We start from the raw sequence: 69,509 nt of genomic DNA on the forward strand, positions 1-69,509 counted from the left end.
ACTTTTTCCTTGTTTCTTTACATTTAACGTAACCGTCGATTTGTACAAGTTCTCCATTGATTGCTGATCAACTGGAACTGGAGATATAGACAGTACTGATCAAACAGTCTGCGGTCATGCACACGCACGTGCAGAGTGACTTTGACATACAACCACTCACGATCACTTGGTCAACCTGTCCCTGTTTGCAGACGTTGTGTAATTGAGGCTTTTTTCAGTGTTTGTAAACCAATCAAAGCAGATTAGCTTGTTTGTACTGATCGAAGTGCCTGGATAGACAGTGAAGTGAAAGCAAGGGAATGTGTGTGTAGGAAGATGACGGTGTGTGACTGTGTGTGTCACCGTGTCCCCACACGCTGACATGCACTCGTACACATTACTAGCATGTGGTGTGCTCTGACATCTTGATTTATGCTCTAGTGTGTGTTAAAGTATGGCGAAGCAATAAAAACAGTGTGTATTTTTGTTGAATGTGTATGAGCAGGACCGTGCGAGGGATGCTGTGCGTACGCTGTGCTGCGGACCTAGTGTGGCTGTGTGTAAAAGTACGAGTTCATTGCACCAGTATGCACACACAAATGGTTATGAGTCCTAATGTTGGTGCTGTGTGTGTGTGTGTGTGTGTGTGTGTGTGTGTGTGTGTGTGTGTTGTGTAGCAGGACGGCAGAAGTGTATAGGAGGGCTTTAGGATCTCAAGCACACTTGTGCAAAGCAAAGTTCTTTCGGTTTTCATCCTCACTCTTCCAGAACTTTCTTAAACAATGGACTTACAGCTCCTCTCACACACCTTTCACTCCCAACTCTTGTCCATCTTCCCCGCACGGTCTCTGTGAATCTCGTCACCGTGCTTCCGCCGGTGTCGCCGAAGTTGTCTTTCTGTCCGGCACAACCGCTGAGCTGTATCTGTGAGGGCACCTTGGTGGGCTGCTGATCGGGGTCCCGTGGCACCAAAACTCAGTCCAGCAAAATGTGAAAATGCTGTATGTTCTCTTCATTTTTTACGCACATCGGAATGGACTGCTGGACACGAAAAGTGTCTCGTGCCACACAGGAAACGGCAAACATCTCTCCGTCCATCGCTTGCGCTATTAAAGTCTTTATTCTGTCTTGCCGTCGCTAAATGTATCCAATACATCAAGTCACGTAGGCTTCCGCGGCCGTTGTCATTAGACTGGAATTTAGCGTCTTCCGGAGTAGACCGCGTTGTCAAACATTGACAACGCGGTCTACTCCGGAAGACGCTAAATTCCAGTCTATATCCAATACAATTTATTTCATAAAAACAACCAATACCGTATAAATACTGTATGACAGATACTTAAATACATAGACGGCTGGTAGCGTATGTGGTCAGACCTACTGCCTTGAACCCAAAGGTCGCAGGTTTGAGTCCCACCTCTGGCTGTAGTGCCCTTGAGCAAAGTACTTACCCTAAATTACTGCAGTAAGATTACCCAGCTGTATAAATGGCTAAATAACTATAAGTACCTTAATGTAGAGGGGAACGGTAGGGCAACGGGTTTGGCCAGTCTGGGGTTCGAGTCCTGCTTGGGGTGCCTTGTGACGGACTGGCGTCCCGTCCTGGACGTGTCCCCTACCCCTTCGGCCTTGCGCCCTGTGTTGCCGGGTTAGGCTTCGGCTCGCCGCGACCCCGCTTGGGACAAGCGGTTGTAGACGGTTGGTTGAAGAGACCTTAATGTTGTAGGTGACTTTAGAGAAAAGTGTCAGCTAAATACTCCCCTGGCTTGTTCCCAGGGTGTTGCTGTGACCTTGTGTTTGTCCCGGATGTTTTCTATCACGTCACGGAGCCCCTGTCCCCACCCTGGGGTTCCCGCCAGGCCTCGCGACCCATGGAATAGGACTGTCCTCCATTACGTGCGCCATCGTAGCCCCACAGCAGCACAGGTGTCGTTGTTTCTTTACAGTCTCTTTGCTTTAGTCTTTTACTGTTTCAGGTGTAACTTTGTGTGTCTGTTAACACATCGTTCTTTTCACATAACACGCATTGATCATTTGCCTCCAGTATGAGCAGGCGAAACTTGCACTTTCCTGTGTGAGCAAACCGCTGAGGGGAGTCACCTGTCCAAAATGATTGGCTTCATCCTGTCCCCACTGTGAGCTCATTGGCTGTGAGAAGTCACCGGTGTGCTCTGATTGGCTGCGTGCTGTTGCCCAGTGGCTCTTGTGGCGAGCGTTCAGACAAACGTCCTGTGACACAGAGCTAAATCCAGCTTTAATAGCGCAGTCTGGCTCCTTGCTGAGGCCCTAAGCCTGGAGAAAATGTGTTAATATTCCTCTCCGCTGTGTCTTGGAGGTATTTCACACACAAAGGCTGTCTTTGTGCTGCACCCTGGGCCACAACACAAGTGCATTGTGGGAGAGGAGAACTGGCAAGGTCTTCTGTACAGCTTAGCTCTCGTGTGTGAATTAGCGCGGACCTAGCCACTGAGTGGCTCACCTGGTTGGCGCGCAGGCGTAAGAGTGTGTCTGTGGATGTGGGTTAACGCGTTCACTTTCCATCTCCTCTATGGGGCAGGTGGCTCGGTCCTCGTACCCTGGGGAGGCGGGAGGTCGCTTCCTCGGCCGGCCCCCGCCGACCGTCATCTCGTTAAGATGCCCGTGGGCTGTGACATGCTGGGAAAACACTTTTCTTTCACGAGCTGTCGTCCTCGCCTGTACCAGCAAGTCTCTGTGCAGCTCACGAGTGTCCGGAGCGCCTGACTCTATATCTATAACCTCTATATATAGCTACCTTACATGTACAGTTTACTGTATCTACTGTATAAGAGACGCTTAGAAAGGCAATGAGCAGTATTAGGGACTCCGGTCGCGGTGCACAGGCACTTTTCTCTCTCCTCCCCTCTGGTAGAGGTGTTTGCATTCGCAGCACGAGACTCAGGGACATCGTCTCCCCACAGGGTTACTTTCTATGACTTGTACTGTACGTCGCTTTGGAGAAAAGCGTCCGCTAAATGAATACATGTTCGTGTAAATGTAGGATGCGTGGTCACCGGACAGTGACCCGCACCAGCAGCTGCACGAAAAGAACTTGAGCTGATGTCTGTTTCTGCACCTATTTTCTTGCTCTGTACGGCGTTTCAGTGTGACATTTATCGTCTCTTTATTTGCTATTATATTTACTGTCTGTGAATTTATTGCCTGGTTTATATTTCTGTCCTTTACGGTCTGGAGGAGATGCAAACGTAATTCTTTCATTGTTCCACGTACACGTGCACTATGTGCACATAACAAGAACAACTTTGTTCGTAATAGTTCAGCTGATGAGTTCTCTCCTGGGATCCGAACCAACAACCCTCCGGTAACAAAAGCAGTCGCTCAGTTACCGACCACTTGGGTTGTCGGTCCCTCTGGACCTGTGTGGGTCGGACGGGTCCTCCCCATGGAGCCCTGGGCACCATGGAACCGCTGATGACCAACCCTGGGGCACAGGACCACCCCAGACACGGAGCAGGGAGGACGAGACTCACACATACAACGCACAGACACACAGCCCTTGGCACAGACCGGCACATAGCCTGGAGATGTTAGCACGGGACAGTGATGTAAAAGGTGAAGTGCAGGACAGCAGTAAGCAACTCTCTCGCCTAAGAGGGTTACACACTGCTACGGCTGCGTGCCGCTCAGCTTTGGGGACATTTCAGGTGGACACAACATGGCTGGACTGCCAGCTGGCCTTGTGAGGAGCGGGAGGTGAGCATGTGGCAGTGATGAGGCACACGGGTTAACTTCTCGCAGTCAGACACTGGAGCCTCGTGGAGAAGATGTTCGCCACCTAAGGCCTTGTGAACTTTTGTGGCCCCTGCATTCAGGCTCCCGCCCAGACTCCACGTGGACCGTCGCTGAAACCTTTGAACCGAAACATTTACAAAATATTGGCCGTTGCAGGATATTTCATCCGTCAGTTTCATTCTTACATCACAGCTTGATGTACAGTATATTTCAGCAATGCTGGGAATCATACGAGTTATTATACGGCAGGCTGGATTTGTCACGGAGAACAGAGGACACGGAGGAGTCTGGACCCAAGTGCAGGATAGTTTTTTCTGAACCCAAGGCCTAGATGTGCTCTCGCGGTCGAGGACGGGCGAATGGTCGGTCGGTCGATCGGTGAACTGGACAGAGGCGAGGATCAGAAGTTGTGGCCGGGGAACAAGGCATGTTCTGGCGGTCGTTACCGAAGAGACCCACGTCTGGGTCTGGGGACTGGACTGGGGAACGATGAGGGACAGGACTTGGGAAAAGCGAATAGGTTGGAGAGCGCAGAAGAGACCGTCGTCTCGAGTGAGATTCCGTAACTGGGAAGCGGTCGAGTGCTGTTCTTATAGCCAGGTGTTGCTGGTTGAGGTGCTGGTTGCAGTTGTGACAGGATTACAGCTGCAGTTTTTATTTAACTGGGAATGAGAATTGGTTTGTCTCTCAAAACATTTGTTTGTGAGATGTGACACAGAGCTGCCGAAGGTTTCCTACCAAGTGTGTATACAGCGACTTGTGTCACGCGGCCAACAAAAACCGTGCTATTGGACGAACTGACCGTACTTAGAGAATTCTGTCTTTTCCTGTAGCGCTTACATTTACATTTACATTTATTCATTTAGCAGACGCTTTTGTCCAAAGCGACGTACATCTCAGCAAAAGTACAATTTATGCATATTACATTAAGGGGAGACATAGCTGCAGACATGAAAGTCTCAAGCAAAGCTAATTTTTTACTTACCACTTGCTGCACCGAGGTTCATCGATCAAGTAGGTGCATAAGACACAGACAAATCCCGATACCCACACCAATTTTTTTTTTTAAATTAAATATTATAAGATACACAAATGAGCAGAACAATACCGGAGTAATGGCTGAATAAAGTTTGTATCTGGGGATGCTTATGGAATTACGATGCGTGAACAGTTACACCATAAATGAGCTGGAGAGATCTTGGGCGAAGTGGATCTGGAAAAGGTGGGTTTTCAGACCTTCTGGAAAATAGACAGTTTCCGCAGTTCTGAGTGACAGGGGAAGGTCATTCCACAACAACGGACGCAGAACCGAGAACCTCTATGCTTTATTTTTCTTTCACGGGACCACCAAGCGAGCAGAAGTAGATGAGCGAAGGGGCCTGGCTGGGGTGTACCGGTTGATCAAGTCCTGTAAATAGCCAGGGGCAGTTCTATTGATGCATTTGTACACAGTAACCAGGGTTTTGAATATTATTCAGGCAGCTATAGGAAGCCAGTGCAGAGGAGCTCTTCCTCTGTTGCTGAAATGCACTTTTACTGCGTTGTATGTCACACACACACACACACACACACACACACACACACACACACACACACACACACACACACACACACACACACACACACACACACACACACACACACACTGTCTGAAACCACTTGTCCCATGCAGGGTCGCAGTGAGCTGGAGCCTAACCCGGCAACACAGAGTGTAAGCCTGGAGGGGGAGGGGGACACACCCAGGATGGGACGCCAGTCCATCGCAAGGGACCCCAAGCAGGACTTGAACCCCAGATCCACCGGAGAGCAGGACCCGGTCCAACCCACTGCGCCACCACACCCCCACTTAAGAACCATTTCTGCTAAATTCATAAACAGAAATTAATGTCAGGCACCCAGTCTGGGAAGTCAGTCCCTCCCTGTGGAGAGCCAGGGCGTCCTGAGTGCCCTGGCTGGAGCGTTTATGGCACAGTAATGAAGACTAGGGTGCTGGTGTGCACCTGCCACTCCTCGATTCCTTCTTCCACCCCACGCATCGCACCAAATTCACTTTTACCCTATGCAAGTGTGACAGTAAGAAGGAATTTCAAAACCAGTCTTATTTTACGTTATTTACCTTGAGGTGAGGGGGTGCGGTGGCGCAGTGGGTTGGACCACTGTCCTGCTGTCCGGTGGGTCTGGGGTTCAAGTCCCGCTTGGGGTGCCTTGCGACGGACTGGCGTCCCGTCCTGGGTGTGTTCCCTCCCCCTCTGGCCTTACGCCCCTGTGTTCCCGGGTTGGCTCCGGTTCCCCGTGACCCCGTATGGGACAAGCGGTTCTGAAAATGTGTGTGTGTGTGTACCTTGAGGTGCAGTCAACTGCACAACAGCTCAGAGCCTGAGGCTGGACGAACTGGTACATGATCATCTACAGCTTCTTTATAATTATTCATTCAGCTGATGCTTTTCTTCAAAGCAACTTGTAATGTTAAACTATTTACAGTTATTTACCTTTTTATACTGCGGTGGCGCAGTGGGTTGGACCACGGTCCTGCTCTCCGGTGGGTCTGGGGTTTGAGTCCCGCTTAGGGTGCCTTGCGACGGACTGGCGTCCCGTCCTGGGTGTGTCCCCTCCCCCTCCGGCCTTACGCCCTGTGTTTCTGGGTTAGGCTCCGGTTCCCTGTGACCCCGTATGGGACAAGCGGTTCTGAAAATGTGTGTGTGTGTGTGTGTGTGTGTACGTACCTTTTTATACAGCTGGGTCATTTTACTGGAGCAATTTAGGGTAAGTACCTTGCTTAGCGGTACTATAGCTGGAGGTGGAATTCAAACCTACAACCTTTGGGTCCAAAGGCAGCAGCTCCTATAACCATGATAGCAGCTGGTACCCTGTTTGCCTGCTGGTCTCTTTTCCACCTTCTCCTCTCTGTTGAAGAGTTAAGGCAATGCTTACGTACAGCTCACTTACAGTTGTCCCATGCACAAAAGCTCCAAAATCCAAAGCACGGAGGTTCTCGCTTCTGACTCCAGTGTGGTGGAGTGACCTCCCCCCCTCGCTCAGAACTGCTGAATCTCTCCCTACATTTAAAAAGGGTCTTAAAACTCACTTCCCCCATGATCTCTTAAGTGCATCTTAATGTGTAAATGTTTATGCTCAGTAACTTTGTGATCATAACTGCTGACTAACGGATAAACCTTCACAGAGCTACTCATGTGATGTACACTAGTTGATATGGTGGAAGTAACTAACTGTGCTTTAAAATCATGTGTCTGCATCCAAGTCTCCTCCTCTGCAGATGTAATGCACACGTTGTATTTTTTTCGGAGATGCGTTTCGCTTTGGAGAGAAGCGTCTGACAAACGAATACACATAAATGTAATGCAATGAACCGGTTACTGTTCACAACTGCTGCTGATGCCATGGTAGGTGCTTTCAAGGGGTTTTCCAGCCTGAGCAGCTCCCGACAATAGTCTGCTTTGTTACTTGAAAATGTGTTACATGAATGTCTAGGACAAACTATATCTACAAGTTAATAAACGCCATATGTATTTTCTTCTTTAGATACTTGCATGTTAGTATACTGTACATGTAAGTGGGTTTGCTGGAGTCTAGAGCTCCCTTAATGAACAGTTTTCATTGGCTGTTCTCAGATGTGTTAAATATCAACATCCTCATCCCTCTTTCACTAGAAGGCGTTTATGTAGCGCAGGGGGGCTACAACTAGCGCGGCGATTCCGAAAGGTGCATCTGGACTCACGCTTTTCATTTCGCTTTTGCTGATCCCTCCTCCGTTCACGTGATTGTAAGCGTGGGGATGATTTCCAGCAGCAGGAGGCGCTTGAGAGAGAGTTGCTCCCCGAGTTGTAAGATGAATGGGTGCAAAATTCCATGTACACCCACAGGGTCTACAAGGGCTGTGACATGTCCTGAAAGTCATTAGTCCTCTGAGAGCTAAGCTCCCCCAGCGAAGGGCACAGAAAGATGGGAAACAAGAAGCCAGCCTTCTAGTGCGCTCGGTCCTGCAGTCTGTGCTCAGGGAAACAACGCTGGACGGAGAGAACGAGAACGTCGTGACAATGGCCAGGAATGTCGCACCGCTGAGCCTGAGCTGGCCTGCTGCACATGCCTGCGCCCCTCCGCACCAGCGCCCACCTCCGCGGCGCTGCCGGCCCACCAGAGCCCCTGGATGGAGCTCCGGTGCCGAAGGCCTGCGCTCACAAAGGGGACCATTGTTCTGGGCGAGGGAAGGGTTTTGGGCTCGAAGGGCCAGTCGTCGTTGTTTCCAGCTGCAGCTAGGGTCGTGGCAACGGCGCAGTCGCTTCGGTGGAGCTCGCAGGTCCTGCAGCCTCAGGAGAAGCGTGACTCTCTGGGGACCGCATGGTTTGACGTTCAACATGGCTTGGTTTGACATAGCAGGGAAAAAGTTTGGATTTCCCAGTGTAGAACTATTTGTTAAGGTAAGAATGTGGGCCTTTCAGCTGGACTTGGGGTTACGGTTACATTCAGTTTAACTGCAAGTCGTCTTGGGTACTTTGAGTTCTTTGTTTTCCCTCTTCCTCTCACAAAGATGCTGGCATTGCCATTGTGTTGTTCTGCTACCATGGAAATGGTTGTCACGGAATTAATGATGATGCCACTGCTCGTTTGGTGTACCTGTGCACGTCCTTCCTGTCCAAGTGATCGTGTGCTATCACTTCGCTGCCGAGCATTTCGAATCGTACGAGTCGTAGCGCATTCGCCGATGTTCACCTGGAAAGCAGCTGCAACAAAGCTTACAAATCTGTCCCTAAATTAAATTAGCTGGATGTGTGTCTCTTTAAGTAAAATGCCCTCCAATGTTTGCAGGCAGGCAGTGATGGAGAGAGCATCGGCAACTGCCCTTTCTCCCAAAGGCTCTTCATGATCTTGTGGCTCAAGGGGGTCATCTTCAAAGTAACCACGGTGGACCTCAAGAGGTAGGAGACCAAGCCTGACAAGCACTGGAAGAGGGTCGCGGTCTTAGGTGACGAACTCATAGTTGTGAGAACATAAAGAATTCATTCACGTTCTTATGTGTCCATTGGAAAAGGAGGTCCATGTACAGCTGGACCAAATTAACCTTTTCTGAACAGAATGAGCAGCGTGAAGTCATGGCCTGGCCTGGGAGGGTTCAACTGTTGTGTTGAGCTTCGATGTGTCCGTGTCCAGGAAACCGGCCGAATTGCAGGCTCTGGCACCGGGAACCAACCCCCCTTTCGTCACTTTCAACGGAGAGGTCAAGGTGGATGTCAACAAGATTGAGGAGTTCCTGGAGGAGAAGCTGGTCCCTCCACGGTATCACACCTTGTCCTATCTGCTTGACAGTTCTTCCCAGAGAAATGATGTGCGTCAAGCACCAGATAGCCAGTGCGAGTGCTGACATTTGTCCCTCAGGTACCCGAAGCTGGCAGCTCGGCACCCCGAGTCGAACACGGCGGGAATAGATGTGTTTGCCAAGTTTTCAGCCTTCATCAAGAACGCGCGGAAGGATACTAATGAAGGTATGAGGCCAGGAGAGAGAAACCCTTCCCAGGATGGTGTCAGTTCACTATGCTAAATTGACATTATTATGTAAAAGCAGCTCTTCCGCCCTCTCTGTGTTGTGTGTGTGTGTGTGTGTCGTTGAACAGCCCTGGAGAAAGCTCTGCTCAAATCTTTGAGGCGGCTCGATGACTACCTGCGATCTCCTCTTCCCGAGGAGATCGATGAGGACAGCATGGATGAGCCGGGAGAATCGACTCGCAGCTTTCTGGACGGACCGGGGCTCACGCTGGCAGACTGCAACCTGCTGCCCAAACTACACATCATGAAGGTGCCTAGAGGTTCCTACAGGTTTCTACAGGTACTGTGTTTATTGTTTTTTGCACCACACTTATGTTCAAAGGGTTGTTGGGTTTCTGTGTCTTAGGTGGTGGCCAAGAAGTACAGGAACTTCGAGATCCCTGCAGACATGACAGGAGTGTGGAGATACCTGCACAACGCGTACCAGAGAGAGGAGTTCATCAACACCTGCCCTGCTGACCGCGAGATCGAGATTGCTTACCTGGATGTTGCCAAACGGATTAAATAGGCCTGGGACACACTGTAGTAGTTGAGCACACTCTGAGTCTCTGTGGCTCTGTGTGTGTGTGTGTGTGTGTGTGTGTGTGTGTGTGTAGAACTGAGGCATGGACTGTTATGCAAAAGAGCAGCTTTTTCTATCCATTGTGCTCTAGCGTTTGTCACGTTCGCTATTATGCCGTAATTCTCACTTAGACAAAAATCACACTAGTTTACATTACGTTTCCAATTCTCATGAATTATTAATGAAAATTCTTTTTTCATTTGCTTTGTACCATTTTGTCATTTACTTTAATACTTTTGTATGCAATGCAGATAGAACTGATTTAAGAGCGTCTTTCAGTCTCACTGTGAATTAACATGATGGAGGTAATGGAACGTTTTATCGCTGATTGTTACTGCAGACAGATTAACGCCAGTTTTTATGCTACATAATTGTGTGAAACACTTCATGGATCTCAAAAGATTAAATTGATCAGCACATTTCCCATTAATGTTTTGTGCGCGTTTTTAATCTTCTTAGTGGCTCTTCCAAATCTGGAACTGTGCTAATGCCAGGATGACAGTAATACCATGAGCACAGCGGTGTCCTGCAGGGACTGTGGTCGTGCTGTAGGCACTTCGTCCGCATACACAGCTTTTTCTGCACACTGTCAGTAACAGCACCTACCCAACAACACCTTTACTATGCTTTACACCTTTACTGATATCACAGCTGGGCCCTAAACAAAGGATGTATTTCAATTCAAATCAGTTCAATTCAGTTCAGTTCAGTTCACAGAGATGATCAGGGAGGATAAGAGCTGGTCAGAAGCTCTTACGGGCAACTGGAGAAGCTGAGAGGAACAGGAAGGGTAAAGAGACATGGTAAAAGGTGGTGCCTTCTTGCTGGATGGATGAGGAGCAGCTGATATGGCGGCATGGAAAAGGAGATGAGTTGTGGGATCAGACGTGTGGGGTTTCCCCTCTGTGGTGTGTTCGTGTGTGAGATGGATCTTCTCTGGAGGTTCTGGCCGCTCTCCTGACCCCAGTAACATAGATCCCCTGTTGGGTGGCAACTTAACAACAGGTTGAATCCTTGTTACTGACAGCAGGGGACGGGATTTATACACAGCTCAGCACTTCCTGTCAACTGCTTCCAGTTTTTAAGTGAGAGACAAGAGACAAAAGGACCATCATTAGTGAACTGGACAGATCCATTGAGTACTGAGCTGGTATTGAGAGGGCATTGGCTAGATATTGTTGGGAATTGAATGTGTATTGATTGGGTATGAGCTTGCTGTCCATTCTCTGCGTCGCTGCTGGTGGATCAGTTCCATCAGACCTCACACCACTTGTCACTTTAGGAAGAAATCAAACTCCCTTTGTCCCCTTTTACCACCTTTCCTATGTCGTTTACCTTCTGTTCTGGACATGTTGAGGAATTAAATGAAAGCAGCACGACACGAATGACTAAGTAACACTTGTTCATGATTGACCTGCTGGAAGGGACTCCGCGAGGTGGACACACCAATGAACACTGACACTGGAAAAAGTGAAGCCCCGCCCCGCTTCGTCATACCCAAACGGGGTATAAGAGTGTTTCCGGGACTCAGATCACCATCAATGTCCTCACTTCATATTCACGCTGCTGGAGTCCTGTCTGTCCCGCCACGTCCTCTGTGTCTCTGTCTTCCCGTCTTACTGTGTCCTTGAAGTTGAAGAACTGGTTCTGAAATATAATGGCACTCGGTGAGGCTTTGGCTCTTGTGCCCTGGAGTAAAAGCTGTCTGTGAGGAGGGTACAGGAGAGTCTCTGTCTGACCACTGAGAACGGGACACGGGGGTTTGGCTCTGGGAATGAAAGAGAGACAAGGTGATCAGTGGACACAACTCGGTACGTTAATGGATGGACAGAGGGATGAGTCCATGGATGGACCGATGGAATGATGGATGGAATGGTGAATTGACTCTTTTTTCTCCTTAGTCAACGGTGGTAGAATTACTCTTGGACTGATAAAGAGAGGCGATAAGTCGGCATACAGGAGGAAGTGACTGACTAGTGAAGTGGTGCCATGACAACAATCTCTCCCTCAATGTCCACAAAAGAAAGGAGTTGATAATAGATCCACGGAGAAGGAGGGAGCAACACTCATCACTGCATACTGGTGAGACAGTGGTGGAGAGGGTGAGCAGCTTCAGATTCCTGGGTGTTCACATTACTGAAGATCTCACCTGGTCTCACAACACAGCACATCTGGCCAAGAAATCACGTCAGCGTCTGCATTTCTTGAGAAGGCTGAGGAAATTTGCCATGCCGAGCCGAATCCTCAGAAGCTTCTATAGGTGTGCGATCGAGAGCGTCCTCACCAGCTCTCTCACAGTGTGGTTTGGAAGCTGCACGGTACGGGATCGTAAGGCGCTACAGCGAGTGGTGAAAGCTGCTCGGACCACCTCTGGAACGTCCTTACCATCACTGGCGAGTCTGTACCAGGCCAGAACCATCAGGAAAGCCACTAACATCATCAAGGACAACAGTCATCCCCAGCACAGCCTTTTCACACCCTTACCATCAGGCAGACGCTACAGGAATGTTAGAGCCAGAACCTCAAGGCTGAAAAACAGTTTTTACCCACAGGCCATCAGGCTTGTGAACGACACCCATCGCGGCAGACACAGTTCACCCTCTGAGCCTGAGAGGTGTCAACTACCCCCCATGCCTCCTACACGCACATACACATCCACAAGGCCAATAACATCAGAGACCACAGACTACCTCCGCATACCTTGCGTACACAAATACACACCCCTTTCGACTGCGAATAGACCCAATCTACCTCTGCAGGACTTTGCACATGTACGACTTCCATGCTTATATTGCGCACTGCACGCTTTATATACGTATATAACCTCGTTTCTTGGATTTTTGCACTCATAGTAATTTTTGTAATTTGTGATTTACGCCTTGTGTTTTCCTTGTGTTTTTCTTTCCTTACGTCCTTACAATTTATGTCATAGGCGCTGAGAGGATTCACAGAGTAAGAATCTCATTGTACGGTGTAACGAACTGTTTACTGTACACGTGACAATAAACTCTTGAATCTTGAATCTTCCCTCTTCACTCTTTTTTGCTGCTTACCAGAGCAATTACCTTGTTTCTGGATGCATCCTTTCTTGTAGGTCCTTTTTCTTTTCTGTCTTGTTATCTGGAGGTGTTTTAGATATTGTAGGACTACATTGACCATGACCTTGTCCAGCACTCTGTGCCACTGTGGTGAGAAAGTACGCTTTGAAAATGAACTGATCAGAACGAACGGACAGATGTATGGAAGACTGCAGAGCATGACAGGAAAGACAGGCAGATGGACAAAAAAAACAGGCAGATGGACAAAAAGACAGGTATATTGACCATGAGACAGACAGAAGGACCCTAATCCCTGTGTGTTTCTTTGGGTCAACATCCACTAGAAAACCAAATATCCAGGTGACCTTGTCCTCACACAGGAGGCAGAATTCCTACCTCATGCTGTCTGCATTGACTCTCCGGTGGTCTCAGTGGACAGCGGACAGTCAGTCTGCTAGTCTCTCCCAGGGGACGGAGGGTCAGCGTGTCCTCGTTCGCTGAAGCTCGTGTCCGGCAGAGAGCTGAGAGCGCCGCTCGCCCTGCTGCCATTAAAAGCGCCGACGGAGGCCCAGATAAGGAGAGTTAATGTTCAACCGGCGTATCTGTGTTCCCACAGCGTTCTCACCACATTCTTGGGGGCTGCCGATAAGGGACGAATATAATGTGCAGGGTGAAGGTCTCCCCCACGGAGATCTGCGTCCCTCCATGCAGCACGCAGGACTCTAGACATCGCACACCCTCCAGCACACGTCCGCACGTTCAACGCTCGGCTGCATCATTTTGCAGGTGTCCTGTGCCCTATTGGATTGTTCTCCTAATACAGAATAACTCTTACGTGTGTGTTCAATTCAGAGCCGTGCGCTACGGACAAAGTGCACGTTTTACTTCATGCGTGTTTCCCTCAGGGATCTCAGAGTAACGCGTAGAAACACCCCCCACCCCGAACCCAGAACGAGGCAAGCTGACTTTGTATGTTTTCAGCTGTTCGGCTGTGTTTTTACGTTTTGTGTGTGTGTGTGTGTGTGTGTGTGTGTGTGTGTGTGTGTGTGTGTGTGTGTGTGTGTGCTTATGCATTCATCATGAGTCCTGCAGTTGTCTGTGTGTTTACTGAAAGTACCTTGTTTTACTGCGCTTCAGAAGCTCAGTGCCTCGGGGCGTTGTCTCAGCACTGAAATGTTATGGTGCAGTAGCGCAGAGGCTCACACAGTTTACACACCTTACAAAAGCGCTGCTCCTGGACAGACTTTGTCCTCTGTTCCTACGCTGGGCACAACCGGTCCAGCCTGGCTCTGTTTTATGGGCCGAACCCACGTGCAGAAGTGGACTTATGGACCTGCTGATATAACTTTGAGTACATACCATAAAGAGGCCTCTCTTCCAACACACACACACAGTTAACAGAGCAGCAGAGCATCCTGGGAAAACAGCATCCATGGACCAATTGAACCACCTGAGACACATTACATACATTACACACACACACACACACACACATTTTCAGAACCGCTTGTCCCATACAGGGTCACAGGGAACCGGAGCCTACCCGGCAACACAGGGCGTAAGGCCGGAGGGGACACACCCAGGACAGGACACCAGTCCGCCGCAAGGCACCCCAAGCAGGACTCGAACCCCAGACCCACCGGAGAGCAGGACTGTGGCCCAACCCACTGCGCCACCACACCCCCTACATACATTACATTTACTCATTTAGCAGACACTCTTCTCCAAAGCAACGAACATCTCGGCGCAAAAACACTGCTCCTCACATCACCCTTCTGCAGACCTATGGCTCTATTAGAGCTTGAACCCAGGACCTTCCACAAACAAAGCAGATGTGATAACCACTACACCGTGGCACTACCTGAGAGTGAAATACTGGGACAAACAGTTTGCTGCTGCTGCACTGGAGACCGAGAGGCTGGGAGGCCGAGAGCCTGAGATCCCGAGGGGACGCGCACGTCGCTCCACTGCCCAACAGCATGCAGACTGGGGCCTGAAGACAGACCCAGACTGGACTAGTGGTTTTGCCCACAAGTGAATGGAGACTCTGGGGGCTTTGTGAGTGCCCGTGTGGTGATGTGGAGGTTTCCCTGCTCTGGTCAACACGATTGTGGCGGTCATTCCTGCGGAAGCAGGGTCACTCGCCACCCAGCTGCGGTTTCCACGGTTTGGCCAAGAAAGACAACGTCGAGCATTTGTAGATGAGCGCCGAGCCATGTTCGAACGCAAGGGACCGCGGGCCACCTGATGGACTCAGTGGCTGTTGGGTTAGAGTTGGTAACCATGGCGACGAGGAGCAAAAACAGCGCCACATGTTCCTGTAATGTGAGTTGGTGTTTCTATACGTTACTCTGAGATCAGAAGGTCCCGCTACGTTGGAGCATAAAGGCGAGAATGAGCGCCACCTGCAGGTCACCCCAGGTGTGATGGACCCTGAGTGAACAATTGGGAATGTTGGAGAGACTCTCTTGAACTCAATGAGTATGAAACTGTGTGTGTGTGTGTGTGTGTGTGTGTGTGTGTGTGTGTGTTCTATGGGTCCACATGGAGCCTCTCGAAGGGATATGAACCTGCAAAGCCTGCGTTGCGCCACCCGAGAGCCATGTGACACCGGGGCAGGGGGGAGCACGCGGGTCACCTGGGGGCGACTTCTCCAACTTCCACTTCGGCCAGGTGTTGGTCAACACAGGAAGACCGTTGATGCAGTCGCCCCAGAAAATGGCCCCCGAAGCCACAGGCAGCACTGCTGTTACCCATGATTCCACACAGTGGGATGTTCCTGAGGAGGAACACGGTTTCCTGTTCCGCTTTAAGAGCACAACAGACGACACCGCTTGGACTCACATCGAGGTTCTAGTTTAGTGTCTTTAACTGCTTCCTACTTCCCGCTACCACCCTTGCCGGTAAAGTGTGTGTGTCCTGGGGACCGCAAACTGAATTCAGCTCTAACGTGTTAAAAAGCCACGCGAGAAGTCCGTCTGTCTCTCTGTCCATCCATCCATGTTGCGAAAACAACAATGGGACACCAAGTCCTTGAGAAGCAGTTGTGCAGGTGATGTGACTCTGAGGAACTCACGGTCTCTTCGTCTCTTCTAGAAATCCCCCTCCTGGGTTAGTGGGTAAAAACGTAGCTGTAAAAGCTCTAGAAGCCAGTCTGGATGGTCACCTTTTCTAATCCTGTGAAAGAGCACTAAAGTGTGAATTCACTAGGAGTCCTGGAGAACATTTTGGAAACTGCACCCCTCCTTACTCGCCTTGGAGCTCCAGCTGCAGGCCTGGAGAAGCCCGCGAGTGGAGCGAAGCTGGAGCTGAAGTGGACGGCCTAGTGTGACGCCAACCAGTCCAGAGCCCCTGGGGCTGTACATGTGGTGCTCTGGTTCTAGATCAGAGGGACGAATGGCTTCCAATCGATCTGCCCTCCGATGCCGCTGCTGCACCACATCTGGCGGAGAAAGGACTAATAGGGCCCCGTTCATTTCCTCCCACTCATTCCTCGTGTCCTCCCCACCACCTCCACTCTGTACCTCATGAACCTCCCCTCCCCCCTTCCAGACTTCACTTCCCACCGACCCAGCAGCTTGCATGGATTTCTGCACTCCAGTCGACTCTCTGCGACACAACTGCTCCTTGCTTATGGACAGAAGACAGATGATTTGCTCCAGGTTTCCCAGACAGGTTCTTGGTCTTCATGAGATGAAGGTACCTTGAGACACGTGCATCTGTGGGCCACATGCTGGTCCAAAAATGAGTGAAAATTAATTCTCTGACGCACAAGAGAGTCCCAAAAAAACAGTGAGGCTCTCTCATCTCCCTGAGCGTGTGTCACCCAGTTCTCATTTCCTGCTAGATCTGCTGCTCTGAAAACTCACCTCTTCCAGACTCACTTCACCCACGATCCCTTAAGTTTGTGTGAAGTGTACACGTTCATGCTCTGTAAGTTTAAGATCATCCCCAGATAAACCTTTACACTGCTACTCCTGTAATGTACATGTTTGCATGTATCTCAAAAAAAATTATTCTAGGAAGGTGATTTGCGTCATGGCTGGTTCCCGGTAGAAGTGGCGGACCCAAGCGAGGAGCGGAATTAGCGCTTTACTCAGGGCAAACCGAGAGAACTGCTCACAGGACAGGCAAAAGATCTTCGAGGTGCAAACGTCATCAAAGGGGCAATCCAAGAGGCAAGGTCGGTACACAGGTAAGAGGTCGATGATCAGAAGTAGGCAACGAGGACGAAGGAGTAGGGTACGGGACTGGGAAAAGGACAAAGGGATCAGGTAGGAGTGGAATAGTAGTGTAACCGAGCGTTCTTGTCGGATTCGCCCAGACCATTAGGGCTCCAGAAAATAACAAACGCTGCCCGTCCGTCCGGGTTGGTTTCCAACACCTTCGAAATCTTTATTGGATGCCACACACACGTGTATAACTTATAAGAAGACTTGCTGATGCGCTCCAGTGCGCATGTACAGAGTCCAGCCTATAGCAAAGCCCGAGGGGAGAAAAGACTCATCATACACACATATGCATCACTAGTGAACAGTCTCCTAGTGTCACCACATCCAAAATTAAATCTGTTACAGTAGTAAGGAGGTTGCAAGTGTAGCCCTGTAGCACTACTAGGTTGCGTGTTTAATTTTGAAGGTTTAAATAAAGCTTCATCAATTGGATTCATAGTTCGGCTGGAGCCATATCACACTTTTGGAACAGGTGCAACCTACACGGTATGCCAGTTCTGCACCTACTGTGAATTGATTGGGGTTCGGTTTGGCGCCGAACCAATGAGAGAAGAGAGGGATGGAACGAATGGGAAAAGTTTCGAGACTTTTCTAGAAGGGTCCAGCAGAGAGTGTGAGAAGGAGGTGTTTGAAACAGCGCTCTGGAGTGTGAGGAGCACGGAGGTGATATTTTTTTGGTTGCTGGAAGAGTAACCAAAGAGAAAATATCATTTCGTGCGGATTTTGTATGGGCGAGTTTAAGTTTCCGGGGTGACTTTGTGGTTCTGCGAGACATTTCAAACGATGAGTTTTCAAAATTTCAGCCCGTCTCGTCGAACTGCTACGCCGCCGGGGTGTGACGGAGGAGGACTGAGGAGAACCCGATAGCGCTTCGTGTTACCGGTAACGCGCGAAGTTCCTCGGGCATCGCTGGAGTTTCCACCCGCCCCGAACGCGAGTGGACGGACGGTGGATATAAGGTAAACTGCGGACGGTTTTTTTTTTTTTTTCCCTTGTTTTACTCGCAAGAGTGAAGCGACCCGTAATTTTGGTTCTCAACGCACACAAGCCAAGCTTGAAGTTGAAGCTGCTGCGTCCAGGCCTGCAACGAGCCGTGTTTTTACGACGTCGTGTGTTAGAAATTCTCCAGAGTATTATTGATATTCATTGTGTGCATGCAAGAAAAGACGGTTCTGTAAGAAACTTCTAGTCTGTTGTGTGTCGAAGAACTGTGTGTAGCAACGAGGTTATTCGTTCGTTGCTTGTAAGATATTATTGAGTCATGAGTGTACGTCACGTGTGAAGAAGTTTCGTATTTTCTTATGTTTATTTGCATTCGTTTCAGCTGATGATGGGATTTTGGGGTTAGTATTCTGAAAACGGAAAACCGATTACAGCGGTCTGTACTATCGGTCTTACTTTACTATCATCTGGTAAGTAGGAATTCAGTCTTATGTGTAAAAAAGATGTGATAAGTATAATATTTTTGAAAAACAAAAATTTGCTTTTGGTAAGCGTTTCTTTGCGCATGAAAAAGGAAAAAAAAAGCAAAAATAGGTGGCTAAGTCAATTATTGAAAAAAAAAAATATTTAATAGTTTTTCTTAAGTTTTTCCGAAAAAAAATACATTTAATAATTTATTTAGAGGTTTACTTTTTTTAGGTTGTTTCTTTCTCAATTATGTATTTTCCTGAGGTTTATTTTTTTTTTATTTGAGGTTTATTAATTTATTTTGTTTACTTTGATACTACTTTTTTTGATTGGTGTATTTTTTTCATTTGGTTATTGGTTCATCTTGTATAATTTTCCGTGTAAATTTTTTTTTTTTTAAATTAGTTTTTCTTAATTTTTTTGTCGGAAAAAATACATTTAATAATTTATTTAGAGGTTTACTTTTTTAGGTTGTTCGTTTTTAAATCTATTTTTTTGAGGTTTATTTTTTGAGGTTTATTAATTTATTTTTTGTTTACTTTGATATTTTTTTATTCAGATGCTTTTTTTTTTTATTTGGTTGAGAGGTTCATTTTGTTTAATTTTCCATGTGAATGCTTTATTTTTAATTAGTTTTCCTTAATTTTTTTTCGAAAAAAAATACATTTAATTTTTTTTGAGGTTTACTTTTTTTAGGTTCTTTTTAAATTAATCTTTTTTTGAGGTTTATTTATTTATTTAATTCGAGGTCTTCTATTTTTTGTTTACTTTGATACTTTTTCACTTATATATGCTGTATTTTTTAATTTGGTTTAGAGGTTCATGTATGAGGTTAGATGTTCATCTTGCATAATTTTCCATGTAAATGCTGTGTTATGATGTGGTTTGTACATGTTATGAAGTTTCTTGTTGATGCGTAGCTTTAGAACTTAGGAAATTCATGGTGGAGGTGGAGAAGTCAGCTAATACAATCTTCTCATTTTCTTAGGCTAATAACTTGGTTAGAACACAACACAGCATCATCATCATGCCTCCGAAGAAGAGAGCAAGGGTTGTGAATCCAGATGCTGAACTTGGCGTGGGGAGGAAGTACCTAGTTGAGAATTTCTCAACACTTCCTTCGACCAGCGAAGATCTCAGAAATGGACATGTTCTCCATCAGTTTTTCTGTGTAGCAAGAAGTAGTCGGGCTGAAACAGAGCGACTACTGAAAGCACATTTCACATCTGAGGGCTCGTCTTTCTGCGCTTCCCTGGCAGCTGATCTTAAGAGGCTTGTGAGGAATGCAATGGAAATGTACAGGCGAGTCAAAAACCCACAACTTTTTGCGAGATTCACAGCATTATGTGAGGAGCGGTTTCACCTCTTCTTACAGCAGCAGGCTGTTGATCCTGAGTTCACAGCTCCTGTGGCGCAGTCACCAGTCCCTGAAGAACCAGACGTGTCACCCAGCACATCGAAGGAGACATTAGCACTCCTACATTCACATCGTGCCACGATGACCAGCAGTACCCCTGTCAGCCACCTTGAAGTCCACTCGGAGCCGTGTGTGTGTGTGTATGGTTCAATAACTTTGAATATTTCTTTGGGTTTTATGGTGTTTGGAGAATTAATTTGTTTTTTTTTTATTGAAATACTTTTTAGTTGGGTTATACATTTATTAATTGGAATATATAGAACCCAGGGCACCACCCTCATAATTAGGTGAAATGGAGGGTGGCGCTACGCAAGCAACAACAAGGCTGAGCACAGTTCTGCATCATCTCCTGGTCTGACGCTGCCTTAAGTTTTATGCATCGGTCTGCTCCGAGTCCCAGGTGTTCCGCGTTGGCTTGTCGGCGTGGGGGTGACAATTTGGAATTGCTGATTCTGATTTATGCAGCTACTCGTGTGATCCCGACTTATATGTTCACTCGGGCATTCCACCTCGTAATGTAATTCGACCTGCCTTGGTTGTTTATTTTATCACCTTTACAAAAATGCATTTTACTTGAGTAACAAATTACTCTGTTCCATCTTCTCGTTGAGCGCTACCTCGCTACTTAAGACCTGAGGAGGCCAGCCAGTGGTGACGGATGAATCCATCCGTGACGATCGAGACGTTCCATGCCGAGCTGGGGATCCAAGATGCCATTTAGCAACATTATAATTACTTGTTACACTGGCTTACAAATTATTTCCTAGAATGCCCAGGAGGGGTGGGCTACCACTGGCCTGTGGACCCCCAGAGGTTTTCTCTCCCTCAACTTTCAGTTGGGAGTTTTTGTTCCTTTCCCTGGTGGCCAGTAGGTATACTTATAGCTCTATAATTTCTTTATTATAGTAGCCATTAGTTGACTGTCTTTGTTTGTGTCAGTTTTTCTTGCTGTATGTCTGTGTTAAAGTGCTCTGTCACTATGTGAGAAGAGCGCTCTAAATAAAAATAATAATGTACATTGGATCACGGTGGAAAGAAACTACTTAATAATCACATGTGTGTATCTAAGTGTCTCTTCCTGCTAATGTAATGAACACATTGTATTTTCTATGAGGTGAGAGAGAGAGAGAGAGAGAGAGAGAGAGAGAACACCATTCAGGCTGCACTAAATGTTGCCAGAAGGCACTAACCCATCTCTTTCCCTCATACTTGCTGCCCTGAGCCACTTGGTCCTGCTTCACACCCCAGTGACCACTGATGGACCAACGGCTCAGCGGTCCACCTGAAATGGACCAGCTTACCCAGGAGAAGAGGCTCTCCTGCAACTGGAGGCTTTATGAAGATGAAGCAAAAATAGGGGACTTTGTGCTCTTTCATTCAGACAAATGCATCTGCAGAGCAGACGACAATAAAGCAGCACAAGCAGCTGCTGCATCATTCAGGAGGCGAAAACAAACGCAAGTGGGACGTCCAGCTGTTTCACAGGACATGGAGACGTCAAACTCGGGGATACACAGCTTTTTTTTCCCTCTCGGTTTCGCCATGTCTTGCTCCCTCGTTCTCAGTGAAATCCCCTGGCTTTCCTTTGGCCCTCTTCGCTTACGCTCCACCGCCCCATGGCGGGGCTACTTGAACCCCTCCCCAAATCAATGTGCCATTGCCGGGGAAATGGGAGTCGTGGTGCTCCTGGCCTCGGGAGCTGCTCAATTATTCACGCTATGTGCACCCCCTTCCTGCGCTAAGGTCCCTCCCCACACCCAGGGTGCCGGTGCCACAGGGACATCTCAGCAGACAGACCTCACTGTACCTGAATCTCTTCAGGCATCTTGTCCAAGTGCTCGTATTTTAGTCTCTTTTTCTGGGAGCACAAAGCACAACAGAGATGCGGAAACGGACACATTTGGTGAATAACGGAAGGACCTTCTATTTGTATAGGCGGCTGGGTAAGCCAGGTAAACAGAATGAAGGGCACCGCTGTGGCAGGTAAGAGCTAGAGGTGGGATGTCTGGAGAGAGAGTGTCGTGGATAGCAACAAGGGGTTTGTCTTCTGATGCCACCGCAGTGTCCTGTCAGAGGAGGGTTCTGCTTCACACATGTCTCTGGAGCTTCATGTGTCACTGGGTGACCCTCGTGACCAGTCTGGCTGACCGAGTGAGTCTGGGCACCATGGTACCAGTACATGGAGCAGTTTAGACATGACCTGAAGCTTGAAGAGCAGGGTACACTGCTCACATTCACCTTGTTTGTCTCCACCCTGTTTGTTTCTGAGGAATCAGTGAGATGAGACTTGTCACATGAGACCTTAAGAAAAAGGAGAGCTCTGACTTTCATTGCTACAACACACTGCTGGATGGGGGAAGGGGCTCAGGGTGCTGTGTGTGACTCACTGTAACAAGGAGGAAGTGCCCCCCCAATCAGGGAGCAAACCCTCTACCCCAGGTGGGTGTCCGTACTGGGAAAACTTGCTCTGGTCCAAAAGACACAACCTGGACATAATGCCCTGAGGCAAAGCAGCGAAGAGCACTGCCAGGGTGGGGGTGGCGGCCAGAAAGCACAAGGGCAAGATGAAAAATCAGCAACTAGTGAGTCGGAGGAGGAGATGGCAGAAACGGAGAAGACAGAGGAAATGGCCGAGATGGAGACGGAGGAGATGGCGCAACATGGAAGGACAAAGACAGGCCGATACAAAGCAGAGCACAAGGGTGATGGAGACAGTACTGCACCTGGGTGCTCATGTACTTCATGTCACTCTTTTATCGTGAATTATGATGGAAGAAAGTTGGACACTTGAACCACTTATTGATATTTCAACATTAAGTTGTTTAATGGGCTGTCGGTGTCACGCCCCCCTCGGTGCAACGAGGAGCATCTGCGGCAGCTCAGGGAGCGATCGCATGAAAGATGTAGAACCTTGTTCAACCTCCTCGCCCTGCTCCTCATCACTCGCCTGTCTCTTGGATTACGATTCTTGGATTTGCCCCTTTGGATTCTGTTCGCAACAGCGCCGGAGGAACAACATGACAGTCGACACTTTCATCTGTTTTCAGTCTTATTGTTTTCAATCATTTCTCACATACAGCAGCTGCCTTGCTGGAAAAACGGGACTCGGCGTGTTTATCACATTTCAGAAAAGTAGTTCATATTTTCGCTCTTTTTCCTTCTACTGACGACCTTCACGGATGTTATTCATAACTCTTGTTCGAGTGATCAATGACTCGTGTTTAGTGTTTCGAAGGAATGGTCTCACCAATGGGCCACGGGGGCTCGCCGCTCCAGAGTCCCTCGGATGTCCCGAGTCTCCAGCACTTCTGTCATTGGCTCTGTTTTCCAGCCCCTGCACTTCTATTGGTCTTCTCTCGCAGTATGCAAATGAGGTCAACGAGCAGAGAGTGGGGCAGCCCCTGTCTTGGTCTGGGACTCGTTCATGTGGAGTTCGTGCTGCTCTGGAGCTTCTGCGGCTGGTGGGCTAGGGTTGGGGGTGGGGACGGGGATGGTGGAGTAGTGATTCGTTGGAGTGGAACCGTCAGCAGGATGGGTCGGGCAAGAGTTGGAGCAGAAGAGCGGCGGCTGCACCTGCTCCACCTCACACCAAAGCAGTGTATCTTAGGTGAGCATTTTCTGCAAGTTAAAATCAGGTGTGTTTTGCTGCTGCTTGCGGGTTTTCTTCATTACACATCTGTGACATGGAAGCACACCTTTCACTAGTGCAGCTTACCTGTACCAGATGTGGGTGTCTGTGTCCAGGGGGTCAGCCCTTAGCACGCAGTTACAGGGGGGCAACTGCTTCCATACTCAGCGATCAGCTGAACAGCGCTGAGCTTCTGGATTCATAGTCTGGACAATTTGGACATCTGTGACCACCAGTGTGGCTGAATGAACCTGGATTATGAGACACTCCTGGAGTTCATTCCCCCTCTCTGTGTTCTTTGCCCCCTGGACTTTGGGTCCTTGCCTGATCCACTGGACTGCGAATAGTTTTCCTGTGGGACGCCAAGTACGGTATGAGCCTTTCTTATTTACATAGTTAAAGTGCAGAAAACAAAGTAAAAGTACATTCCAGTATAGATTTTCTGGTGAGTCACCAAGCCGATCTGACTGCTGACAGCTTCCGAATGACAGATTGAGCGGCAGCAGGTGGTGCGGCGGTCATAGTTGCCGCTTCTAGACTTGAGAGCTGGGTCTGGATCCCACCTCCTGCTGCAGTAGCCTTGATCAAGGTATGTACCCTGACTGATACGGTAAAAATTATGCTGCCATATAAATGGGTGAATAAGTGGGAGTAGCTTAAGACCGTAAGTTGTTTTATTAAAAAACACACATTAAATATGATAACGATGACAAAAACAATCAATGTAAGAAACATTTACATTTATTTCAGACACTTTAGAGAAAAGTGACTTCCAACAAGCTACCTCTATGTAGTGTTACCAGCCAACACACCTTATTCACCGGAGTAACTTACACTACTTCCATGGGGTCACTCATCCATGCAGCAGTGAAACACACCCTCTCTGTCGCTCACACGCTATGGGGGAACTTGAACAGCATGCCTTTGCACTGGGGGAGGAAACCAGAGCACCCAGAAGAAACCCCTGCAAATGCCACACAGACTGAGCAGGGGTCGAACCCATGTCCTCTCATACCACCCAGGTGCTGTGAGACAGCAGCGCTACTTGCTGTTCTACCATGTGTATATATGTATATGTAACAGGCAGCCTCCATGCGCCTCTCTCTCTCGCGCACACGCGCGCACACACTCTCACTCACTCACTCGTACAATGACTTCACACAAAAAGCCGTTAAACTTTTGTCCAGAACAAACCATCGTAATCCAAGCAGTGAAATCGGACTACAAAAAATGGGACACCGACGTGCAGTTTTTTCCCTATACTTTATTCAATACCATAAGAACAAAATAAAACTTCCAACCTTCCACATCACAAATTGCAAACATAACCCATCCTCCCCTTTCATTATAAAACCATCTCTCAACATAAACATGACAGAGCTTACTCACTTCCCTAAACATCTTGAATCACAAAAAGTAATAAACATCAGAATTTAAAAGCTAATATGAATATCCATTATTACAAAAAGAACCTGGGACTTTAAAACCCTTCACCAAAAAGTTGTTTGAATACAAGGCTTAAAACACATGTGTACCACACCTACAAAAAAGTACCAGGCACCCATGCCAAAACCCTCACGTTCTGATTTTGCTCCGTCAATAAAACCATAAACATTAAACATTCATACGACACACACCTAAAAAATAAAACATGAAATTTAAAATGTAAAATACTTTAAAATCTACAAATAAAAATCAATTGTTCAAACAGTTTTTCTAAACAAAAATCTCCCCCGTCGACACCGCCTCTGCCCGCACCAACCCGGCATAGGTCGGCTTTCGCTGCGGGCAGCTGCGGGAGAGATGATCTTCCCCCCCGCATTGGGTACGGCGATGGGGGCTTACGCAGTCCTTGGCCAGGTGGCCGATCTCCAAACATCGCTGCCACTTCATTGTCTTGCATGATCTCCTGGTGTGTCCCTGACCAAGACACAAGTGGCAGGAGGGAGGCTGACCAGGATAAAATAGGTAGCCTCTTGCCTTACCAGAGGTGAAATACGCAGGCGGGTGCCTATAACCGTCCATCCCCGCAGGGTCGGAACACAGGCGAACTGAAAAGCGTCTCCGTCCAGTCCAGATGCCCAGAAGGTCCCTGTCTTCCTCATGTCCGGGGAAGACGTCGGCAAAATCCCCCAGGAAAGCTGCCGTGACGTCCTCCGACACAAAGGAGTCGAAGAAGCGGACAGTCACAACTCTTCTATCTGTCCTCCAGAGTGGCTCAATGGAGTAGGGGAGCAGCTTGGAATGCGTTGCACTCACCCTACACGTCTCCAACACCCTCCGATAACGTTCGTCGGTTGCCAGCGTGACGTCAAAGAAGGACAACGGCCCGTTCCTCTGGAAGCAGACAATGTCCTCCGCCGGAAGTCCCAGGAGTCCAAAGACGATCTCGCGAACGAATGGAATGCGCTTGTGAAATCCGACGACATCGTCCTGGTTCCTCCAGCGGTTTCCTCCTGCAGTTTGTCCAGAAAATGACCAACTGTCCTGACGACAAGTGACACTGAAGATCATCTCACACAAAAAATGTCAAAAAACAGATGTGACTGGAAATCACGGCCCGTCCTGAAACGCCACTAAACGTCACGAGTGATTTGTGTAAAATTCACACGCAGGTTTTGTTCCTGAGCAGGACCACGATGGAGCAGCGTCAACCCGCTGAGGATCATGGGATAGATAGCGATCACCTTCAGGGGCAACGGGAGCAACTGTGGCAATAACTGGTGTGCTGGTGGCACCGACACAGAACACACACACGTTAGCACACAGACACAAAGACGACATGCGTGGTGCCCGCTTGCCCTCCTGGTACTGGTTTGAATGCTTTGGACGGCGCCTGGGGTCTGTGTGTGGTCCCCAGCAGTACATGGAGCCCCCCCCACCCGGTGTGTCTGTTTTTCAGATGCGGCCCTCGGTGAGCCCAAGGTGCGAGAGCAGCGGTCCACCTGGACAGGACCGTGGTGGATGTGCTGGCAGAACATTCTGGACCAAGACAAATTCCTTGTATGTGTGAACATACTTGGCAATAAAGCTCGTTCTGATTCTGATAGCTGGTTCGCACCGAAAGCCCCAATTTCCTGTGCTCGGTGCTGCCGCCCCACTGGCGCTACAACAAGACGCTGCAACAAGACGCTGCCTGTCGCCTTCAAGGTACCCTGAGCGTCTTGCACAGGAAGGGCTTTGTGTGTGTGTGTGTGTGTGTGTGTGTGTTTATGACAGCTGACTGTAGGGCACGCTGCTGGGTGATCAGCAGCACCACTTCACGTCTTGCATTGAGTCGTACCGCGTTTTACCTGTCGGAGCTCACGCTCCCTGCCGCGCTCCTCCCCATAGCCTAGTGGTGGTGCTGAACAACGTGCCGGACAGGACGCTGGTCACCATCATAGCCAATAACGACACGAACCACTCGGCAGAGCTGCGCAGCGCCAGCGCCACGGTCACACAGCAGGTGGCGCACGTCAGCGATCTGCGCTTCGTGGGCCGCAGCGGCCCAGGTGGGTGGGGGAGTCCGTGTGTGGCTCCAGCTCGATGATTCTATTACAGGTGGTCCCTGATTTATGATGGGATTACGTTCCGCGAAACCCATCGGAAGTAGAAAATATCGTAAGTCGAAAACGCATTTAACGCACCTAACAAAGACACACCTGTGCATGATGGACCGGGGGACGCGGACCGCTGTCACTGCCCAGCATCGCGAGAGAGTATCGCTCCGCATATCGCTTCTCCGGGAAAAATTCAAAGTACGGTTTCTGCTGAATGTGTATCGCCAGCTCACCATCGTAAAGTCAAACCGTCATAAATCACCTGTATTCCTAGTAATGGGACAGACACACACACTGCGCAAAGGTGACGTCTCACAGCACCAACCCAAGTGGCACAAGAGGATGTGGGTTTGATCCCTGCTCAGTCTGTGTGGCTCATACATGTTCGCATGGGCTCTCTCTGGGTGCTCTGGTTTTCTCCCACAGCCATACGTTCAACAGAATTGCTCACTCTAAATTGCCAATAGGGTACTGTACTGCAGTGCATCTAACGGAGTAAATCGCCTGTGGTGACAAGGTGTGTTCTAAATACTACGGTACACAGCATTCACTGGTGAAAAGCATCAGCTAAGCGAATAAAGGCGGTGTGTGTGTGCACACAGTGATACACACATTCGGTCTTCCTTTTTGACATGAACACCTGTGTGAGAAGTGCAGTTTTGTTATCCTTATGATACACACTTTAACCAGAGGATGGATCGCATGGTTCACAGCCCACACTGTGATCAGGGGTCTCGCTCACACGCACACACGTGGTCAAGATGACGCAATGAGATGGAAGCTGACCAGGTGTGTGTTCTGTGCTGTCCCCCACAGGACCATGACAGTGTTCAGGACTCAACCCGAAGTGGCCACCTACCAGCACACCGTCAAGATCATGGTGGACGGCCTTCGCGAACCCCGTCGCGAGTCCACCTCTAGTCCTCATGGCCCCTGGTCCTGCTTGTCTGTGCACCTGCCTCCCGGGGCCCCTTTTACATGTTCATTTATTCATTTATCAGAGACTTTTCTCCAAAGAGACAAACATCTCATAGAAAATACAATGTGTTTGTTACATTAGCAGGTAGAGACACTTAGATACAGACGTGTGATTTTTAAGTACAGTTAGTTTCCTTCACCATATGAACCAACGTTCATCACACGAGTAGCTGCATAAATCAGAATATCAACGACTCCTGATCGCCTTCCTAGTATTTCTTTTACATACATATAAACATTTACGTTACATTGCAGGAGAGGCTCTGCAAAGGATTGATCCAAGAATCATCATGAACATTTATACCTTACAAAGTGAGTTTGGAAGAGATGAGTTTTCAGACCCTTTTTAAATGTGGACAGAGATTCAGCAGTTCTGAGTGAGAGGGGGAGGTTGTTCCACCACAACGGAACTAGAACCAAGAACTTCCGTGCTTTACCTTTCCTGCACGGGACCACTAAGCGAGCAGAAGTAGACGAGCGAAGGGGTCCGGTTGGGGTGTAGCAGTTGATCAAGTCTTGCGAATACCTGGGATCAGTTCTATTGACGTATTTGTAGACAATAACCAGGGTCTTGAATTTGATCCGGGCAGCGATAGGAAACCAGTGCAGAGAAACGAGTAGAGGCGATACATGGGAACGCTTTGCAAGTCAAACGCAGTTTGTACCGCGGTATTCTGTATCAGCTGCAGAGGTTTGATGGCAGTAGCAGGAGGGCCACACAGGAGAGTTGCAGTGTCCAAACGGGATGTCACCATGGCCCGGACAAGTAGTTGGGCAGAGTCAGTTATGAGGTAAGGACGGATCCTGCGAATATTATGCAGGATGTATCTGTAGGACCGGGTTGTGGATTTGATGTGCTGAGAGAAAGACGGACTTGAGTCGAACGTTACTCCCAGACTCTTAGCCGAGAAGGTAGGAAAATGAGTGAGTGTCCGGTTTGATTGATAGATCGTGAAAGGAGGACAGACCAGCTGGGAGAAAGATCTCTGTCCACTTATAAACAGGTAGCAGTGTGGTGAAGCAGAAGCAGCACATCTTTGTGTTTGTGTGTGTGTGTGTGTGTGTGTGTGTGCACGCAGGGGCATGAGTTATTCAAAACCAAAATTGCAGCTCTGCTCTCAGCCGGCTTTCAGCCTGTTGCTGGAGCAGCAGGAGGGGGGAATCCTTACACACATCGAGCCCCGAGCCCAGAACTGTATGTGAGGTCCACAACTGCACCAAGAGCTTAGTGTGTGTGTGTGTGTGTGTGTGTGTGTGTGTGCGTGTGTGCGCGTACGCATGTGGAGCTGTAGTATACTGTATCTGTTTGTGTGTGAGCCATGGAGTGTGTGTCTCACAGGGCAGAGACAGAAAGACGAGGACTCTGCCAAGCCATGCTCCCTGGCACAGTCTGAGCAACTGAGGCTGCAGGAATACACTTGTGGAACAACTTACTATTAAGCTCTGTGTGTCTGTGTGTGTTTGGGGGGGGGGGGGGTGCGCGGTGGGTTGGACTGGGTCCTGCTCTCCGGTGGGTCTGGGCTTCAAGTCCCGCTTGGGGTGTCTTGTGATAGAGTGGCATCCCGTCCTGGGTGCGTCCCCTCCAGCCTTACGCCCTGTGTTGCCGGTTTAGGCTCCGGCTCCCTGCGACCCTGACTGGGACAAGCGGTTCAGACGATGTGTGTGTGTGAGAGAGTTTCAGCAGGAAGGGAGACAGGACTGACAGGAAGCAGCTCTGGGGGTGGGGGTGGGGACAGGTGTGGTAATTAAGATGTGGAGGAGTAGAGATGCAGCCATGAGGGGGGTGGGGGGCTCTATTAGCTCCACTGTGCTGCCCCCCATGGCCACTCCTGGACCCACGTCCTCCGCGTCTTTGAGGGAGCCCGACCTTCTCGAGACCTTTTGTCCACCTGCATATTTAAAGTGCCATCCAACCTCAGGATGTGGCTGCAGGTTGCGCCAGTGGCCTCTGTGTGTGGCAGGATGGGGAAATGAGGTAAAACACGGTAAGGTGACATGGCCTTCACTGAGTCTCCAAAGGGCCCCCCAGGAGCTGCTCAGCTGGTTCATCTGTGCAGGTGCAGTTCAAGGCTGCGTGGCCCCCCACCACCACCACACACACACACACACACACACACACACACACACACACACACACACACACAGAGGACTGTGTGAGGAAAACCATGTGAAAACGCAAACTGCATGTAGATCGAACTCGCATCCTATGGCAGAGCCCGAGGGCTGTGAGCTCGACTCCCACCGCCACCTTCTCGAGTATAAATGTGTCAGGATAAAGGAACTTCGAACTTCTGCTGTCTGGCCAGGCGCAGGAAAAGTTTCTTTCCTCAGGCCATCTACCTCATGAACAGCTAAATCCCCCCTAGGGAGTAAAGTGGTGCAATAAAGAATGCTATTTATATTTATTTTTCACATCATATCTCTTATTTACTTTCCCTTGCATTGTATATAACATACCCATAGAAACATATAATGTCTAGTGTCTATTTTGTGTATTGGGTACTTTATACTCTATTTTTCTTTTTATTTGTTAATCTTTTATCAGCCCACTGTACTTTTATTATCTGTGTCTTGCCGCTGTCATTCTGTCTGTGCTGTGGAAGTTTCTGTCACCAAGACGAATTCCTTGTATGTGTAAACATACATAGCAATAACGCTCATTCATTCATTCACACATTTTCAGAACCGCTTGACCCATACGGGGTCACGGGGAACCGGAGCCTAACCCGGAAACACAGGGCGTAAGGCCGGAGGGGGAGGGGACACACCCAGGACGGGACGCCAGTCCGTCGCAAGGCACCCCAAGCGGGACTCGAACCCCAGACCCACTAGAGAGCAGGACCCGGTCCAACACACTGCGCCCCCCTTTCATTCATTAATTAATTCATTCATTCATTCGAATATTGTACCGCCAAATAACCGACAATTACTTCCTGATCCGCCTCATAAATCACCGGACCAATAAACAGTCGCAGAGAATCGCAGCCCTGATTGGAGCGCAGCTTGAATCTTTCAGCCAATGAGAAGCTGAGCAGCTACACGAAGACCCGCCCCGTCAGCACGTCACTCGCCGTGTGTTTAGGCGCCAAATTCGCACGGCGGAGCTCGAGGGCAGGACCTCCTTTCGCAGCGTATGAAAGTACAAGAAAAGAGAGATTAATAGTGAGGCGTCAGCGGATCGATCAGTAGGTATTAACAGTGACACATATTAATATTATACGACGTTAACAGATATCAGTACCGCTGAGCGCCGCGCCATCATCATCATCATCATGTCCCAGTCGGACTCGCACTCGTACTCGCCGAGCTTCAAGCGGCCCGCGGACACGCTGCGCTCCCGCAGGAAGAGGACGCGAGGCGGCGCCGAAGGATCCGAAAGCTCCGGCGGCTCCTCCTCGCCGTCGTCGGTGTCAGTCACAGTGTCGCTCCCGGGGCTGCGAACCTCCTCCTCCTCCTCCTCCTGCCCCGCCGCACCGCCGCGAGTCGAGCCCGGCCGCTCCTCCTCGGCCGGAGGCCTCAAGCGACGCAACCCGTTCGCCAGCATCGGCAACACGGTGAGTCCGAAGAGGAGAGTCGCCGACGACGACGGCGCGGGGGACGAATCGCCCTGCGGGGAACGGCGCGGATCCGGGGGCGCGCAGAGCGGAAAGGTGTCGGAGCTGCTCGACCGCCAGGCGGCGGCGGCGGAGGTGAGGTGGGCGGGGCTTCGGGGCGCGCACGCGCGCACACACAGTACTTACACTTAACACCTTTTTGGTTCGTTTCCTTCTGTGTAGTTTTGTGCTACTTACACTGATTTACCCTTTCTTACAGCGAGGTATAGTACCCTACTTTACTGTTCAGGCCAAGTACTTTGACCACAGTTACTACAGCAGGAGGTGGGATTCAAACCTGTGTCATTTGAGCGCAGGGGTGGCAGCTGTAATCAGACTATGGCAGCTGCTGCCCGATGATGATGATGCTCACACGATATTGTACTGTGTTTTACTGTGGTACAGACTGCAAGCTGTGCGGCAGAGCTGGACTCCCTGCTGCCCAGCGCTTCGATGGCAGAGGGGGACGCGACCGTCACTGTGGTGAGGCGGCTCTCTGGCGCCTGCATTCGAACCCAGTCGGAGCCCCTCGGCTTCACGAGTTCACTGCTCTTTCGTACCCAGAGGTTCGAGGAGCCTGCGAGCGGCGCAGGAGCGCCCCTTGCAGCGAGCGCCGACTTCCCCCCCGACTGGAGTCTCAGGACTCGGTTGCTCATCACATCACCGCTCAGCTTCTCGTGGGCGGGGCACCTGAGGGCTCAGGAGGAGGCGCAGGGTGTGGCTCAGCACTGCCGTGGCGCGCACACACCACTGGGAGAACACATACAGGTATGGATTGCTCTCTCTCACACACACACACACCGCTGGGAGAACACATACCGGTACAGATCACATGCACTCACTCTAATCAGACTGTGTGTGTGTGTGAAGGACCCGCACTCCTGCTCCGAGCTGCGCTCTGCCTTCCACCAGTCCCTGTGCTATTGGCAGCATCCGTCGCTGCCCTGGGTGCCTCTGTTCCCTCGCTTGGGTGCTGACAGGAGCTTCGTGGGGAAGAGCGCCCCCTGGGGGCAGGACGAGGTGCTGCAGCAGAGCCTCATGGGTGAATGGTGAGGAGCGCCGCCGCCTCGTCGTCGTAACGGCGAGCTCGGGGAACGCGCGGGTGGGGCTGTGCCGTGTGACTGGAGCGTCCCCTGCTGGTGCCCACAGGTCGCTGAGCGTCACGTCGCTGTACAGCCTGGTGCGCGCGCACCTCTGCCCCTTCTTCTACCTGTGCAGCTACCAGTTCACCGTGCTGTTTCGCGCCACCGGCGTCAGCGGCACCAGGGCCATCAGCGCTGTGCTGTCGCCCACCACCAGGGGGCTCCGCGAAGCCCTGAGGGCCGAGGGTGAGTGCGTGTCCCGTGGCCCCGCCCTCTGCTTCAGGTCTTCGTGCGATCGGGCTGCTTGCTCTGAGTGTGTTGTGTTGCGCAGGAATCGAGTTTACGCTGCCCCTGCTGGAACGGAGGAGGAAGAGCAGGGAGCTGCGGCGCACAGGAAGGCTCGAGGAGGAGGAGGTGCGCAGCGAAGGGGGTGAGGAACCCCGTGCAGGGTGAGTGAGTCCCCCGCCCACCACACACACAGACAGACACAGAGGCCACGCTGAGGTCCGCTGGCTCTACTGCAGGGCTGAGGGGTGCGACGAGGAGGAAGACGACGAAGACGACACTTTTTCTTGGCTGGAGGAGATGGGCGTCCAGGACAAGATAAAGAGACCCGACTCCATCGCGGTCAAACTGTATCCTTCCACCGTCACTCTTAATTGCAGTTGGCTATGCGGCACTTGCTCCTTGACCCCCGACCCATGACCTCAGACACAAGGAGCACTCCGAGGTGCGAGTGGACCGGCGGCCCGAGTCCGCGCTCCTGGTCCAGGGTTCCGGCACATTCACGCTCCTCAACTTCCTCATCAACTGCAAGGGCCTGGTGGCGGCGGCAGGACCTCAAGCGGGGCTTCCCCCCACCCTTCTGGCCCCTGTTGCTTTCCGGGGGGCCACGCTGCACACGCTCAAGGTAAGCAGGGCCCACTGTCCACACACTGCTGTGCTCTGTGTGTGTGTTTGAAGCAGATGCTGCAGCGTTGTGTGCGCGTGTGTGTGCTCTGCCCCCAGGCACGCAGCATCCGTGCCAAGACCCGGGTGCGAAGTGGCTACACGGATGTGTGCAGCCTGGAGGTCACCGGACCCGTGATGCCGCACGCCCTGCACAGCCTCACCCGGCTCCTGCGGTCGGCCCAGGGGGGGCGCTTCTCGGTGGGGCTGTACCCTCACGAAGCCACGGCCGTGTTCAACACAAGCGTGTCGCTGCCCGCGACGGGCCGGGACCAGGTTCGAGCGCCAAGCCGACACGCTTAGCTCGATGCCGTTTGATCAGATGTTCATGTCGAGCAGGTCGGAGAGGACGACGCAGTCGCACTTAGCCTCCGCTGGGACACCGGGACACGTATCGTTTTCATTTCGCTTTGGTCAAACGCATTCACCTCCAACGCACTCGGTTGCAACTGTGTACTGGGACACCTCTCTTCACCCCGCAGTCCCATTTTCCCCAGTCGCCCACCTGGCACAGCAGCACGTAGTTTTGAGGTCGAGACCCTCCTTGAACGTGGGAAGCATGCAGCAACTCGTTCCACCAGGCAGGGAGAGGTGGAGCAGCTCAGAACTGTCACGTGGGTGACTGACTTTACGTCGATTTTCTCTGAAGCGACTTACAATGTTTATCAGTCAACGGTGTCGTAAGCCGAACCGGTTGATCAATCTTATAACAAATATTGACCCATTTATACAGCTGGGTAACGTTATTGGAGCTATTTAGGGTAGGTATCTTGCTCAAGGGTACTACAGCCACGGGTGGGGAGCTGAGGGGATTGGAGCCAGCAACCATCGATGGGTCAGTCTAAGAGCAGGGGGTCCCACACGTTGGTTTCGCAGAGGAGGGCGGGGAGAAGCGGCTTGTATTTTTTTTTACCGTGTTTACAGGGTCACGGTGCGAGGCGAGCCCCTGCTGAGGAACGGACATGACACCCATGGGCTGGACGTGGCGTTTCCGCCTCTTGTCCCTCAAGCCCCGGAGCCTTTTCTTCTAGAGGACCGAAGCTCTTCCGAGCCGACGGTTGTCTTCCTCTTGCGTAGTTCCGCCGCGTTCCCTCAGCGCCGCTCCTGTTCTCACGCCCTCCTCTCGTTGTCCAGGACGAAACAGAAGACCTCCGTCACTTGGGAGCCTCCGGTCTCTTGCCCAGCACCATCGAGCACCTGGCGGAGCCGCCCAGCCTGGGCAAAGCGGCGCTCAGACACCTGCACATGGACGACTCTGTCTGCACCTGGAGCACCTGAGGCCTGTGGGACGGTCTGCACAGCAAACCCACACCCTTCTGCAAGCGAGAACGCTGTCTTTTTTTAAATGAATATTCTGTGTGTGTGTGTGTCTAACTTTCGATGTGATTAAAAGGAAATTGGACCAAGTGCACGACCGTTCCTTCCATGACCAGCTGTGGAGCACCCTGCTGCGAAGATGTGCTCCTCACTGACAAGAGATCCTGGTTGTTCAGGACACGTTTACATGTATTCATTTAGTGGACGCTTTTCTCCAAAGAGATGTACATCTCAGAGAAAAAGTAAGAACTTGCGTTGGCTGGGAATCGAACCCAGGGCTCCGGCCGCGACTGAGAATTGTATCTGAATCACCGATGCTTATTATGCGTTGGTGACACGGTTGCTGTGCGGACCAACGATTTAACACAGGGTGACGTTTGAGGACAAGTTGTGTACACATACAGTGCCTTGTTCGGGGATGTGTAAGAAGGGAGGACGAGCAACAGCAGCTTTCGTTCTTCAGAAAGAAAGCTGTGGCATCAGGCTCCATTGAATGAGTCCAGGAGCTATGTTGTCCGGGGCTATATGCCCCTGGTAGGGTCTCCCATGGCAGACAGGTCCTGGATGACAGACGAGACAAAGCGCGGTTCAAAAACCCCTTATGAAGGAAAAATCAAGGCTTTCGTTTACCCCGCCCGGTATGGGGTCACCGGGGCCCCACCCTGGAGCCAGGCCTGGGGGGGGGGGGGGGGGGCTCGCATGCGAGCGCCTGGTGGCCAGGTCTATGCCCACGGGGCCTGGCCGGGCTCAGCCCGAAGCCATGACGTGGAGCCGCTCTTCGGTGGGCTCACCACCTGCCGGAGAAACCGTAAGAGGCCGGTGCATTGTGATTTGGGCGGTGGTCGGGGCCGAGTGCCCGGCCGACCCAAACCTCGGGCGCCAACTCTGGTTTTTGGGACTTGGAATGTCACCTCACTGGCGGGGAAGGAGCCTGAGCTGGTGCAGGAGGTTGAGAGATACCGTCTAGATATAGTCGGGCTCACTTCCACTCACAGCTTGGGTTCTGGAACCACTCTACTCGATCGAGGGTGGACTCTCCACTATTCTGGCGTTGCCCAAGGTGAGAGGCGGCGGGCAGGTGTGGGCTTATTAATAGCCCCCCAGTTCAGCCGCCATGTGTTGGAGTCTACCCCGGTGAATGAGAGGGTCGTCTCCCTACGCCTTCGGGTCAGGTCACGGTCTCTCACTGTCGTTTGTGCTTATGCGCCTAGCGGCAGTGTAGAGTACCCGGCCTTTTTAGAGTCCCTGGGGGGCGTGCTGGAAAGCGCTCCCACTGGAGACTCTGTCGTTCTACTGGGGGACTTTAACGCCCACGTGGGCAGCGACAGTGATACCTGGAGGGGCGTGATTGGGAGGAACGGCCTCCCTGATCTGAACCCGAGTGGTGAGTTGTTATTGGATTTCTGTGCTAGTCACGGTTTGTCCATAACGAACACCATGTTCATGCATAAGGGTGTCCATCAGTGCACTTGGCACCAGGACACCCTAGGTCGGAGGTCGATGATCGACTTTGTAGTCGTTTCTTCTGATCTTCGGCCATATGTCTTGGACACTCGGGTGAAGAGAGGGGCTGAGCTGTCAACTGATCACCACCTGGTGGTGAGTTGGATTCGATGGCGGGGGAAAAAGCTGGACAGACCTGGCAGGCCCAAACGCATAGTGAGGGTCTGTTGGGAACGTTTGGCGGAGGCCCTTGTCAGAGAGGTCTTCAACTCCCACCTCCGACAGAGCTTCAACCAGGTCCCGAGGGAGGTGGGGGACATTGAGTCTGAATGGACTATGTTCCACACCTCCATTGTCGGGGCGGCGGTTCGGAGCTGCGGCCATAAGGTCTCCGGCGCCTGTCGCGGCAGCAATCCCCGAACACGGTGGTGGACACCGGAAGTAAGGGATGCCGTCAAGCTGAAGAAGGAGTTCTATCGGGCCTGGCTGGCTCATGGGACTCCTGAAGCAGCTGACAGGTACCGACGGGCCAAACGGAGCGCGGCTCTGGCAGTCGCCGCGGCAAAAACTCGGGCTTGGGAGGAGTTCGGTGAGGCCATGGAGGAAGACTTTCGGTCGGCCTCAAAGAGATTCTGGCAAACCGTCCGGCGACTCAGAGGGGGGAAGCGGTGTTCCACGAACACTGTTTACAGTGGAAGTGGTGCGCTGCTGACCTCAGCTGAGGATGTTCTCGGGCGGTGGAAGGAGTACTTTGAGGATCTCCTCAATCCCTCCGACACGCCTTCCGTAGAGGAAGCTGAGGCTGGGGACTCGGAGGGGGACTCGTCCATTACCCTGGCTGAAGTTGCTGAGGTAGTCAAAAAACTCCTTGGTGGCAAGGCTCCGGGGCTGGATGAGATCCGCCCCGAGTTTCTCAAGTCTCTGGATGTTGTGGGGCTGTCTTGGCTGACACGCCTCTGCAGCATTGCATGGAGCTCGGGAATGGTGCCTCTGGACTGGCAGACCGGGGTGGTGGTCCCTCTTTTTAAGAAGGGGGACCGGAGATTGTGTTCCAACTATAGGGGGATCACACTCCTTAGCCTCCCTGGGAAAGTCTATGCCGGGGTACTGGAGAGGAGAATCCGACCGATAGTCGAACCTCGGATTCAGGAGGAGTAATGCGGTTTTCGCCCTGGTCGTGGAACACTGGACCAGCTCTATACCCTCACTAGGGTGCTGGAGGGTTCGTGGGAGTTTGCCCAACCAGTCCATATGTGTTTTGTGGACCTGGAAAAGGCATTCGACCGTGTCCCTCGTGGCATCCTGTGGGGGGTACTTCGGGATTATGGGGTTCAGGGCTCGTTGCTACAGGCTGTTCGTTCCGTGTATGACCGGAGCAGGAGCTTGGTTCGCGTTGCCGGCAGTAAGTCAGACCTGTTCCCGGTGCATGTTGGACTCCGCCAGGGCTGCCCTTTGTCACCGATTCTGTTCATTATTTTTATGGACAGAATTTCTAGGCGCAGTCAGGGAACGGAGGGTGTCTGTTTTGGTGGCCGCGAGATCTCGTCTCTGCTTTTTGTGGACGATGTGGTCCTGTTGGCTTCATCAAGTCAAGACTTGCAGCGTGCACTGGGGAGGTTTGCAGCCGAGTGCGAAGCGGCGGGGATGAGAATCAGCACCTCCAAATCCGAGGCCATGGTTCTCAGTCGGAAAAAGGTGGATTGCCCCCTCCGGGTTAGGGGGGAGTTGCTCCCGCAAGTGGAGGAGTTTAAGTATCTCGGGGTCTTGTTCACGAGTGAGGGAAAAATGGAGCGGCAGGTTGACAGGCGGATCGGTGCGGCGTCCGCAGTAATGCGGTCATTGTACCGGTCTGTTGTGGTGAAGAGGGAGCTGAGTCGTAAGGCGAAGCTCTCAATTTACCGGTCGCTCTACGTTCCGACCCTCACTTATGTCACAAACTCTGGATCATGACCGAAAGAATGAGATTGCGGATACAAGCGGCAGAAATGAGTTTCCTCCGCAGAGTGGCTGGGCGCACCCTTAGGGATAGGGTGAGGAGCTCAGTCACCCGGGAGGAGCTCGGAGTAGAGCCGCTGCTCCTCCGCATCGAGAGGAGCCAGTTGAGGTGGCTCGGGCATCTGTTTCGGATGCCTCCTGGACGCCTCCCTGGGGAGGTGCTCCGGGCTTGTCCCACTGGGAGGAGGCCTCGGGGCAGACCCAGGACACGTTGGAGAGACTATGTCTCCCGGCTGGCCTGGGAACGCCTTGGGGTTCCCCCAGAGGAACTGGAGGAGGTGTGCGGGGAGAGGGAGGTCTGGAGTACTCTGCTCGGACTGCTGCCCCCGCGACCCGGCCCCGGATAAAGCGGAGGAAGATGAATGGATGGATCAGGCTCCATTTTTACGCTTTTCTCTAAAGCGGCACGAGTGGGACTCAAACCTGTAACCTTCACAACTGACGATGGCACTGAAGGCACGGTTTCATGAGGGTCATACACCTTTCTGCAACACTGAACGTCAAACTCCACTGCACGCCATCTCCAGGAGTACCGTGCTGTGTTTCTACTGCGGTGAACAATGCTGACACCCTGCTGAAGGGGAAGCTGAGCTCACTGTCATATTGCGCTTTATTTGGTCAAGAAAGAAAAGCATGCTCACAGGAGGGAGGGTGTGTGGTCGAGGTCCTCGTGACCATGTTAAAAAGAGGTTAAAAGACCCTCGGCGTGAGACCGTTCACCGAACAGCAGTTCGAGCAACAGCGCCACTGTTGGGGGGGGGCGGGGCGGACACGCAGTCTCCGTGTGAGACCCTGCGACGGTCAGTCGGTGGACGTGGCTGCGGTGAAGACGGGACCGCTGTGCAGACTGTCCCCCGACACCTCGCCCATGGCCTGCAGAGCCACGGTGGCGGCCATCGCCTTGGCGTGCTTCTTGTTGGGACTGGCGGTCTGGGGCTGGTAGTCGGTCCCGTTCACCACCACCTGCAGCCGAGGGATACGGTTAGTAAGAGAACTCGCATGCAAATGCGCGGAGACACACGCAAACGGTCACCTTGAAGAGGAAGTTCTTGCGGTGGTCCGGCCCGCTGTGGTGCACCATGACAAACTCGGGAGGCGCCCATTTCTTCTTGTTGCAGATCTCCATGAGAGCGGAGACGGGGTGTTTCCCTGTGGCAGAACAAGAACGCGAATGCGGGTTGGGGGGGTGGTTACTCTCCGCAGGGGGTGGGGCTGCACAGCCTCATGAAGTGAACCGCTGAGAAGACACTTACCGAGGAGGTCCTTCATCACCACCAGACTGCCAGATTTCTGCATCTTCTCACCCTCGGCCACGAGCCCTGGAGAATGTGCGCGCGCACGCACAAATACACACAGCATCGTTTGTACATTTCTCTTGTATAGGGAAACACACAACCCTGAGTGACGTTTTGTTCATAACTCAAGAGTCACTGACCATTGAATCGCAACCCATCAGGTGGGAAGAGCAGTCACCTCCCCTGGATTCAAATACTGCTGCTATGCTGATGATACCCAGCTCTTCCTCTCCTTTCCACCTGGTGTGTCAGACATCTCTGCACGCACTGCTGCCTGCCTGTCGACATCTCTGCATGGATGTCTGATCACCACCTCCATCCGTCCCTACCTCACAACTGACTCTGCCCAACTACTAGTCCAGGCCATGGTGACGTCCCGTCTGGATACTGCAACTCTCTCGTGCGTGGCCTTCCTGCTACTGCCATCAAACCTCTGCAGCTGATACAGAATACCGCGGTACAAACTGCGTTTGACTTGCAAAGCGTTCCCATGTATCGCCTCTACTCATTTCTCTGCACTGGTTTCCTATCGCTGCCCGGATCAAATTCAAGACCCTGGTTATTGTCTACAAATACGTCAATAGAACTGATCCCAGGTATTCGCAAGACTTGATCAACTGCTAAACCCCAACCGGACCCCTTCGCTCGTCTACTTCTGCTCGCTTAGTGGTCCCGTGCAGGAAAGGTAAAGCACGGAAGTTCTTGGTTCTAGTTCCGTTGTGGTGGAACAACCTCCCCCTCTCACTCAGAACTGCTGAATTTCTGTCCACATTTAAAAAGGGTCTGAAAACTCACTTTTTTGGACTCACTTCATCCACCATCTCAAATTCATGTAAGGTGTACATGTTCATGCACCATAAATTGAAGATCATACCTAGATAAACCTTTCTGCAACTACTCCTGTATTGTATGTAAATATTTGTCTATCTCAAAAAAAAAAACCCTCCTAGGAAGGTGATCAGGAATCATCGATATTGAGTTTGATGCAGCTACTCGTGTGATGAATGTTGGTTCATATGGTGGAAAGAAACTAACTGCACTTTAAGAGATACAAATGTGTGATTAAGTCTCTTTCTGCTGCTGTAATGAACACATTGTATTTTCTACGAGATGAACGTCACTTTGGAGAGAAGTGTCTGATAAATGAACAGATGGACATGTATTTTTATGTGAAGAGGTACTGCACCAAAACGAAACAAAGGGAACATCCATTGATACAGCAGTGATACAGTAACGATACAGTACCGTGTACCTGTGCCACCGCTCACACCACACTCTCCAGGGTACAACTGCACGTGTCATGAGCGCTTTACTCTGCACTCTTTGGCTGGATAATTTTTACTAAAGCAAGTTAGGGTAAAGTACCTTGCTCAGCGGTACTATGGGAGGAGGTGGGATTCAAACCTGCAATCTCAGAACCCGAAGGCAGCAACTCCAACCAGTGTGCCAGGGGTTGTACCAAATACTCGCTCGACCTGACCAGGAGCCGTTAACGAAAGTGCGTACGTGCGCATGAGTGAGTAAAAAATACATTTGCACTGAGCCTCGTCACACTCTTGGGTGTTTAACACAACTCGGTTCCCTACGGTCAGCGCTCACCTTTGCGGTCCGTCTTGAAGTCGATGACAATGGGCTCCACGGTCCCCTCTCGGTACTTGCCCAGCCCCTCGCCTGCACGCCACCCCATCTTCCTCATGAGGAACTCGCCCACACCGCCGGACACGGGTGCGGCCTTCAGGAACTGGTCCTGGCAATGCGGGGCGGAGACAGACAGACAGACAGAGACAGAGAGAGAGAGACGGTAGGAGGAGACAGTCAGCCGTTGCTCGGCCACAGCTCCACGGGCAGCACGCGGCTCAAGAGCCCTGAGGGCGGTTTTGAGCTTTCACGCACACGCTCACGCACACACAGACACACGTGCACGCCTGAGACAGAAGTGTGGGCGGGGCTCTCGGCCTTGCAGCCGCCCTCATGCAGCCCTGCGGCCGAACTGAGGGGCGTCTCGCGGCCCTCGACCCGAGAGCTGCTGAAGAAAGCGGCATGGGGCGGGGTCCTTTTCAAGCTTAAGTCCCTCCTCCGCCTGTGGGTACATGGAGCTGTGCCACCTGTGCCAACCCTTGGGATCTAAACTAGCGTCAGGCGGCATGCAAGTGAGGGATGGAGAGTGTTTGAAGGAGCCTTTCGCTAACTGCTCTGCAATGGGTGTGAAGATCAGTGTCTCTGACAGGCCTTGCTGCAAGACGGCGCCCACGTAGATAGACAGTCACACGGGGAGGAGCGAGAGAGCGAGAGAGAGAGAGAGAGAGAGAGAGACAAGGGTGGTGTTCACGTACGTACCTTGGCCCCTTATCAGCGGCCGTGCATCTGCTGTCAAAGACAGGGCCTGACAGTGACCATGGCAACAAGGCAGCTACAAGGACTGACCCTGAAACAAGTTTCCATACAGAGGGGTGAAAGTTCACAGTCACACTGTGAACCTCCACCCCTCCCCCACATGCCCCTCCCTCCCTCCCTCCCATACCCACATGGCACCAGAGTGGAAGGCCCCTCGCTGCAAGGGCTCGGTGTCGGCTAACGGCGCACGCCGCCACTCGCACCCGGAGCAGGGGTACCTGGCGGTCTACGCTAAGAGCTCCGGACCGCGGGCACCAGACGGCCCTGAGGAGGAGCGCTCGGAGAGAAGAGTCAGTCCAGGGTGCGGCCCTCCACCTCCGGAGCGCTCCGGTGGGACGTCATCGCGTCTACTTACGTCCGTCTCCTTCTCGCCCCTCTACTTTAGCAGAGAGACCCCAGGTGGACGGGCGGGAGCCCCTCCTCTATTGCACCTGCTTTGACAGAAGGTCACACAGAAACACGCGTGTCACCGTGTCCACCAGGCGCTTCGACACGCCGGAGAGGGGCCGGCTGGTTGTGCGCGGAGCACAAACGCACCGCTCCCTTCGTGAAGCTCGTGCCCTTTCTCTCAGGGATGTACCGTGTGCTCTGTTGCCGTGGTGACAGCACTAATTGTGGATGCACTGGATCTGCTGCGAAGTGACCGTGTCCGTGAAAACCGGAGCCCGAGACCACACCGTCACTTGGAGGAACTAGCGAGAGCACGCACCGGTGGACACGTGGGGACAGCGTGATCGATGCAGCCAGGGGTGTTGCTGGAGCACAGCGCTTACAGGTCACAGGACCTGAGCACCAGCGGTCTTTTTTAGGTCAGGGGCTCTGACTGTGCATCCATGCGTAGGGAGTATAAGAGCTAACGTTAGACTCCAAAGAACTGGAGTAATAAGTGCTCAGAGAAAGTAAACAGATTTGCAGGCACAAGGAAATATATGTACAGTCTTCCCTCGCATTACAACAACTGGTGCCGACGAGCCCGTATGAACCCGATAATCTGTAGCCTGGAACTCACTCAAGAAATGTCTCATGCCTGGGAAGAAATTTTGAGCCAAAATTAGAACCTTCATGATCTCTCCCTCACAGGAAGTGGCATCTCCCCGGCATTTCCACTGATTCGTACCCATAACCGTGTGCAGCTTACAAGCATCTCTCGGAAACTTCGCGAGCCGTCATCTTCGCGCAGTTGTGTATCCCGTTGCGTGTTGTGTGTGTGTTTAAATTGCGTATCGTGAGTCCGAAGGCAAGCAAAGTTCACAGAAGGTGATATGAGCTGACAAGGAAAGGAACGCCTTAACTAACACTTTAAAACTTGAAGCGATATAAAGGCAATATTGTTACAAATGACTGCAATTTAATTTACCAGCAATTTATCAATGGCACCGATATTTACCAACAGCTCAGCAGAGGTATCGCTCCATTTACAAACTCTCTTTATCTGCAGTTTCGGTACAACCGCTCTTGGCTTTTGATATCCAATTTTTCGTTTATGGAACAAAAAAAAAATATATTAAAAAAATCTATATAATGAAACCTATACAGAAAAATGTGAACATTGCACACGTGAAGCAGAAGTACAGTAATGTATTTGAAGCATCTGCATTCAGATCTCTGCCTGTTGGTGTGCTGGGAATATGAGCGTTGCATTATGGCAAGTACATGAAATTCCACAGGAGCGTGTTGGCCGTACCGAGCGTGATAATTGTACGATTGCAGAAACAGCAATGCAGCAAGCAGTAAAAGTTGAGCTGGTGGTTTTTCGGGTAGATATGCACACTTTGGCAACAGTGCGCAGTTTCAGAAAGATGTTCAGAATAAACACAACATGTTCAGTGGATCCCCGCTTAGTGGGAAGTTCCTCGGGGCAGCAGCGGCAGCAGAAAACTGCCGTGTATTTTCCGAACGCAGCCTGGAAGCAGGGCAGCAAAAATTAGCGTAATGCACTTTGAGCGTTTTCGGAAATGTGTGTTGCTTTGGAGAAAACGGTCTGCTAAATAAGAAATGTGTTTTACATTGTGCTGATATCATGACTGATTTCAGCGATTTTTGGGAAAATTTGCATCGGTTTTCAGGGGGCTGGGAAAACATTATTGTTTCTCATTTAAATAATGGGTTAGAGGCTTTCGGTTTCTGAAAGCTCGATATTCACACCGTTTCTAGGAATGGTTTAATTTTGTTACTCAAAGGATGCCTGTAGTTACAGTATTACCTTAAAGGCTGCATTACATATCGTTGTACGCTTGGATTTCAGCATGATCTTCTCCATGTTTAAAAGACAGGAATTCTGGACGTGTGATGGATGTTTGCGGCCCAGGAACAATTCAATTAATGGTACCGAGTTCATTGTAGGAAAGCTCATCTGACAAGCTGATATTCAGGAATGAAGTACGCTAGTTATGCGAGGGAAGCCTGTATATATACTCTGTGTGTGTGTGTGTGTGTTTACAGTAAACACAGCTAGCAGAGTACATGTTGTAGTACGACTGTTCACACAACTACTGTACATGTCAAGGTGCCTGTGGCTGCTCTCTGACCAAACACAAATGATGCTTCACACGTGAGGCCTGATGCCATGGTGGCATGTGCTGTCTGCTCAGGGGACAGCGTGCCCAGCGTGTTCAGTGTGCTGCGATGGGTGCGAGGAGCAGCACGGCCGGCATTACCTTCTTCACCCAGGCTTGCGGGCCGCTGCTGGACAGCTCCTCTGAAGACAGCACCTGGGCGCCTGTGGATCCCGTGAACAGACCGGGGATGGAGTTGGACTGGGCCCAGGCGTCCACCTGAGGAAGGGCGGCCGGTTCAAAGGTCAAGGGTCAGGCCCTGGGACAAGCTGCACCATATTTGTACACGTGGGCTTGGTGTAAAGCAGGAGCACCCCCTTGGTGAATTGCGAAGGCTGGTAAGAGACAGGTGGAAGCAGGGGCTTTGAGTGTGTGCCAAGGACCCCCAGTTCAGCAATGTTGTAAAGGTGTCCTGTCCTCCATGGTCCACGGTGACCCAACGGCACATTGAAACTGCTCTGGTGTGAAGAGCAGAGGGCAGCAACTGGGCCCAAAACAGCCAACGCTGAACACAAGCACAGCGGGAACGACTCTTCTCTCGCACCTGCGGACCGAAGGCTAATTTTCTCACGTGTCCCTTGAAGTGTAGTGTTCTGCCAGATGGTTCCGGGCCGCGTTTCAAAGATCCGACTCAATGAGCACTTTGCCGAACAACCGCCTTCCATTGTTGTTGTCAGCACAGATTGTAAGGGGCAAAAGCACATTTTACGGCCGCTGGTCACACAAACACTTGTCATTGAGAGACGAAGGTGTGCAGCTGGTGCAGCTGCAGGTCCAGGTCACCTGGCCCGTCCTCACCAATCCCGTGCGACCGCACCACGGAAGGTGGGAAAACAAAAGAGTAGAAAGCATTGTGGGCTTGACCAAGAGCACATCTTCCCTGGGTTGGCGTTCCGGGAGCTTCGTGGTGCGGTGCCTCTGTGCCACCTGTCCCCCCAGGTGAGTCTGCAGTGATTTGGAGTCCAGGGGAGGCGCAGTGTCTGGAAGAGTGTGGGCGAGCAGCTAACACACGCATGCACGCACACACACGCAGCCGCCGCAGGGCCGAGCTGCTGGGGGTGGGGACACTCACCTGCTCCTGCGCCCGACTCAGCATGCAAATGGCGTTGACGTCAAAGGGGTTCTCGGCCAGCCGCTTCTGCGCCACCGCCCTCTCGCTCACGGCCAGCGTGATGTCCACAGGCTGGAGAGAGAAGGCCACGAGTCAACGACAGCACACGGACACACATCGCCCTCGTCTCCTGGACCCGGGATCCCCGAAGGCGTGGTCGAAGGGGGGTCCCTTCCGTTTGCAGGAAGAAATGTGGCGACCGCTCCAAAGGTGAGGCGCAGTAGAAATGCTGGGCAAGGCCAACGTCGGTGAGCCCGACCTCTACAGCCGGGATTCGTCGGAGAACACAAAAAAAAAAAAAAAAAAAACCTCTTCAGACAAAACTTGGGAGAGAAGCAGAGTTTCACTTCACCACTCAATGTATTCGCGGTCACATCTTGGCTCGGACATTGGCGGCCCCGCGGTCGCTGGGCGGAGCAAAATCAACGCAGCGGTCGACGTTGGCTAGGCAAAGCGAACTGCGCTCAATGATACCGTAAACAGGGCGAGAACTCAAAATGCCAGACGTCCTGTACTGGCCACGCAGGATGTTAACCATGCTCAAAGACAGGAAGGGCCGACGGTTCCCCGTCCCCCGTTCGCAACGCTCCACCTTCTCACGGATACCAGCAATCGACTGCCACAAACCAATGTTTGCGAGTGTCCTGTGGGGAGTTTACCAAGGCTTTGGACACCTCATGACTGAGTGAAGTGGATGAGAGCGGTGCCACTGATCACCTGCATGGGCGTGCACGCACACGCACACGCACACGCGCGCGCGCGCGCGCACACACACACACACACACACACACACACACACCGAGCAGAACACAATGCAAACGCTCAGTGTTGACAGGCAGCCTCCTGCTGCGGCTTCCGGCTCCAATCACACGGAAAGCAGAACAAACAAAGTCCACATGAGTAATTGTAGGATCTTCCTTTAATAATCAACATTGCAGTATGTACAAAGCAAACAAAATAACATCTAGTAACTAAGAAAAGATCTAAAATGTCATTGAATATAAAGTGGAACAAGCCAAATGAGTGAGTACAGAGGGGGTTCACTTCTACAGGAATGTGTACGACTACATCATAGATATACAGTTACTAGAGCAGGTGTCAAAGTCCTTGTGAAGGTCCTCCACCATCCGGCCTCTGATGAACACACAACTCACGCAGGACTGACTTGACGTCTGTCACCAGCCACGATGCTTGCAGTCGGCTGACCCCTTCAACCCAATAACTCTACGCTGCACTGAATCTCCTGCCCCGTGAGGGGAGGTGGATGGCCAGCTGCCACGTGCAGGACCTCCCTTGAGGCTCTCGGCCATTGGGCGTGCGGACCTGCTGTAAATGATGCCGCTTGAGCTCCGAGCCTGCGTGTGTGCGTGCATACATGCGTGTGGGGATGAGAAGAGAACGAGACACCCTCAAAGTGAAAGCTGAGGGAGCCCGAGTCGGGTTTGGAGCTCAGGGTCCTGCAGGATTTGGAGATTAGTTTTAGTTCGTGCCCAATTTCCATCTGAAACCAGGGAAGCTCAGTAGTTCTGGTCTCCCAATGACTTCGGTGAAGGTGGCAGAGCCCTGTCCCCCCCGTAAGCAGAAAACCACAGTAAGCACGTGGGGGGAAACCCTGCAGATAAAGGAGGATAAAACACACACACACACACACACACACACACACACACAGAGGGCAGAATGACATGCTTCTCCTTGTCTTCTACACCATCTTCCCCAACTGTGGAGCCGAGGGGCCTTTCACAACCTACTCGCTTGGGGGGTGGGGGGCGCTTCCACACGGAGCGTGTCGGATGACCGACATGGAACAGCCACATGTTACAGCAGCTCGGAGGTTTTTGTGTGAGGACGAAGAGCACAGAATGAGCCAGGGGGCATTCCTCTGAGTGACACATGACACCAAGACAAACCAAGCGTCTTACAGGTGTAGTGTGGTTGCTCTCGCTGGTGCATGCTGGGAAGTCGGAGTACTCGACAAAAAAAAAAAAAAAAAAGCCGCTGAGCTGAGCACTCACTGACACGTTCACTTAATCAGCAAAACGTCCAAGGAAATAAAAACAAATTCACATGGAGCAAACAGGAAAGGTCTGAGACTTACTCAAAAAAAGAAAAAACAAACAACCCCCCCCCCCAAAAAAAAAGAGGGAAAAAAAAAAAGGAAAAAAAAATTCTTCCTGTTTTCTTACCGATTCGCTCTTAGGCCAGCACCACCTCATGGCAGGTGTCTTTGGAAATGTTTCTACAGCATTTTCACCCCAATTCAACATCATGAGATTACAAAATAAGATGCAAATCAGGTCGCACACTAATCCATGATAAATTGACTAGACGAGTTGGGGCTCCGCCACTTCGGATGGCCCACTACACACTGCTCGTGAGCAACACGCAGTTTCCAGTGCAGCACGTAAAGGTGTTTAGGGGCCTGGGGGCGGGGCTCATCGGTACATGGGTCATTCGGTCCATGCTGGCAGTGGGCCAGCCTGTGCCTAAGAGCTGCTGCCGCCGCCCTGGGCATCCGCAGCAGCGAGGGAGCGAGGGGGAGGGGCGTTTCCCACCTGCAGCGGTGCGTCGGGGAAGACACTGTCGCTCTGCTTGCCCTCTTCCTCCGCTACGGCCCCCGCGCTCGACGAAGCGGCTGCCTTGTCCTTGTCCATCTTCCTGTCCACAGGCACCCACTCGCCGTAAGCGCCCTCGTTCTCCTTCCTGCGGTGCTGCGAACCCGATGACACGGGGAACTCCTTGGCGAAGGCTGCCTCGGTCCTGGTGGCTGGTTTTGCTGAGGGGTTCTGGAGGTTTTGGGGGTTGTCGGTGGAGGCAGGGGTGGGCGGGGCGGTAAAGGGGGAGGGGCGAGGGGGGAGGGTTACTGCAAAATCAGGAAAAACAGAGATGTGTCCAACAAGATGAATGGTTAAGGAACGCCTGCCAACAATAATGCCAAAAAAAGTTCACTCTTCAAAATCCACTCGGCTGCTGCAGTCTGTTGCCTTGGCACAGCATTGCCACCCAGCAGGATTGGTCAAGTCGACACGCTCCTTCCACCACCTTCCACTAGAGCCTCCATTACTAATGACCACTCCTGCTGGGTGGCAATGCTGTGCTCAAGGAGCATTTCCAAAGGCTGAGGTTCACCTGGACCATTCACCTGGTTGAACACATCTCCCAGCAGCACTCACATCACACCACAGTGAGCAGCTATGGTAACTGCTAACTGCTACTTACTGTGTGCCGGCTGGTAGCACATGGACGCTTACACATCACAGCAAGGCATGAGACAACAGACAAACGGACAGAGGAGAACACCACGTGGACACTGAAAAAATGTTCACAAGTGAAGCCTTACACTGAGACTGAAGGAGATGCCCTTGTTCTCCCGCAGGGCCCCTCCACCAAACGGCTTCTCCTCCTCCTCGTCGTCGGACACGTGAGGCTGCGCCACGGCCATCTCTTCCTTGCTCTCCGCGATCATTTTGCACTTCTGAAGGGTGGTCACATGCAAAAAAGGGGAGGGCATCATCACTCCAACATAACCCCTCGGCATTTCCCCTCAACACGTTTCTCAGCATGCTAAAGGCAGAGTCCCCAAACAGAGATGGGAGGTGCCTAGTATTTGAAGCTTGTACTGCTCAAATACCAGAGGCTTCTCACCACCAATGAGCTCCAAGAGAAACCTAATTAGTGATGTGGAATGAAGATCTTTCAAGAAAAGATCTGAAAAGTCCCAGCTTACAGTCCCCCACTCCCTCACCTCTGTCAGCTCCTTGATGCTAATGCTGTTAGCTTTCTGCGTCACCTTCCTCTTGACCTCCTCGATGTTGGCAGTGTTGGGCATGGCCGTGGGGGGAGGCTTGTTGGTGATGCTAGGCAGTGCAGGCATGGCAGGCATGCTGCCAAGAGCACCCATGTTGGTCAGGGCGGCAGTCATGGTGGCCGCCGTCATGGTGGCCATGGCTGCGTTCATGCTGATGTTGGGCATGCCCATGGGCATTCCCATTGGGAGGTTCATGGGCAGCGGCAGGGGAAGGTTGAGGGGGGAGGGGACTGGGGTTGGCAGGGGCAGCTGGAGGATTGCTTTCGGCCTCAGGCTCTCGGGAATGGGCATCCCGGCCTTGGCACACATGGCAGCTGCGTTGGCCTTCGCAATCTCCAAAAGCTGGTCTTTGTCTGCAAAGGAAGACAGCACATCAACGCGGTCAAGAAATACAGTGAAGAGCACATAAAATACCATACGGTCACCAAAAAGGCCAACCTGAGTTGTAAAAGAATGAGCAGCGCGGAAGCCGTTGGCACAAACTCGCAGAGTTGCCTCCTCAAAGATGAGGACGTAGATGATATTGCAAGCATTTCATAAATGTGGTGTTTCATATATGTGGTCTTACACAAACATGCCACACGTGAGGCAGTCCTACTGATGTGTGTGCGAGGGCTTCATAAACAGCCATGTGCGATGACGTACCGAGCTCCGTGAGGCGGGGTGGAGTCTTGCTTGCGCTGCGGCGGGTGCGCGAAGCGGATCTCTTCTTGCGCAGGATGAGAATTGGCGAGTGGCTTGGCTCCCGCCTCCATCTGTCCCTTCGATCGAAGGAGCGACTGCGAAAACCGCCTCTCCTTCGACGGGACAAGGAGCGAGACCTCCTGGACCGTGACCGCCGAGCACGGTTTGCAGAGCGGGACCGGGACCGCCTCTTCCTGGTAGGGGAGCGAGATTTTGAGCGCTTGCTTTTCTCGGCTGATTTTGACCTCTTCCGCCGAGCTGGCGACCGGGACTTGGAGCGTTTGCTCCTCCTTGGTGACCGAGACTTTGAACGCTTCTTTCTGACAGGCGATCGGGACTTGGACCGCTTTCTTTTGGTGGACCTGGACGTAGACTTTGACCGAGATTTTCTTCTCTTTGTTGTTGACTTGGACCTCGATCGTCTTCTCCTTGCCGGAGATTTAGATTTCCTCTTTCGACTGCGGGATCGTGACCTTGATTTTTTCTTCCTACTAGGAGACTTGGATTTGGACTTTTTCTTGCGACTGGCAGATTTTGACTGCGAACGCCTTCGTTGTGACGACGAGCTGGACCTTGAGTGCTTTCCTCGAGCTGGAGACTTGGACTTCGATTTCTTCCTCCTTGAAGGAGACATTGACGTTGAGCGTTTCCTTGCACCCGGAGATGCTGATAACCGTGCTTGGTTTGATAAACTTTCCTTCTTACTTATTGATGGGGACCTGGATTCTGAATCCAGTTTTCCAGTGGGTGTCTGACCCTCTTTTGACACTGAGTGTGATCGTGAACGCTCTGATTTTCTATCTATTTCTGAGCAGTCTTGGTCAGCAGATCTTGACCTCGTCCTTCTTCGCCCGCTGGGACACGTTACGCGTGGTTCGAGTTTTAGGGCCTCACATGAAGCCACATCCGACTCTTCTGGTTCCACACAGATTGATTCACACGGCCTTTGGGACTGAGGTGAAATGGAGCCAGACCTAAACTCAGTTAGATGTTCCATATCCTCGGGAGCATTTTCTACGTGCTCAGTGCTCTCGGGGACACGTGGTTTGGAGATGGCTTGTGAAGGACTGTCGGAATGCAAGTCCTGTGCGGTCAAAGGCATCTCAGGAGTAAAGCACTTCTCAATCTGTTTAGTCTTTGGGGATTTACATTCTTCTGGCAGTTCTCTAACTGTAGCTTCTTCAGCAGAGGGGGAATTGTTCACCCCTTCTGCCACAGGGTCTGCTTCGGAACTAACACCACTGTCCTCCAGGAAGGGGACTGGTCTCCACGCTCCAACAGAAGCCAGGACTGTACCATCAGCGCCGTCTCCATCCACACGAGATTCTGTTGGAGTTTCCTCTATCATAGTGCATTCCTCCACGTTGAGCATTTGAGGACCCACGTCCCCAGAAGGTCCATCATCCTGTCCAGGTTGCTCAGGACTCTGATCTTTTTCCTGCACTTCAGCAAGGGGAAGGTCAGCGTCACACCATTCTCTGGCAGGGGTCCCCGATTTTGAGGCACCCTTTTCTTGTGGGGGGACGAGGCTCTTCTCACATGATTGCACATCTCTCGACACAGATCTAGATTTGGACTTAATCCTAGTGGGAGACCTAGATTTTGAATGCCTGTTCTTTTTGGGAGACTGGGACTGTTTTCGACCCCCTTTGTGAGAATCAGATCTTGACCGATGATGTCTGATGGGAGAGTGGGACTTTGACCGCCGACTACGGCGAGGTGATGAGGTTTTAGATCTCCTGCGCCTTGCTGGCGATCTGGACCTAGAACGCCTGGACCTCCGTAGCGAACGAGATTTAGACCGATGCCTTTTAATAGACCTTGATCTTCGTCTCAGCGACCTGGACCTAGATCGTCTGTTTCTCCTCAGTAAGGACCGAGACCTAGAGCGCCTTAGGATTACAATGGATCTGGACCGAGTTCGCCTGGTCCGCCTCACAGACCGGGACCTTGATCTTCTTGACCGTGACACTGACCTCCGTCGGCGCGATCGAGACCGGGATCGCCTGCCCCTCCTTGCCGATCGAGACCGTTGGGTGCGTCGACGTGATCGAGATCTCTTTGACCTGGACCGTGACCGCCTGCGCCTCGACAGCGATCGAGAACGAGACCTTCGCCGCCGTACAATAGACCTCGATCTCGTGCGGCGTCGAGATCTTGACCTGGACCTTCGATTCCTTGTTCGAGACCTGGAATCTGAACGTCTTCGCCTCCTAGTAGACAAAGACCTGGACTTGCGCCCTGAGCGTTTAAGGGAAGGAGATCTAGACCTGCGTCTACCAGAACGAGACCTAGACCTCTTCTTCCTAGGACTACTTCTTCTCTTGGAAGTCGATCTAGACCTCCTCTTGGACAAGGAGCGAGCTTTGCGAGAGCCCTGTTTGTCAGTGCTTCGCTTCTGACTCTGGGAACGGCTATGACTCTTTTGCAAAGGAGCGCGGAGTGGCACCGTGCTCGTTAACTTCGATGGTGACCGCGACCTCGATTTGGATCGCGACGCCGAGTAACTTTGTCGCTTCATTTCATGCCCTGCTTCTTGATTCCCTTTTCCATCTGCTGGCATGTCATCGTCTGCCTTGGCAGGAGGCTCCTCCTTGTGCGTGTTCTCAAGCTTGGGGATGATATCAGGCAAATCCTGCTTTGTGGAAAAATTCCCCTGATCATCATTTGGCTCAGATGCCACCTCCAGCGGCATGCTGGAAGTTACCTTCCCCTTCTCTTCAGTGGCTGCAAGGCATGTCTCTCCACTCTTGGCAGTGAAACCTTCCCCCGAGCCTTGAGCACAGACAGAGTTGCCCTTCACAGGCTCCACGTCCTGCCCTGAGGTCATAGGCGACATTCTTTTCTGAAGCTCCTGTGAAGGGACTGCGGGTGAAGTGCTCTCTCGGTCCTTTCCCAGGGCGACAACAGGGAAAGAAGCGGGTGGCAGTTTGGAGGGTGGCCTCAGCTCTGAATCCGATTCCGACCCAGAAGCAGAAGTGCTCTCCGACCTGGAGCGAGAAGGAGATTTTTTCTCCTGCTTCTCCTCCTCTTTCTTCTTCTTCTTTTTCTTTTTCTTAGCCATGTGTCGCTTATGCTTTTTAGTTTTTCCATCACCCTCTTCCATGGGTTGACCTGCTAAAATGTCAAATGAAACAAGTGAAATATGAAGCACATATGGCAGCCCGCAGAACCAATATAGTATGTCACTCAAGTATATTTTCAAGTGATGTTGTATTTACATTAAACTAGTTGTATGAGAAGCACCTCCCAAAAGGTAAAAATGTGCAGCACTTTAAGGTAAGACGACAGCAAGCAGTAAACAGTTTCACGAAAAACGCCTTATACTGACATGTTCTCCCACTTGTGCAGAGAAAGACTTAAGACACTTGTGCGATGAACATTGGAACATTAATGAACACTGGTTCATAAAGTGAAAGTAACTAACTGTACTTAAGAATCACACGTCTGCAGCTATATCTCCCTTTCTCCTATTGTAATGAATCCACTGTATTTTCTATGAGATGTACATCGCTTTGGAGAAACCCTCCTGCTAAATAAATAAATGTAAGACGCGGTCATGTTTTTTTCAGCTGTTCTCTCCTCAGACTGGTAGCGGGAAAAGCTCTTACCTGCTGGCACGTTCCCAGCTGGTTCCTGAGCAGCGGCACCTTCCTCTCCTTCTGCTGCGCGTTCCTTGCTCGACTGGCCCTGGGTCTTCACCCTACAAGAAAGACACCGTGCAGAGCCAAGACGACACGAGACTTTGTTAGCGTGCAGGAACGAGAGCCCCATCAACCAGGGTCCTTATTTCAGCAGTTATGTGTCAACGGCGCACTGTGTCACACGGGCAAAAGAGCACATGGAGGAGAAAGACTGTGAACTGGTTCGCCATTCCATTCCACGCTTTAATTCTTGTGTAAAACAATTGTTCCCTGATAAAATGTTAAGGATTCAATTCATTTACCACAGAGCGCAACAAACTTTTTAGTTATGTTGACTTTTGCATTACTTATGATTGTTTAAAGTTTACTGTTTACAAAAATACTACTGATTCTTCAAGTGTCGGTTTTTGTTTAATTTACTTTACAGCCACTGGAAGATTCTAAAAGGCATCAGAACATTCTAGAAAATACCAGAACATTGTAGAAAGCATCAGATCCTAAAAGGTACTGCAAAGTTCGGTGCTTGGAAATCCATGCCAAAAATTTCACAAATGCGGAATATTTTCCTAAGACCCGTCATACAGCACTAATGAACTGCAGAAGTGTGTTTACTGTAACAAAACTGAACGGAACATACAACAAAAAATGTTCTTTTGAAATTCTGAGAAGGCTAACAGATGCCTATTCATTGCACTAAATTCGACACGTGAACGATAAAGACAAACAACCGCTTTTAACATAAATCTCACTGAGATCGACAGCTACTCTATTTCCGTTGTGTCCTCAATGAGTTTACTTTTATTTCTACCGATAGCAGTTGACGCCGTGTGCGACGCCGGTACGAAGGCTGTTGGGCAGGATGGGCGACTCTTCTCTAGCACGTGTCCATTTCCCCTCTCCGCGTCCAACACAGCGCGAGGTGCGGTACGCGTGGACGCAGGGTTCCACCCCAGGGGCCAGGGACGTTAGGGCTGTCGCACGCGAGCCCGCGTCCTGGGTCCGCCTCCCCCGCCCGGCTCGCTCACCGGACCGGCGCCTCTCCGCCAGACTCCATCCCTGACTCGGAGCTGCTCTCCTTTTCTTCTTTGCGCTTCTTCTTCTTCTTCTTGCTTTTGTGCCGCTTGTGCTTTTTGTTCTTCTTGCGCGGCGTCTCGCTGCCCTCCTTGCCAGGGGTGGCTTCAGCAGTTGCTGCGTTCTCCAAGGCTCCGGCATCCTCTGCAAAAGGCAACGCCCACAAAGGAGATGAGCACGTTCATCACATCCATCACGTCCACCACGTCACCGCACCTCCCGCAGCATAACGGAAAGCCGAGTTATTTGTTCCCACCCAAACAGGATGTGGAGTTCCGAAGGCCGAAAGAGCACCGAAGAAGTAGGATGCGTGCAGGTGACGGACAGTAACGCTCATCGAGGAAAGTCTACAGCAAAGCAAGCGTGTTGCGGAATGGGCCCCGACGCACCTAGCCGTGGCTTTCCGGCACTCTCCATCGTCTCCTCCGCGTCTCCGTGGCACTCCATCGCTGCGGCAACCTCTTGCCCAGGCCCCGTCTTGGCCGGAGGAGTAGGGACGCCGCCGTTTGAACGTCCTTCGCCGGTCACTCTGGAACACAAAGAGGACCTCGGTGAAAGCAGGCAAAAAGACGACGCCGACCTTAACCGCTTCGTGCCGACGAGCCACACGAACAGGCGTCCGCATCTTCAGCGCGGCGGCGACACCAAGTCCCCCGGAGAAGTTCCGTAAACTGTCCTCACAGGATTTGCACGTGTAGCTCAGTAACAGCATGCAGCACGGTCCGCTTGGAAAAGTAAAGCGATTATTTCCATTTATTCATTTACGTGACACTTTTCTCCAAAGCGACTTACGCTATTAGTCCACCTACAGTTACCGACCCACTTTATACAGCTGCGTCACTATAGGAGAACAATTCAGGGTAAGTACCTTGCTCAAGGGTACCACAGCCGGAGGGGGAATCGAACCCGCGACCTTTGGGTCTAAAGGGCCGAGGGAACGCGACATGACCGCCGCTGACCGCCGCGGCACCCGCCCGGTGAGTTTCGCCCCAGCGTGCGAAAGCGACCAGAGCTCCAGGTGGGCTCCCGCGGTGTCCGCCTTCACCTGTAGCAAGACTAGTAGCGGTGAGCAGGAAGGGCGCAGTCCGCGCAGACACTGCACACACGGTAAATACTAGACCGGTAAACCCGCTTCGACTGAAACAAGTTGCACAACAACTGCGGCGGGAAAGCCGGAGCACGTGAGCAGTTATGATCGAAAGCGCCGGCATCGTTCGTTCGGTGCGACCCGCGCAAACCTCCCCGCCCTGCCCCGTCCCGTCCCATGGGCCATCATGCCATCCCATCCCATCTCATCTCGGACCGCGGCAGCGCGCCGTGCCCGCGAGCTGCAGTACCGCGAGCCACCGGCGCGGGTCCCGGGGCGCAGTCCGTCGTCGAGAGAAAACGGTAAATCAATAGCAAAAAGAGCGAAAATAAAGCGAAGCGCGAGGGCTGCGAAGGGCGGTCCGAAGTGTCGCGATAACGCCGTTAAATTAAGCGCATCGTCGAGTCCCATAATAGCAGAGGCGAGTACAACAAGCGTGGCCCGACGACCCCGCAGGGCCGCGCGCGCGCGCGACCAGCAGTAGCAGTAGCAGCAGTACCACGAACCGCGACGCCGTACCATATACATACGCAGCAGAGCGCAGCAGAGCGCCGCAGCGCGCCGGGCTATGGACCATGGTCCGAGTCGCCGGCGCCAGTAGCGGTGTGTGTGTCAGAGCGTGTGTGTGAGCCGCGGCCCGGCAGCGGCGGCGAAGGAGGAGGACACAGCGCCGCGTTCCGCTCGCACGCACACACGGTGACGGTTACATAACGGGCAGAGAAACGGCTCAGCGCCTCACACTCCCTCGCACTCACTCAGACCTCACGGTCCTCCGCGGCGACCCGCTCAGCTCCGCGTCCGCCGTGAGTCCCTGCGTCGACGAGCACGCGCTCATGCGGACCGTTTGACAACGAACGGACCCGCGAGACGGACACAAAGGGCGCGCGCCGGGCCCCGCGCGAGGCCTGTTCCACCTGGCCGCACGCGGTCGCTCGCCACACAAAAAACGCACCGCCGCGCCGTCATCCGCGAGCGCGCACGCGCCCCCCTAGCGTGTATTTACCCGGAGTGCTGACCTTCGTCTTCTATCTCCCTTATTTTGTTCATGACAAAATCCCGGAAAATCTGCTCGATGTTGGTCGCCATGACACTGGGGGGCGAGTGGCGCGGTCCTCCGGAATCCCAGCATGCAACGGAGGGTTCTCCGGCCCACAATGCACCGCGCGGCCGGCCGTCGGGCGGTTCCAGTGAAAAGAGCGGTTATTTCCATGGCAACCGCGGTCGGAGGCGGTAGACGCGCAGTGAAGTTTCCTTAAATCGCAGTGGAAAAAATAATTTATCCGCAAAAAAAAAAAATTAGCCGCACTTTGGGGCGAAGGGTACGAATGTGTGCGTTAGAGTCGCCAACACACTGCTGAGTCAGCGAAGGTCACCGAGAGCTGCGTGAACTGAACGCGCGTGACAGCGACGACGAGACGAGTTGAAACAGCACATTTACACATGATTTAGAGAAATTAGAGTATTAGACAAAGAGAATTTCAGTGAGACGGACCTTTGTGAACCGGGACGTTAAGTTATCACTCAGCTACAATGTTGTTATTAGTTGAAAATTGACTTTAAGTCTTACTTAATACTGCATTTTCTGGAGCTGCACTAAAGATTTTCACTCATGTGATGTTGACGATGATGTGACAATAAAGTTTGATTTGATTTAATGTACGGCGATGTTGTTCCCTTGGGAGAGGGGGGTCAGCCGCTGGACTCCAGAGGTGGTTTTTTTTTTTTTTTGACTTTTAGCTGGTAGTTTTTGTTCCTTTCGTCCGTGGCCGGTAGAGAGCGAGAGAGAGAGAGAGAGAGAGAGACACACACGCTTGTCCTGCCTGCATGGACAGTGATTTAGTACTGTGTAGCCAAGTATGTTATTTCTCTCTTTGTTTTCTCCCTTCGTTCGGCGCTCTGTCTGTGTCACCGTGTGAGAAGAGATCCATTAAAATGCACCGAATTGAAAAAAAATGTCAAAGCAGCAGCAGGAACGAGAGAATAAATGTGAATAAAGGAATAACGGAATCTGGCTCCTGCCCACCAGACCAGGTCCAGGGTCTCCCTTCTGAACCTCTTATTTCCCAGAAGGCCTCAGCGACGGCCTTAAACCGGGCGGGCGCTGCTCCCCATGCTGACCGCTCGCTCGCAGCTCCTAGTTTGCGAACAAAGTGCTCCCCGGACGCCGACTCGTGTCGAACGTCGGAAGGGCTACGGGAGCTTCTCCGCGGTGAGAGGGACACGCGGCCAGCCGCCACCCTGTGTTTTCTCACCCGTCCCTCACAGCGTCGCTCTTGTGTCCACGGTCCCGCAGAATGTCGCGAGGCTATGACCCCCATCGTCACGGTCGCTCGTGGACGAGCAGGAGAAGGGTCCCGCTCATGTCGTGCAGCTCATCGCCTTTTCCGCAATTACAGATCGCTGATAAGGGGAGCTGCCCGTGGCCGTCAGAACTCCTCTCCCCTTCGTCCAGCCCGTCCGTCGCTGTGGACCCAGCTGCCCGCCCTGGTGCCGCACACTGACGTGTCCCCGTGTACAGCGTGCTCTGTGTACGCTTTGATGCGTTAACGATGCTCGTTTGTCTTTTCTGACCAGGAGCCCCGGGGGTGTGCTGCTCTGCGCTCCGGGTCACCCCGTGAGAATCGGCCCGGGCCCACCGTACTGGACGAGATGACAGTAATGCGGGACATCGTTGCGCTCGGGGACAGCATGGAAAATAAAATATGAGCGTCAACAACGGCTGTTTGCAAATATCGACGCTGGAAGAAACAACTGCCAGTGATTTATTGCCATGTCATTCTTTTACGCTCTTTATTTATTGATTTAGTGAGCCTTAGGGAGCTCTCCGAAAGCCCGCCGTGGCACTCTGTCTCAGGGATGGGGGGACGCAGCGAACGGCGCGTTTCCGAAGTGCACGTGGGAGGTTTGTGTCACGTCCAGGGTGTGTGACCCTCACACACCCTGGACTGCAAGGGGCATTGTGGTGCCACAGAAAAACCTCTTGGATTTGCTGGAATGGCGGTCAGAGCACTGGGCCCTGGACAGCTGAGGGTCACGTGACGGTCATTGTGGACTAGTGGTCAGGGATTTGTGAAGATGTTTTTCTCTGTACTGCAGTAAATAACAGCACTTTTGACGCTTTGGCAGCCTGATGATGGCCGACACGAGACCTGCGTTTGAGGCTCAAAACCGCTCTGTGACACTATGGAGTGAAACTTGAAGCTTGCAGATGGTAGCAAATTAGAGATGGAATATCTTTGTATGGGGGGGTCATGGGGACTCACTGTTTGCAGGATATTTATCTTGCGCTTGCAGAGAACATGTAGTCAAGGTCGCAAAACAAGGGATTGACGCACATGCCTAAGTCCAGAAGTGCTGAGAAGAATGCTTCTTTGTATGAAAGGAGGGACAAGGGTCAAAGGTGAGTGACAAGAACAAGAAAAATTCTGGTTATGGTATGTGAAAGAGGAAATGAAACCGTGTGACAGAACATGCGTGTGAGAAGGAGCTAAACTGGGAAATACTGTGTACATGCCAACTGATGAATATGATGAATATGCAAATGCTTGATGAATAAAAAGAGCAGCCGAAGGACCAACGGTGAGACTCCCTCCCATCGACCGGCTCTGCGCTGAGAAAAGTACTTTGTCTCTTAGTGAGTTCTTGTCTCCTACAGGGTGACTAGGCGGAAAATTCCACAACACACACACACACACACACGAGCGCGCGCGCACACACAAACGCCTTGTTATTCCAGGGGGTGCCGTGACTCACCTGTCTCAGGCCGCACCCTGACACACGATGCAGTGACAACCTCCGTCCTGCAGAGGGCAGCTGTGCTCCATCAGATGCTGTGAGCGGCCAGGGGCTTCAGTGGGACTGCAGCAGGTGCACGGCAGAAGTTGTCGCTCCATTACGGAGGCAGAAACTACGTGAGAGCAAACCCCCCCCGGCCACTCTGCCCTCAGTAGAACCTGGCTCCAGGCCCCTGGTGACCCGGGTGAGAGCTGATGAGGCTGCAGGGGGCCGAGTGGGGCTGCCCACCCCCGGGGCTCCTACATGTCCTAACCTGATTTCAGTTCTCGTCAAACACTCCCCAAACTGTTCGTGTTACGAACAATTGTGACACTACTCGATCTTTGTATGAGTGTGAAATTAAAGCTTTTTATAGACTAATAGTCTTTGTTTCCATGGCAACGCAGAGGTTAATCAGTTAGATGATGTCAAAAAAGAGTCAGACTGACACCACTGAGGGACGAAACTTTTTGGTATTTTTTGGTTTAGCACACAAAGTATCTCAGTTGTCTGATACCTGAAGTGATGCTGCCGTACACAAGGAAACATCTATGGAAGTAAAATGATGGGAAAACAAGCAGAAATACCACTGTATTGAACAGGTACACTAGGGAATATATTTTTGTGAACCATTTTTATTGGACAGGATCCTGTTTCATAGGGCATGTGTGTGCGAGCATGCTGGCGAGGAGGTGGAAGGAGGGCCGGAGGGGCGCCCCCTGCTGACTGCCTACGGTGGGTTGACAGCCTCACTGACCTGCAGCCCCTAATTCCAGCTCCTCTACGTGTGGAGCTGTGGGGGGCCGTGGGGGGCCTCTCAGGCACGGAACGAGACAGCGGGGCCATTGTGGGGTTCATTTTGCCATCGCATTGCATTGTGGGAAACTCATGGGAGTGTTCTGATTCCTAAGAATTGACCTGGACCTGATGTGCTGTTCTTGGGCCTGAGATTCAGGGTGATGTATCTGCGGTTGGGCTTTGAAACCCTCACCATTCTGGGACCCCTAAAAAATGATAAAAAGAAAGTAGCGTAGAACATTTATTCATTTAGCTGATGCTTTTTTTCAATTGGAGCTCTAAAGCAACTTATTAATTATTCACCCATTTATACATGGAGGTAGTTTGTTACTTTACTAGGGTAATTGCCTTCCTCAAGAGTTATACAGCACGTCTCTGAAAGTGCGGGGGCACATAACTCCAGGGAACGTATTAAACTAATTATTAAAAATATTATTGTTTGTTTGTTTGTTTGTGCAGTATTTCTATTGTCCTTGCCCATAGTCTGTGGAGAAGCATTCAGGAAGATTTTCATGATGCATGTACATCGCACTTGTATCTATGACAATAAAGTTGAACATCAACAATACTAAAACTTCAATAAAACCAACTAAAATCACATGGGGGGTGTAGTGGAGCAGCAGGTTTTGTTGGTTCCTGCTCTCTGGCAGGTCTAGGGTTCGAGTCCCGCTTGGGGTGCCTTGTGACTAGCGTCCTGTCCTGGGTGTGTCCCCTCCCCCTCCAGCCTTGCGCCCTGTGTTGCCAGGTTAGGCTCCGGTTCACCGTGACCCCGCTCAGGACTCTCAGACTCTGTGTGTGTGTGTGTGTGTGTATGAGACATTTACGAGAGAATTATAGTGTGTAATTTTTTTTATACCCATATTTGTGACAAATGTCTAAACTAGGATAGGGTAGGGAGCCTATGTCGAATGGTGGGGGAGACGGGGGGGGGATCTGACATATGTAACTTTTGAATTACGTAAGTGGTTGAAGAACAGTCTATTTGGGTAAGTCGAGGGTTGTCTGTAAATACTTAAATAATTAATCACAGGTTACTTGAAGGACAAACGGCTGGGTGAGGGTTACTGAGAAAGACCCTGGGGGAAAAAGCAACTTTAAATATTGTTGTGAAAGATACACTGTAGAGATACTGTAATGGGTTGCTGTCATCATAAGTTAGGTTTACGCTGTAGGAGCACGTCTTCTTGTGTTTTCGGTTGTTACTTCGCAGTCTGAAGGGCCCAACTTCGAATCGTCAACTTGACCGGAGTACTTACTGTGAACTGATGCAGTATAGCGGCACAGTAGCACACAGAATAGCATTGCTGTCCCACAACACCTAGGTGGTCAGAGACGACGTGCGTTCGATCCCTGCTCCGTCTGTGTGGAGTTTGCATGTTCTCCCTGTATCTGTGTGAGGTTCCTCTGGGTGCTCCGGTTTCCTCCCACAGTTCAAAGAGATGCTGCTCAGGTGGACTGGTGACTCTAAAAAGTGACAGAGAGAAAATGTGTTTCACTGCTATATGGCTGAGTGGCTTACTGTAAGTAATGTATGTAGCAGTGTAAGTCACCTTGGGTGAATAAGTTGTGGGCTGATAACACTACATAGTGTTCATTGGAAGTCGCTTTGGAGAAAAGTGTAAATACCCATCTGAAGAAATGGATGTCATGTTGGACAGAGGCGTGGGCTAAATAACAGTTAATAATAGCAACTGTTACCAGCCTCAGCCTAACTGAACAATGACTTTTTGTTAGTGTAGTGGTAAATTTATAAATATCCTCCTTTGCTGCTTTGTTGGCAGATACAACCAGAATGTTGTTCCACATAATGTATTTTAATGTCTCTGTGAGGTCTGGCTGTGGCCGTGCTGCTTGCTTGTAAATATGCAAATGTGTGTTTATTAGACACTTTTCCAGGATTTGCAGGGGTCAGGGAGTAATTATCACGTCTCCATAATTGCTAAATTGGTTTGTGAGAAAACACACAGCGAAGCTCTTTGTGACTTGTTTCTGAAAATGTTTAATGTCATGTGATTGAGTCACCTGGATGAGAGACCCTGGCCATTACCATTACCATTATGTTCTCTGTGTTGTGCGTTAACCAGCAGTACATCTGGATTAAGGTCTGTTTCAATTTGTAGTGCTTCCTTTCGGGCTGGTATGTCCCCCGAAGTTGTTCAGCCTTTTCTATCTTTATTCCCAGTAGGTTTTGACAACATCAGCTCAGATCTCTTCTCCTGTGAAGCTGTTTCTTGTTTTAGAGATTGCTGAAGACCTTTTCCATAGGGTTCACTGACACATCAATAACCAATACTGCTTCCTGGTGCACTGGATGGGCTGAGGAGCTTCTCTCTGCTGGTCTAATTTATACATTTCCTGTGAACATGTGGCATGCAAGGAAATTGAAAACATCTTATCTTCTGAAGCCCATTATGTGGTGGAGTGCAGCTGCCAATGAGAGATTTGCTGATTCCACTTCCTTTTAAACTGAGAAGATAACCTTAATTTAACTGAAAATACCAGTGGCCTCCAAGCATTCGCGTGCAGTCTGCTCACGGACCAAGCGGCTGGAGTATCCGCTTCCACACAGGAAGCCTGTAGGTTTGAGGACAACCAAAGATCAGTGAAAAGCCCGCTGTGAATCATGCACCATGCCTGCAATAAAAGTCAGGATTCCATACTGTGATGTTGTGAGAGATCAAAGCGTTATGCTGAAGCTGATATGTTTTTGTTCACATCCTCCTGGTGCTGTAAAGTCTGTAATGTTAACAGTTTTCCCATTGCTCTGTACCAGTTTTGTCCACTGCCAGATGAGCTGCATGTGAGGGGCAGGCTGACATCCCGTGCTGAGAAGAATACGTTTGTGGGGTTATCCTCCCGTTCTCTGGTTCCTGCCTCATTTTCTTCTCCCCATCATGTGTCACATGTTGGCACACAGGAGAGGCAGGGGTAACTGGAGTGGAACTGTATGCAAAATGTCCTGCTGAGACACCGGGGCTGCATTGGATTGCTTGCTGAACACATAGCCCTGACTGCAGCTGGCAAACAGAGAGAGTGGGATCGCTATAGACACGACTGTTGGAACAGGATTTTCGGGACGTAATCATTGCAATCACTGCTCTCGTGGATACAGCTGAAAGCAAACAGACCGTTACAGAGAGAGATAGTTATTCGAGTGTTTGGCTTCGTGTTTTGAAAAGGGTCAACAGGAAAAAGTGCAGGGAAAAGCCAAACACATCCAGAATTAAAATGTGTATTTAATAAGATAATTTAAAAAGACACCTGCTTCAGAGGGCGCTGTCTCACTTTGACTAGTTACCGGTGTACACCTTCACATGGAGCCGCAAGATGAGCATCAGATTTCATCAGATGCCTCCCTCCAAAGTGATGTACGACTCAGAGTAAACAAACATCAGCAACAGATGAAGAGATATAGAAAGAGACAATTGTCAAAGAAGGAACGCAGAGGTGATGGTAACAGACTGTGTGAGGCATGTTTATGGAGCAGTTAGGAAATCAGGAGAGAGATGGATCAGAAACAGATGGGTTCGACACCCTCGACGAATGCCAAGAAGGATTCAACAGCTCTCAGAGACATGGGAAGCTCATGCCATCATGTGGGACCAAAACTGAGAACCTGCAGAATTTCGATTTGGACCCCTATGAGTGGGAACACCAAGCATCCTGAGGTGGAGGAGAGCTCTGTCCTTGCTTGGGTGTTGGAGTGACCAGGTCCTTCAGGTCCTGGGATGCAGATGCATTGACTGTCTTGTGGGCTCTTACCACGTGGTAGCAGGTAGCGTACTGGTTAAAACTAACATATATTATTTTATAATATATGTGCTATACATACATGCTATAATACCCCTGAGCAAGTTACTTACACTGAGCATCGGCACGGGGGAGGTGGTCATGATGATGATGACGATAGCAGTGTTGGTGATGATGGCAGATGCTCCCGGTGCTCACAGCTCACCTGCATTCATCGGCACAGCTGGGCCAACAATAAAAGATTCTGTACAACATCTACATTTAGTTATTCAGCTGATGTTTTTCTCCAAAGCAACTTACAATGTTAAGGTTACAATTATTACAAGCTTACACTTATTTACCCATTTATCAGCTCAGCAATTTAGGGTAAGTACCTTGCTCAAGGGTACTACAGCCAGAGGTGGGGATTTAACCTGTGAACTTGGGATTCAAAGGCAGTAGTTGTAATCACTACGCTACCGGCTGTCCACAGCAAGTAGGCCAGTGGTTAGAGCTCCTCCCTTCGCATCATCTGCGCAGAACACACCCAGAAATGAAGCAACAGCAGGAAAAACAGAAAGTTGTGACTTTTCAGTGGTCCTGAGCTCTGTACACCAGCCAGGTTGGTTCATTCTCACCTGTATGGGGAGTCAGGGTTGTGAAGCACTCACCTGTATATCATATGGGGGGGTGAGGGGTCAGGTTGGTTCATTCTCACCTGTATGGGGGGGGTCAGGGTTGTGAAGCACTCACCTGTACTGCAATAAGAAGATTCTGGAATCACACATCACACTCAAAGACTGTTTTGTGTGTGATGCAATCATACAGAAGTATTTCTAATATGCTAATGAACATGTGAAGACAGGCTGATGGATCCAGTGTCAGTGTGCGGCGCACCCTGCTGAGGGGTGTCGGGGGGGGGGGGGGGGGGGCGGCTTATTGCCATGAGAGGGAAATAAAAGGCAGAAAATTAATGCTAATTCAAAGTGATGTAACTCATGTCATAGAAGACGAAAAGCCCGCCCACCTGCTGTGGTAGGTCACCGTGGAAACGAGCAGCTTCTCTCCTTGTGGAGCCGCAGGGGGCTGGTGGGGTGGGCAAGGAATATCTGTCATTCACATCCCAGTATCCTGTGAGTCACACACTTCAGTCTCACACACATCACTGTCACACACTTCACTAATGCACACATTGCTGTCTTGTCCTTCACAGGTAGGTCTGTATATGAGCTCATGTTCACATTAAAGTTCTGAACAGAGTGCAAAACACTCACACACACACACACACACACACACACACACACACACACACACACACACACAGAGGACCCCCATGCCAGCAGTGATGGCCCCAGGTGAGAGCCATACTTGTCAATGTGTTCATTTAGCAGAGTTCCCCAGATGACCGTCACGGACATGGCCACAGGCCCTGAGGAGGAGCACTGAGAACGATACCACGGGATGACCGGTTCATAGCAGGAGCCTGAGATTGGTGAAGGGAGCGGTCAGCACAGGAGGTGGGTGACCTTACCTGCTCAGTGTACCTGGTGATTGTGTCCAGATGGGAGACAGTGGATCTATGGGGATGGACACAGAGATGTTTATAGAGGCTCCAGTACAAGCTCTATGTGAGGGGTAGCTGGTAGTGAAGTGGTTGGAGTTACTGTCTTTGCATCCAAAGGTTGCAGGTTCAGTCTCCACTGCTTGTTGTAGTACCCTTGAATAAGGTACTTACCCTAAATTGCTGAGCTGATAAATGGGTAAAGAACTGTAAGCTTGTAATAATTCTAACCTTAACAGTGTAAGTTGCTTATGTGAGGGACCCCCGTTGGTGCGACCTGTCTGGAAGGACCACACTGGAAAGCAACGCTGAAGTGGTAAAAGAAAGTGTCTCATGTTGTGTGGGAAGCAGGACACTTGGAAATCAGCCCTGTATGAAGTGTTCGCTCCTACTGACTCCATACAGAGTGTTTCCAGAAAGTTCTGTGCTCCACTTGTGTTCTCAGTGTCCACTGCCATTAAACTGTACATGTGCTCATCTGGCAGCTGCTTTTCCCCAAAACAACGTGGAGCTCAGAGTAAACAGTGTAAACAAAGCGTCATTGTGGTTCCCTCCATCCATCTGGGTGCTGCTCGTCCCCTTCTTTCCTATACAACCTGCCCACCGTCACCATCTTTCCGAGAGAATCAAATGATGTGTCCAGTGTGTGACGACCTCATCCCTCATTCTCAGCCTGATCGTTCCAGTGGGAATTGTGATTTGATTTGATCCAAAACTGGGAGCATTGGGAGCTGTGAGAAATGTATCACGTTGGAACACAGCCCATCGTGCTTTGGTGAGTTTGCCTGGGCGCTATGCTCAACTCTTCGACGGACCGTCTTTCCCAGCAGAGCTCAGCTGAGGACTCGGACTTCCTCCAGGACATCGTCTTCTTACGAGCGTATCCGGGGTTGCGGGTCCAACCCAAGTGGCAGCGCTCTGTGAGCATCACTTGGATCCGACCCTCTCGGGGCCTCTGCCCATCATGTCGTTAAGTGTGTCTTGGAGAAGGGAATCTATACGCCACTTAACGTTGCCATGGGAACAGTTCCCTGAAAAGAGATGGTGCCTTTTCTTTTGGTGGGCAGCCAGTCACTCTCACCTGTAACCTTCCTGCTCCTCCCTCCGTTATGCAGAACGAAGACGTTAACAGGGCTGCAGCACTGTACTGTGTTTTTACTGCGTATGAGTTTGCCTACATGATTAGCGTGTCCTGAGTAAACGGACGCATTCAGGAGAGACGCATGTGCACTGCATGTCCTGAGGATCGACTGTGTAACGTTACCGGTGAACGACCGCTTCCTGAAACTCCTCATAACCAGGTGTGACTCCATATAGGTGTAATACCATACAACTTCATTCTTAGCGTGATTTACTGGCTTCGGCAGCTGCATATTTTACCCTCACTATTCCGTTTACACATGCAGAGGGGGAGTGTGTGTCAGGAGGTCGGAGCCAATGGAACCCACTGCTTCCTAGGCGTGTTTTTGTCTAAGTGAACGTGAGGAAGGACATAAGACAGACAGACAGACAGACAAACAGATAGATAGATAGATAGATATCTCCTGTTTAATTATACCAAACAGATTGCTCACTCTTTCGTCCCATAAACATTCCTCCAACGTTCCTCACCCTCGACACCTGGTCACCGGCACTTCATCATCAAGTCACAGCAGCGAACAAACCGAAAAAACAAAACCGCTTCACAACAACTTTCAGCACAATCTAAACTGATGCGGTATCTCCCGTTTCCATGGCAACAGGAGCAAGGTCTCGGGCTCCAGGTCTGACCTCCTGACCTCTCTGTGAGTCAGTGGACTTCTCTGTGTTTTGTGTGTGAGTTGTGTGATTTGTGTGTGAGAGCGTCACCCGACGGCATTTGTGCCGTTTCCTGATGAAGTTGCCATGTGGTGGGATGTGTGTGTGATGTGTAGTGATGATGAGAACCACGGCTTGCTGAGGGGGTGTGGCCACCACCTCACCGTGAATGATGGCTGGGATCCGAACCCATGGATGCGCTGTGCCATATGTCACCCGGCGTAGTGATTTTCCTCCCCGGCGTCTCTCGACGAGCCCGGCTGCCTCATTAGCTGGTGTCGCAGTGCCATGCGCTAAAGAGCGTGAAATCTCCAGCACGGTAATTTTTCAGCTTTCGTGCATCACAAAACACGTTATTATGAATAAGTGGTGCTGTGACAGGCGTTTAATCCGAACAGGGTCCTGCGTCGGGTCACGGGGGGGGCGTGACGCCATATTTGGCTCGCTGCTCCGTCCCCAAAGACGCGATGGAGAGGCGCAGCGAAAGAGGTCACGGGCCGAGCAGAGCAACACGGCTAATCCCGCCTCACATGCTCGCAGTCCGATTAAAAGTGACACGCGACGTGTCGTAGCGCATTAACTCTGTGCTTTCTGCCCCCCCATCCCCATCCCCATCCCCATCCCCATCCCCATCCCCACCCCTCATGTAACCCTGTTCGGGAATAAGAACTTGGGCTGCTGGTGGCACCAACAGTGGAACTAGAACCAACACACTGCTGTGTGGTCCTGATCTGTCCCTGAAGGACAGAGTTTCGCTCTGGCTTCAGGGACATCACATCCTCCCCGCTTCCTGCTGAGCCCCACGACCTTCATTTTACACTGCCAACCTCCTGCATGTGTAAACGGGGTAAAGGCAGCGAAGAGGAGGCAGTCGTTCAGCTCGGGGTTACACCAGCTGAGGGGTCCAAAGATGTGATACAAACCCCTGAGCTCACCTTAACTCCAGCGTGACCTCGGGGGCCAGCAAGTGCTGCAATCAGGAGGTGGCAGGTTTGAATCCTCCCTCCTGTTGTTGTACCTTTCATCAAAGTCCTTGTCCTGAACCAATACAGTGAAAGTTACTCTGCTGTATAAAACAGTATAAGGAGTCAGTGTCAGATCAAAGCTCTCACTGTAGATCACCGTGGAGACAGGGGTTCGATAAATGAAACAGAAATCAAAATAAAAACAAAACACCCTGATGCTGATGTCAGCTGGACTCGGTAGTCCTTGTTCCCTCAGGCTCCGGCTGGTAGTGCCTCTCAGCCTCGTGTTCAGCTTCCTCTCACCGTCCTGCTGTCCACCCTTGGCATGAAGGGGTTCTCCTTCGTCACTCTGGGGTGTGAAGAAGGCCGAGCTGGAAGTGGGAAACATGCATGATGTGTTCTAGGAGCTGCGCTGAAGCCCGTTTACTGTCCCGCCGTGACGACGCCGAGGCCTCGAGGAACAAGGGTCTCAAAACCCTCCTGAAATGGGCCCCGCTTGGTTCCACAGGCATCACCAACACTCCTCCACCCACAATGCGTCGCCCTGCTGCTGTAGGCAGTATAGATTATTTGGATGAGTTAGAAGATTTTCACTGAGACACTGAGCCATTTACCCTACTTTACCTCACTTTGAACACATTTACTTGGAAGTTACTCTGGAAGAGATCAGATCTTGTGCTTCACTCAGAGGTACAACAGCAGGAACACGCTTGGCCTCCTGTCCTTCTGCATCAGACTGCCTGCT

General features: G+C 51.2%; 4 protein-coding genes and 1 long non-coding RNA gene across 11 annotated transcripts; 4 read left to right on the top strand and 1 right to left on the bottom strand.

Annotated features, from left to right (window-relative positions):
* The first annotated feature begins 2,804 nt into the window (after positions 1-2,804).
* Positions 2,805-9,817, top strand: LOC108931707 (chloride intracellular channel protein 4). The gene is made up of 7 exons (XM_018747681.2): positions 2,805-2,826; positions 8,143-8,186; positions 8,575-8,684; positions 8,917-9,042; positions 9,142-9,248; positions 9,378-9,559; positions 9,656-9,817. Exons 1-7 carry the CDS (start codon positions 2,805-2,807, stop codon positions 9,815-9,817), a joined length of 753 nt encoding a protein of 250 aa, XP_018603197.2.
* A 13,567-nt stretch (positions 9,818-23,384) lies between these two features.
* Positions 23,385-24,179, top strand: LOC108931728 (uncharacterized). Its single transcript, XR_001965935.1, has 3 exons — positions 23,385-23,575; positions 23,944-23,967; positions 24,074-24,179. It is a non-coding gene; the product is annotated as an uncharacterized LOC108931728 (long non-coding RNA).
* Positions 24,180-26,378: 2,199 nt separating this feature from the next.
* Positions 26,379-29,556, top strand: LOC108931706 (uncharacterized). The gene is made up of 5 exons (XM_029258171.1): positions 26,379-26,510; positions 26,647-26,734; positions 26,935-27,106; positions 27,955-28,184; positions 29,456-29,556. Exons 1-5 carry the CDS (start codon positions 26,379-26,381, stop codon positions 29,554-29,556), a joined length of 723 nt encoding a protein of 240 aa, XP_029114004.1.
* Positions 29,557-30,979: 1,423 nt separating this feature from the next.
* On the top strand, positions 30,980-35,142 carry donson (DNA replication fork stabilization factor DONSON). 2 transcript variants are annotated; one of them, XM_018747692.2, is made up of 10 exons: positions 30,980-31,805; positions 32,115-32,192; positions 32,274-32,477; positions 32,580-32,758; positions 32,859-33,037; positions 33,123-33,240; positions 33,316-33,426; positions 33,503-33,701; positions 33,800-34,015; positions 34,874-35,142. In XM_018747692.2, exons 1-10 carry the CDS (start codon positions 31,389-31,391, stop codon positions 35,015-35,017), a joined length of 1,845 nt encoding a protein of 614 aa, XP_018603208.2. In that variant the 5' UTR covers positions 30,980-31,388; the 3' UTR covers positions 35,018-35,142. The 2 variants fall into 2 exon arrangements, with proteins under 2 accessions (XP_018603208.2, XP_029113656.1); XM_029257823.1 differs by having other exon boundaries at positions 32,622-32,758.
* On the bottom strand, positions 33,776-57,291 carry sonb (SON DNA and RNA binding protein b). Of its 6 annotated transcripts, none has more exons than XM_018747684.2 (14): positions 57,144-57,291; positions 55,443-55,582; positions 55,008-55,197; positions 53,950-54,041; positions 50,300-53,455; positions 49,592-50,007; positions 49,187-49,321; positions 48,402-48,632; positions 45,811-45,921; positions 44,841-44,957; positions 41,389-41,536; positions 39,748-39,813; positions 39,528-39,643; positions 39,080-39,457 (listed from the first exon to the last, which is right to left on the bottom strand). In XM_018747684.2, exons 1-14 carry the CDS (start codon positions 57,224-57,226, stop codon positions 39,296-39,298), a joined length of 5,163 nt encoding a protein of 1,720 aa, XP_018603200.1. In that variant the 5' UTR covers positions 57,227-57,291; the 3' UTR covers positions 39,080-39,295. The 6 variants fall into 6 exon arrangements, 5 of the variants coding, with proteins under 5 accessions (XP_018603200.1, XP_018603199.1, XP_029113652.1 ...); XM_018747683.2 differs by having other exon boundaries at positions 57,157-57,284; XM_029257819.1 differs by lacking the exon at positions 57,144-57,291 and adding an exon at positions 56,896-56,990.
* Positions 57,292-69,509: the final 12,218 nt, after the last annotated feature.

The sequence above is a fragment of the Scleropages formosus genome, chromosome 14, assembly GCF_900964775.1.
Source record: "Scleropages formosus chromosome 14, fSclFor1.1, whole genome shotgun sequence".
Classification (NCBI taxonomy): Eukaryota; Metazoa; Chordata; class Actinopteri; order Osteoglossiformes; family Osteoglossidae; genus Scleropages; species Scleropages formosus.

Bases quoted from the DNA above. Each gene is read 5' to 3' on its own strand.
- LOC108931707 (XM_018747681.2), top strand. From the start codon at position 2,805: ATGAGCAGTATTAGGGACTCCG. The intron at 8,685-8,916 runs GTAGGAGACCAA...GTCCGTGTCCAG, and splicing joins ACCACGGTGGACCTCAAGAG to GAAACCGGCCGAATTGCAGG. The intron at 9,043-9,141 runs GTATCACACCTT...TTTGTCCCTCAG, and splicing joins GAGAAGCTGGTCCCTCCACG to GTACCCGAAGCTGGCAGCTC.
- LOC108931706 (XM_029258171.1), top strand. From the start codon at position 26,379: ATGCGTGGTGCCCGCTTGCCCTCCTGGTACTGGTTTGAATGCTTTGGA. The intron at 26,511-26,646 runs GTGAGCCCAAGG...TGATTCTGATAG, and splicing joins TTTTTCAGATGCGGCCCTCG to CTGGTTCGCACCGAAAGCCC. The intron at 28,185-29,455 runs GTTTGTTACATT...TGTGTCTCACAG, and splicing joins TCTCATAGAAAATACAATGT to GGCAGAGACAGAAAGACGAG.
- donson (XM_018747692.2), top strand. From the start codon at position 31,389: ATGTCCCAGTCGGACTCGCACTCGTACTCGCCGAGCTTCAAGCGGCCC. The intron at 32,478-32,579 runs GTATGGATTGCT...GTGTGTGTGAAG, and splicing joins CACTGGGAGAACACATACAG to GACCCGCACTCCTGCTCCGA. The intron at 32,759-32,858 runs GTGAGGAGCGCC...TGGTGCCCACAG, and splicing joins CAGAGCCTCATGGGTGAATG to GTCGCTGAGCGTCACGTCGC.
- sonb (XM_018747683.2), bottom strand. From the start codon at position 57,269: ATGCTGGGATTCCGGAGGACCGCGCCACTCGCCCCCCAGTGTCATGGC. The intron at 55,583-57,156 runs GTCAGCACTCCG...TTTGTGTTCCAG, and splicing joins AAGGGAGATAGAAGACGAAG to AGTGACCGGCGAAGGACGTT. The intron at 39,814-41,388 runs GTGAGCGCTGAC...CACATTCTCCAG, and splicing joins CTTCAAGACGGACCGCAAAG to GGCTCGTGGCCGAGGGTGAG.